Genomic DNA, 57,707 nt, shown 5'->3' with positions numbered 1-57,707 from the left:
TCCTTTTTTCTGAGCTAAACAATCCCCACTGTTGTAACCTTCCCTCCTAGGGGAGATGCTCCAGCCCCTTCATAATTTTAGTTGCCCTTTTCTGCCCTTTCCCCAGCTTCTTTTTGAGAAAGGTATCTTAGAAATTATTATAATAAATACCATCCAATAACCAGAGTTCTCAGGCAAGTTACAAAACAGAGGTTAAAACCATAAAAAATAAAAAATAAAGAGTAAATGAGGTTTAAGGACAAAATGAGATTAAAACAGCCATGGCATAAAACCAGCAACAGAGTGCAAGGATAGAAAAAGCACTAACATGATTTTAAGACAAAATGACTAAAAAGCCTTCCACACATGCCCCCCCCCTGAAAAGGCCCCCACCTTAGTAGCCACCCGCCTACCCCACCCCTTTCAGAGAAGGGCCTCTGAAGATGATCATCCGGTTTGGGTAGAGTAGATGTCTGTGACGGCGGCGGCGGAATTCATAATAGTTGACCTGTCATAGACAAAACCCTCAGCTGGTACAAGTGGTGCGTGTGTGTGCGTGTGTTGCATGGTGCATGCGTGTGCTCTCTCTCTCGCTCTCCACATAGATCAGGTGGCCTCTTGTGACAAAGATGCATGAGCACCGGCAAGCAGGGCCTCAGTTTTCCTTGCCCATGGTGCTCCAGAGCATGAGGTTCTGGGGAGCGGTGGGTGCCATGGGAGTTTTCATGGGCTGCTGGCGTCGGGTGCTGGGCAGCCCGACAGGCTCAGTCAGTGGGCCTCTGATCTGGCATACGTGGCCACCGCTGGCAGGTCCTCCTGGGCCTGGATTGCACCTGCAGCCCCCAGGAGGCGGGCAGGGTGTGGGTCTGGGCCCACGGTGCTGCTTTCTCATGTGCTCTACCCTTCTTAGCCTGAAGGGATCGCCGGCTCTTCGCGCATGAAGTGTGGCAGTGCCACAAAGATCCTTCTGGAGACTTTGCTGCTGACGGCCCATAAGATGGTTTCCAAGGACAGCGAGGTCTCAGAGAAGTGAGTCGTGCGCACAGTGGGAGCCGTGCAGAGGAATACATCCCCCTGGGGCTCGTGGCTTCCTTTCCCTGGCCTTGAAGCCTGCTCAGCTGAGTTCCCCCTGCCTCCCCCTTGCCAGGTGCCTTCTGGAAATCCTGCGCACCTATGAACGTGCCCACAAAGTCACCTACAGCCAGAGCAAAAAGATTGCTGCCCTCGTGAAGCAAGCAGGTACCAGGTGAGCCGCAGTGGGTGAGGCCCAGGGGACGGTTCTGTCAGGTAAGGGAAGCCTGGAATTGCCCCTCAGCAAACGGAACCCTTGGGAACTTCAGTTCATGTGGTCCTTGGCCCATCAGAAACCCACCTTCTCTCTCTCTCTCTCTCACATGCACACAGCCTACAGAAGAAGGCTTCCGTGTACCTAGTCGGCTGGCACACCTTGGGCATCATTGCCATCATGGATGGGGCAGAGTGCATCCCTTCCTTTGGGGCAGGTGAGCTCTACTGGGCAAGGAAGAAGGCTGGGCAATGGGCAAAGAAAGACCGTGCCCTGGAAGGGGAACTTCATTCAATGGACCCGGTCAGTGGGGTGAGGGGAGTCTGCTGTAGAAACAAGAGTCCAAAGGGATCTTGATAGGCTGGAGCGCTGGGCTGAAAACAACAGAATGGAATTTAATAGGGATAAATGCCAAGTTCTACATCTAGGAAATAGAAATCAAATGCACAGTTACAAGATGGGGGATACTTGGCTCAGCAATACGACAAGCGAGAAGGATCTTGGAATGGTTCTAGATCACAAGCTGACTATCAGCCAACAGTGTGATGTGGCTGCAAAAAAGCCAATGCTATTTTGGGCTGCATTAATAGCAGTAGAGCTTCCAAATCGTGTGAGGTACTGCTTCCCCTCTATTCGGCCCTAGTTAGGCCTCATCTTGAGTATTGCTCTATGTACATTGATGGTGCTATATAAATAAAATAATAATAATAATAATAATAATAATAATAATAATAATAATAATAATAATATTGCGTCCAGTTCTGAGCTCCACAATTCAAGAAGGATGTAGACAAGCTGGAGCGTGTTCAGAGGAGGGCAACCAGGATGATCAGGGGTCTGGAAACAAAGCCCTATGAAGAGAGACTGAAAGACCTGGGCATGTTTAGCCTGGAGAAGAGAAGATTGAGGGGAGACATGAGAGCACTCTTCAAATACTTGAAAGGTTGTCACACAGAGGAGGGCCAGGATCTCTTCTCGATCCTCCCAGAGTGCAGGACACAGAATAATGGGCTCAAGTTACAGGAAGACAGATTCCAGCTGGATATCAGGAAAAACTTCCTGACTGTTAGAGCAGTATGACAATGGAACCAGTTACCTAGGGAGGTGGTGGGCTCCCCCACACTAGAGGCCTTCAAGAGGCAGCTGGACAACCATCTGTCAGGGATGCCTTAAGGTGGATTCCTGCATTGTGCAGGGGGGTTGGACTCAATGGCCCCTCCCAACTCTACTGTTCTATGATTCTATGGTGAGATCTTCTATTGACAAGAACCCCCCTCCCGCCATGGTGTGTGAGAGGGGAAGCAGCCCTCGCTCTGTGGAGACCAATCCCTCATGCCCCTCTTTGTGGTCATTTTGTGGCACAGACATCAATGACGTCAGGGGCTTCCTCATTGGAGACCACAGTGAGATGTTTAACAGAGAGGCTGACCTGATAGCACAGGTGAGTGATGGGCAATGAAGGCTGCTTGGGTGGCTCTTGTGCTGCTCCCCCTCCCACCGGCCTTTTCTGTAATGGAACCCAAGCTTCCCCCACTCCCAGAGTGGGAGAAGAGCCCAAACCTCCTGGGCTGCTTCTTCCTGTCTTTGCCTGTCAGGGCCCCAAGTTCGCTTTCTCAGAAGAAGATTTTGTGAAAACCATCCTCCCGACCCTGACTGAGCTGGACACGGTCCTCTTCCTTTTCACAGTGGATGGTGAGGGGCATGTGGGAGGGAGGGGGGAGGAAGGGGGTGTTCCTGGAGCCCACCAAGCACTGAAGAGCAGCTGAGGGAGGGCTTCTTGGGCCCACTGCTCGGGGGGGGGGCACCTCGCCTCCTCAGCATGGAACTGGAGGGGCCATGGCTCTGGGAGAAGCATGCTGCTTGCACGGCGGAGGCTGCTCCAAGCTCCAAGGATTGTAGATGGGAGCAGGAAAGCCCACTGACCCCCTCTCCCCCCCATCTCTGCCTGAGACCTTGGGGAGTTGTTGTCGACCATCTTGGGCTGCCTGGAGTTACGGCCTGACCCAGCACAAGGCAGCGCTACATACGAATCTAACACGCTCTGCGGCGGTCCTGCTGCTCCTTCCTTCATGAGTGGGATGGAAACAGTCAGTGGGGCAATGAACAGCCAGCCGCCTCTAACAGCCCTGGCCCTGTCTCTTGACTGCAGACAACCTTGATGAGGTGGAGAAGCTGGTGGTTCAGGTGAAGGAGAGGACCGCTAATGTGCAGGCTCTTTCGCATGCCACGGTTGGGCAGTATCTGCCGGTAGGTGCCATTTACCACCCCTGCGACCCACCCAATCAATCCACCTCTGCTAGATTGTATTAGCCAAGGTGGGCAAGGGTCAAGCTCACATGTGGTGGGACGGACTGATTCAAGCGTCTCGTCCACATTATCAGGCTGCATCAATTGGAACTGATCCCAGAATACATGACCAGATGGGGCACAGAGTACTATTGCTGTGCAAATCAGGGCCTCAGATTTGGATAATTGAATCTTGATGGCCATTTCATGATGGATCCGCCATTTTAATTCCCAGTCCTAGGCCTCCGTAAAGAAGGAACAGCCTACAACACCCAGCATCCACTGGCTGGGAGGGCTGAGGGGAAGTGGGCACTCCTGGCCTCCCTGCTGCCGTCGCAGCAGTCGCCCGCTCTCCAGTGTGACCCCTCACTCACGGCCATCCTCGCCCACTCCCTGACTTGATCCAGGGTCAGGATCTGGCGGGGTCCTCATGTGTTCCACAGGCTCCCCGCAGCCACCTGCTTCGGCTCTCGGTGGGACCAGGACCCCTAGCAGAATGCCTTTCAAAGCTGCCCATGCTGGTAGCCATCATTACATCTTATGGTAGTAAATTTGTTATTAAACTATGTGCTATGTGAAGAAGAAGTAATTCCTTTTATCATCCCTGAATCTCCCACCATTCAGCTTAGTGCAGTGACCAGAACTGTACACAGGACTCCAAGTATGGCTACACTGTAGATTGGCATATAGGCATTATGCTATTGGCAGTTTTATTTTCAGTTCCTTGCTAATCTGCAACACAGATTTTGCCTTGTTCACATCAGCTGCATTGTGTTGGGGAGGGGGGATATTTTCATCTCTCTGTCCACCCCAATCCCAAAATCTCTTTCCTGATCAGCCATTGCTAACTCCGCCCTCATCATCTTATATGGGAAGTTGGGATTATTTGCCACAAAGTGCATCACCTACACTGCTTAATCTGGACTGTATCCTGGTCTCTTTTGGGCAATATCTACCGGCCAAACTGCACTGAACTTTCCCGTAAAATCTGGTTGGCTCCTCCTTCTCTACAGTTAGATCCTCATATGAGAAGGGCAAACACTTGCAGAATTTTATGGCTTTAGAACTTGGCTGAATAACCTGACAGGTAATTGAATGCTGCTGCCACTCTGGTGGATGTATAACATGCTGCTTGGTGCGTCAGAGGCCAGCGCTAACCTCTCCCACCCCACCCATCTTTATCACGAATGTGGTCACGGAGCCCTTTGGAAATAGCTCCTGCTTCAGCTGCCTTTGCTGCTGCTGCTGCTGCTTGGAAGATTATTGTGTTCGGTCAGAAATATAGAATCAGAATCATAGAATAGTAGAGCTGGAAGGGGCCTATAAGGCCATTGAGTCCAACCCCTCACCCCCGCTCAGTGCAGAAATCCACCCTAAAGCTTCTATAAATGTTAAAGAAAAAAGGGGGCAATAGTGCAGGGACTCCCCTCTCCCCACAGCAAAAATGGCCGATCATTTTAAAAATGCTCCCCCCCATCCCAACCTTGGGACTTCTGCCCTTGTGTAGTGAACCCCGCCCGCCCCTTTTAAAAGAAAGAAAGACAGAGAGAGAAGACTGCAGCTGGCCTTCTCCTTACACTTGGCAGATGACCATGCTGCCGTTCCATGCTGGGGGGGGCACCATAGTGCCACGGAAGGAGCCGTTCCTCCTCCTCCCACCCTACGTCAAGCGCAGGGGGCTCCCTCCCTCCCGTGAAGCCCTCCCCCTGCCAGCAGCTTCCCAGATGCCCATTTTAGCGCCTGGCGCTCTCTTTCCTCTGCCCTCCCCACAGGCCTCCCTCAAGAAGCTCTTCCCTGCCAGCATCAGCATCATGTGGCCCATCCTGTTCCTGGAATACGAAGGCAATTTCATCCAGGTGGGCACAGCAAGCCAGCTCTGGGGGCAGCGGCAGAGGGATTGGCAGGCCCCCCTCCCCCTGACAAGGCCATGGAGAGGGCTTCCATGCCCCCCTGGGGGCTCACCTCCTGGCCTGGCTGCTGTTTTGACTTGCTGGCACCCTGCCAGAATCCCAGTGGCCCGTTCTCCCGGACCCCAGCTGATCCTGACCCATTGCCCTTTGTAGAGGTTCCAAAGGGAGCTCAGCACCAAGTGGATCCTGAACACAGTCAGCAGCGGGGCCCATGTGCTGAAAGGCAAGATCCTGAGGAACCACATGGTGGATGTGAGAGTGAGCAACACCAAGCTCTTCTGGAGGGCGGTCACGATCCTGCAGGTACTGACCCCGGCTGAGCAGGGAGAGGCCTGGGCCCTGGAGGGTGCCCCAGGAGACACAGAGGAGCTGATGGGTGCTGGGCTCCCAGGGGGGTAGCAAGAGCACCCAAAGGGCTGAATCGGGCCCACCACTGCCAGACTGCTGTGTCCAGCCAGGGGCATAAGGAGGGCGATGCAGTGCCTCCGAACGTGCAGCAGGGGGTGGGGTGGGGTGGGGTGGGGAGGGGAGGGGAGGGGAGGGGAGGCACCCCTCTCTCCATTCTGGTCCAATTCCTAACACTCTGGGGGCTGTACAAGCCTGGCTGGCTCTGGGGAGCTCACACCCTCTTGAGATTTGCCTGCACCTCTACTTGCCTCCTCCGAGAAGCTTGGGGAGGCAATGGTGGTGATTCCCTTTGGTCCTCACAACAACCCTGTGAGGCAGGCTCCGCCTTGGGAGACTGGGACTGGCCCAAGCGCACTCCAGGAGTGCTAGGGCACAGGTATGGCTTCTCCACTTCACCAGCTGGCTGCGCGGCCTACTGGATGAGGGAGGGGCCAACCCCTGGCCCGGCTCCGGGGCAGGGAAGCGCCCGTGCCACTCCTGACAGGCCCCTGCCGTTCCGTCCCACCCCACTGCAGAGATTCACTGGGCACCCACAGGCCAAGTGCCTGGACGCGCTGCTGCAGGCCATCCACCACCCAGCGCCTCTCTCGGAGGAGCTCCGCTCCGCTCCGGTCTCCAAGCACATTGCTGTCGCCACAGACAAGCACCAGGTACATGCCCTGCCCCCGCCGCGGCCCCGCTCCCTGGGTGCTTCCAGACGAGGCTTCTCTTGTGTTAGCCTGGCCCGGCCCGGCCGCATTCACGGCATTGGTCAGAGGCCTCAGACCTTCCCGGCTTCCATGCCCACAGCTCCCCACCACTTCCCCCATCTCTTTTCTTACCGCGGAAAATCTGCCAATTAAGAAAAGACAGAAGTGCCACGCAGGAGCCTCATCACTGTGAGCCCTGGGCCCCCCAGCCCGCCCCCAACATCCGGAGGCACCCCCTGCCCTGTCATGAAGGCCCCGCTGAGCACCACTACGCCTGCCAGGCTGTGCGGTGGCGGTACGTCTGGAAAGTCCTCGCCAGGCCCTCGACCGAGGTGCTGGCCGGTGCCCCCCCGGCGCCTGGCTGGCTCTGGGCATTCCCAACTGCCCCTGTGGCCACAGAAACACTCTGCCCTGCCCTGCTCAGGCAGGGGCGCCTTCGGCCATGCAGGTCTGCCCAGCAGCAGCCGCAGCCAGGCCTCTCCTCTTGTCTCGCCCAGGTGGTGCCCAGCGCTCTGCTCTGCCTGCTGCGTGGCTGTTCTGTGCCAGAGGCCCGTGCCCGCCTCGACGCTGCACCCTCCCTGCATGCCGCCCTCGACGCCGCTCTCTCCGCCCCGGGACGCAAGCGGGGGGCAGACAAGTTGGAGCCCGACGAGCGGCGCTCATAGCAGTGCTCCTTGGCCCATGGGAGCTGGTGGCAGATGCTCAGGCCGCGAGGGGTGCAGAGGAGCCAAAGAGGGAGCGGAGAGGGGCTCCGGGGCTCCTCCTATGGGCCAGAGGCCCCTGACTGCCTAAGGGCAGGCCACCAGGCCACCCCAGGGTGCTCCCTCTGCCCCGAAGAAAGGGGGGCTCTTCCCTGGTGAAGTGGGTGCGTTGGTCATTCCCACCACGTCCTCACTGCATGAACCCCGCCAGCGATATGACTTTCCTGGAGCAGAGCCCAGTGGGGGAGCAAGGGAGCCTCCATTTTTGGAATAAAGCCTGTGCCCTGACTGTGCCCTGGTGCATCTGGTCCTTGCTGGCTTGGGGAGGCGGCAGCAACGGAGGGGGAAAAAACTCCCTGCGTTCCTCACAGGGAGCCGAGGGCAACCTCACCCCCCAACCTGTTCGTAAATGATCTGGAATTAGGAGTGAGGAGTGAAGGGGCCAACTTTGCTGACGATACCAAATTAGTTATGGTGGTTAAAACACAAACGGATTGTGAAGAGCTCCAGAGGGATCTCTCCAAGCTGGGAGAAAAAGGCATCCAAATGGCAGATGCGGTTCAGTGTCAGCAAGTATAAGGTGACGCACGTTGGGGCAACACCCGCCCCCCAGTTTCAAGTATAACTGTTGCATAAATTATCCGAGTGTGCCAAAATCCAATACTGAGACACTCACGAAAGATCACAGGCAAGGCGTTGGGCACCAAACGTTTATTCTCGAGAATAGGTGATGACCTGGCACTCATGCAGCAAAGACAGGGTCACACTGCTCAGAGGCAGGACAATAGCGTACATACTTCCATGCAGTGGTCAGAGGGGGAATTGCAGCTGAGGTTGCCATGTGCTTTGCGTCTGCAGCCCCTCCTGTACTGGTGATGTGGCATGGGGGGCAGTTGCAAGGACTTGGCTGGGTTTGACTGGTCAGTGTCATTTGAAACTGACCTATGGGGTTGTCCGGGCAGTTAATCAGTGGTGTGGATTCGGCAGGATTAACTCAATCAATATCGTCTGGCAAGAACGGGGCTTGGAAGTCGCCTACATGCCACTTGCACGGGGAAATGGAGTTTCTACTGAGGGGCATCTGGCTACTTCCCCCCCTTCCGCTTATGCACCCATTCACCTTTTCCAGGTGTCCTCGGGTGGGCTCTTGGTGGGGTGTTCTAGAAGGTGTGTGTGTGTGTGGTTGCGTGTCAGGGGAAATGGCATTCTAGTTCTTACATCACAGGCAGGCAGGCAAGTGCCCTAATGTGCATTTGTAAATGAATGAAACGCTTGTAGAAAAGATCCAGTTCTGTCAAGGAGCGGACAAGAAAACAAAGGACGCCTGAAAATCCGCAAAGCACAGACGGAGCGAAGGCAGTTCATCCAGCCCTCCCGTTCACACTGCCGAATGTAAATTGCAGGCATAGGGAAAGGGGTTCAAGCCCCTTACCCACCAGTCTAGGATCCTGATTCAAATGAGGTCCCACGAGCTTACTTTTGAGTAAAAAAAGAGAAAGAAAATCTACCTATGTCTTTACAGCAACATGACGTTTGACCCTCAGAAAATTTGGGAGGGGAAGGGGGGATGGAGGGCACAGATGGGGGAAGCAGAAGGACCTCACTCCGCTTCTCTGAAAACAGAAATGCAGCACAAGGGGCCTCAGTCCTTGCTCTTCCTTTCTGTGTGGTGGGGAAAGGACGTGCAAGGATTGTATCTCACACTACATTCACATTACCCTGAACGTGCATATTCACAATCTAGGTATGCCCTTTCATTGCACCTCATGCAGCCAAACTTTTCCGTGATCAACAAAGATGCCACCCGTGTTGCCCTGGTCCCACATTCCTTGATGAAGCATCTAGCCTGACTGCTAGGAGAGCCCCCCCCCCTCCCTCCCATTGCAAACCAGCTTGACAACTACTGATGTATCTCACAGACAGGCCTGGCTCAACTCACAGGAGGATTACTCTGGCAACAGAGTAAGGCTCAGAGGGCCCAGAATGGCAACTTCCATGTGAGCCAACTCAACCAAACTCATCGGTCACACATGACTAGGTGGGAGTGATACAGTAGGCCATAAACAACCACAACCACTCAATATTAGAATTAAAAGCCATCTTCAGTGTATATTACAATAATAGAACAGAATCAAACCCACCTCTAAAGTTACAGGTGCCTGTCTTAAAATTTTTAGCCCTTCCAAGCAATAGTTTGACATCAAATTAAATTTATTTTTTATTATTACATTTATATCCTGCTTTTTCCCTCACAACAAGAACCTTGTGAGGTAGGTTGGGGCTGAGAGTGTGTGACTGGCCTAAAGTCACCCAGTGGCCAAGTGGGGACTAGAACCCGCCTCCCAGTCCACACTGGCTATTGTTAAACCAGTGTGATTTATATTCAATGGTTTTAAAAAGCCTGCTGGTTAAGACCAGGGTTAAAGCTATCTCAGGAAATTGGAAGTTATGTCTGGTGCCAAGCGTGCCCTGTCGCACATGTGCAAGTGCACATTTGCACAAATCCGCCCCAAAAGTAAAAAAATCCCTGCACCGTCACAAACATCTCCGGACCCCCCCAGCCACCCCCCCCCGCCCCGCTCCTCCTGGCCCATGAAGCAGCAGCTGTTTCTCCCCGCCCCACGAAGCCTCATTTGCAGGCGGCCTGTCAATCTCCTTGAAGGGGTCTGAAAGGAGGCCTCTCTCTCTCTCTCTCTCTCTCTCTCGCCTTCTCCCCACCCCTGGCTCCCGCCCCGCCCGCGGTCTCCAAGAGACCAGGAACACACAGGCGAGACGGACTTTTTCAGGGCACCGCGTCCGACCTCCTGGTGCAGCTTCCAGGTAGGCCCCCTTGCCATGGGGCTGGCTGGCTACCCCCCCTCCGCACCTCCACAGTAGCAGCAGGCCGGCCCCTTCCACACCAGCTGTCCCCCCTTCCCCTGTAGGTTGCTAAGCCCTTCCTCAGCCCCTCCCCTCCCTTTCTCACTGGGCCACCTGGATCCTTGAACAGTCCGGGCTCAGTTCAGCATGGAGCTGAAAGGAGCATGTGCAAAGATCCGGCATTGCCCCGAAGTTCCCGTTTGGACCTCAGATTCTGAACATGACTCCCCCCCTCCCCACATAGCATTTGAAATAGGGGTGCTTTGGGCTTATTGGCATCCCTTCATTATTTTAGATTTATCAGAGACAAATATGAAATCTGCAAAGTAATCAAGGGCCACTGAGTGCCCATGATCAAGCCCTTTCAGACACTGAACCTTTCCACCAATTCCAAGGAAGCTGTTTCGGTGCTAAATCGGGTGTCTGTTGGCAATAATGGACTGGATGGCAAACAAACCGAAGCTTAATCTGGACATGTAAGAGGTGTTTCTGGTCAGTTGAAAGTCAGGTCAGGGAATAGGGATTCAGCTTGTGATGGATGGGGTTACACACACACACACACACACACACACACACACTTACTTTCGCAGCTTGGGTGCACTTCTGGATTCAGCCCTCAGCCTGGATGCCTAGGGCCCTGCCTTGGCGGTGCCGGGTGGCTACCACATTTAGCAAACCCCCCCACTTTTATTGCTGTGAGGTGGCGGAAGCTAATCATGACACAGAGGGAGGGTGTGGGCTTTCCGGAGGCTATTTGGGTCTTTGAGACTGTCCCCAGCCCTCTGTCTGAGCTTCTGGCGACCAATCAGGGGTCACTGGAAGTCCAGAACGCCTCCACCGTGACACCAGAGTGAATCCCCCTGGCTCCAGCGAAAAAGTAGGGGTAAATCCCCGACTTTTACAAATTGCAGCTTCGTAGGAAACCCTTGCAATGGCTGTGAGGTGGCTGCTTTGTCATATAAGCGATGGAGTGCCCCCATGAAGATTTCAAAGGGTTTAGGCAGCCCCCAGGTTTTGGCAGTGCATTTGCCGAGTAAAGCTAGTGTGCCCATTGCACCTGTTCCTAGAGATTTCTGGTCTGGCCATGGTGACACATGCTTTAGTTACATCCTGATCGGATTACTGTAACACTCTCTACGTGGGGCTGCCTTTGAAGACTGTTCAGAAACTCCAGCTGGTTCAAAAAGCTGCATCCAGACTGCTGACTGGAGCTGGTTAAAGGGAGCATACAACTCGGCTGGAGCGTGTTCAGAGGCGGGCAACCAGGATGATCAGGGGTCTGGAAACAAAGCCCTATGAAGAGAGACTGAAAGAACTGGGCAGGTTTAGCCTGGAGAAGAGAAGATTGAGGGGAGACATGAGAGCACTCTTCAAAGACTTAAAAGGTTGTCACACAGAGGAGGGCCAGGATCTCTTCTCGATCTTTCCAAAGTGCAGGTCACGGAATAACGGGCTCAAGTTAAAGGAAGCCAGATTCCGGCTGGACATCAGGAAAAATACTTCCTGACTGTTAGAGCAGTGCGACGGTGGAATCAGTTACCTAGGGAGGTGGTGGGCTCTCCCTCACTAGAGGCATTCAAGAGGCAGCTGGACAGCCATCTGTCAGGGATGCTTTAGGGTGGATTCCTGCATTGAGCAGGGGGTTGGACTCGATGGCCTTGTAGGCCCCTTCCAACACTGCTATTCTATGATTCTATGAACTCCCCTGTTAAAAACACCTCCACTGGCTTCTGGTCTGATTCCAGGCAGAATTCAAAGTGCTGGTTATGACCTATAAAGCCCTATATGGCTTGGGTCCAGGTTATCTCACCACCTGTTGGACCCAAAGGCGATCCAAGCCCCAGATCTCTTAGGATACACTTCCGGTCCAATTCAGGAGCAAGAAATCTTGCTCCCATGGACTATGCAGCCCCCTACCTGGTGGAAGAGGAAGGGGAGATACACCCCCAGAGGGGGCGTGGCTAGGACAGAAGCCCACTCCTCTGAGGCAAGGCCAGAGACACCACCGCCATGGAAGATACGTTGGTGCCTGATGGAGGCGGCAGTGCCGCTCCTGGGCCCTCCAGTCACGGCTCCCCCCTCCTAGCTTGGCCTGGGCCAGAACGGGTGCGATGCCAGTGCAGTGGCGGTATCGCCAAGGTCTCCCCCGCCCCGGCCCCTCCCAGCCTCCTTTGCCTAGAAGGCTGAGAAGCCGGCGACTGACTGAAACCCCTTCATCCTACGCTTCCAGGGAGGCTTGAACCCTGAAGACCCTAGCACGCACCCCCGGGCCGTCAGGCAGAGAGGAGGAGGCGCCCTTGCGCTTGGTGTTGGTGGGGCAGTGCCGCTCCTTTCCTGCCTCCCCCGCGGCTGCCCCGCGATGACGGGGCCTCCTCTCGCTCCGTCCAGGAGCACCGAGGCCAGGCAGGGCTTCTTCTGGGCCGGAGGCAGCCAACGACTGTCGGCTTTTCTCCCCCTGCAGGTTTCACGATGGCCCCCAAGCGGCGCGGAAAGACGCAAGCCCAGCCCGCCGGGAGGGCGCCCGCCAGCGCCGCCGAGGGTGCCGCAGGGCCCAGGCCGGAGGCGGTCTCGCCGGCGCCTCTGCAGGAGGAGTACGCGCGCCTCTGCCAGGCCCTGGAGGGCTTGAGAGGGCGGCGGGCGCGGCTGCGGGCGCAGCACGATTTCCTGCAGCAGGAGGCGCAGAGCCTCCGCGCCGACAGCATGGAGTTCGTGGGCTACCTGGCCAAGCGGGCCCAGCGGCGCCAGGGGGCCGCCGTGTCGCTGAGCGAGGAGAGCCGGGCGGCGCTGGCCGAGGTCCAGCAGCAGCACCGCCAGCTCGTGGCCCGCGCGCAGGAGCAGGAGGCGGCCCTCCGCGGGCAGGTGCTCCAGAAGGAAGCCGAGCTGGCCCGCCTCGGTGCCGAGCTGGACGGGCTGCGCGGGGTGCAGGCGCTGCAGCGCCAGCAGGCCGGCCGCCTTCGGGAGCTGCAGCAGGAGCTGGCGGCCATGCGGGCGCAGAAGGTGCAGCGCCTGCAGGCCGCCAAGGCCCGCCTCGGGCAGGAGACGGCGGCTCGCGAGCGAGGGGCGCGGCACGAGGCCGCCTGCTGGGCCCAGCAGGCGCAGCAGGCGGCTGAGCGCTGCCTGCAGGAGCATGGCCGGGCCGCCGGGCGGCAGAACCACGCGCTGGGCCAGGAGCTGGATCAGCTGGTCCGGCGGGCGCGGGCGCTGCAGGCTCACAAGCAGCAGCTGCAGGAACGGGTGCAGCGGCTGCGCCAGGAGCAGGCATGCCTGCGGGACTTGGCCATGTTGCGCCACGCGGCGGCAGGCCCGACAGGAGGGAGCCTGGCTGGCCCCTCCAGGCGGTCGCCCCTTCACAAGACTGCCCAGGGAGGCCTAGCGTGCGCGGCTGCTGCAGGCGCTGCTTCCCAGCAGAGCAGAGAAGCACCCGAACCCCGCCAGAAGGAGCCGCTGAGGAGCGCTGGCCTCGGCCCAGGCACCGGCCACCCTGTCCGCGGGAGAAGACTCGGTCAGCTGGGCGGAGGGCGCCCGAGGGCATGGCAGTGCGTCCAGCGAGCCGCTGGTGATTGAGGCGGCTCCGGGAGCATCGCTGGTGGAGGGAGATGCCTGAAGGGTTTGCACCATGGTGGTGGTGGGCAGAATCTTTTGGGGGCGCTCGCCCCTCCTAGTTCTTTCTGGCTGGCTAAAGCAGATGGAGGGGGCTGATGGATTGCGCCTGGCGGCGGAGGGAAAGAGCTGGTGTCATGGGCGGAGGGAGCCGAGACCCTTGAAGGAAGCCTCCAAAGCAGTAGTCCGACAAGGCCATCCCGCTCCCTCTGCCTGCCTTGTTTCCCAAACTTGAACTTAATCACCAGATCAAGAGAGAATACAAGGGCTTTAAAGGGCAGAAGCCCATCCAGGGACAAACGAGAAGGATCTTGGAATTGTTGTAGATCACAAGCTGAATAGGAGCCAACAGTGCGATATGGCTGCAAGAAAGGCGAATGCTATTTTCGGCTGCATTAATAGAAGTATAGCTTCCAAATCACGGGAGGTACTGGTTCCTCTCTATTCGGCCCTGGTTAGGCCTCATCTAGAGTATTGCGTCCAGTTCTGGGCTCCACAATTCAAGAAGGACGCAGACAAGCTGGAGTGTGTTCAGAGGAGGGCAACCAGGATGATCAGGGGTCTGGAAACAAAGCCCTATGAGGAGAGACTGAAAGAACTGGGCATGTTTAGCCTGGAGAAGAGAAGATTGAGGGGAGACATGCTAGCACTCTTCAAATACTTAAAAGGTTGTCACACAGAGGAGGGCCAGGATCTCTTCTCGATCCTCCCAGAGTGCAGGACACGGAATAACGGGCTCAAGTTAAAGGAAGCCAGATTCCGGCTGGACATCAGGAAAAACTTCCTGACTGTTAGAGCAGTACGACAATGGAGCAGTTACCTAGGGAGGTTGTGGGCTCTCCCACACTAGAGGCATTCAGGAGGCAGCTGGACAACTACCTGTCAGAGATGCTTTAGGGTGGATTCCTGCATTGAGCAGGGGGTTGGACTTGATGGCCTTGTAGGCCCCTTCCAACTCTGCTATTCTATGATTCTATGACAGATGTGCACGTCTTGGGCAAGTGTTTTGGGCTTCAAGGATGAAAGGCCATGAGTTGTGGTCCCTCAAGCCAGATGCCACAAATCTGGTTATTACAGAATGCATTTTCATTGCTCAAACAGTCTTAAGGGAATAACAAGCTAGCAAAGACAACGTGGATCACAAACATCCCTAAATACACACAAGTTATCATCACTAGTGGTTCAGTGGAAGAGAGCAGCAAAGTGCATTGGTGGCAGAGCCAGGCCTGGGCTGCTCCCACTTAAACACTCAACATCAAAGCTTCACATTTACCTACATGGGAGGCCTGGTGGGCGAAGCCGGCCTCAGCCCGTGTGGCAGGTTTCTTGTTCTCCCAGGATTTCTCTCCCAAACTGCTGGTACTAGACCTTAAAAAATGGTGGCAGAGCAGCTTTTAAACTAAGCCCTGACGGGAAAGCCGACAGGAGCTGGGGAGCATCCAGTTCAGGTTAAATCATCTGAACGGGGTGAAGATGTTTTTGACTGTCCAAATGTAGAAGCAAATCAAATCATAGAATCATAGAATAGCAGAGTTGGAAGGGGCCTACAAGGCCATCGAGTCCAACCCCCTGCTCAAATAGGCCATAAGTATATGATAGGACAAGTTAGCCAAAGAGGCCTAAGTGCCACAGCGAAAAATGCACGTGCTTAGAGACATCTGGGATGGGACACCATGCGCATGCTGGGAGCCTCCGAGCCAAAATGGGAGAATTGGAGTACTTGGGTCTGATCGAACACGGGTTAGAGCTCACTATCAAGCCTACTCTGTGGTGGTGAGGGTGGCAAAGAGGCAGTTCTTTTCCACCAGCATTGCGTCTTCTCAGTGTCGTCCGGCGGAGCTTTTCCGGGTGGTTCGCGGCCTGTTACACTCTGGGCCAGGGCGAGAGATGGTGGAACCCTCGGTAGCACGCTGTGACGAGTTTGCACGGCACTTTGAAGATAAAGTCGCTCAGATTCGTCATGAATTGGACACCACACTTAATGCAGCTCCACTAGTAGAGGCGTTCAGAGCGCCGTCTGGTTCAGTTTTATTGGATGAGTTTCAGTTATTGAGGCCTGAGGATGTGGACAAGGTGCTTGGCCAAGTCCGGTCGACCACCTGTGTGCTTGACCCTTGCCCCTCGTGGCTCATTACATCAAATAAGGAGGGGATCGCCGGCTGGGTCCAGGAGGTTGTAAATGCCTCCTTGAGAGAGGGAGTGGTGCCGGCCTCTTTAAAAGAGGCAGCAATTAGACCACTCCTGAAGAAGCCTAATCTGGACCCGGAAGATGTTAACAACTACAGGCCGGTGGCTAATATCCCTTTCCTGGGCAAGGTGCTTGAGCGGGTGGTTGCAGGACAACTCCAGGCACTCTTGAATGAAACGGATTATCTAGATCCATTTCAATCGGGTTTCAGGCCTGGTTTTGGAACGGAAACTGCCTTGGTCGCCCTGTGGGATGACCTCTGTCGGGAGAGAGACGGGGAGTGTGACCCTGTTGGTTCTCCTGAACCTCTCAGCGGCCTTCGATACCATCGACCATGGTATCCTTCTGGATAGGTTGTCTGAGCTGGGAGTTGGAGGTACTGCGTTGCAGTGGTTCCACTCCTACTTGGATGGCCGATTCCAGAAGGTGGTGCTGGGGTATTATTGCTCTGTGCCGTGGCTCCTAAGCCATGGGGTTCCGCAGGGCTCTATTTTATCCCCTATGCTGTTTAACATATACATGAAGCCGATGGGGGAGGTTATCCGGAGATGTGGACTGAGGTGTCATCAATATGCGGATGATACCCAGCTCTACCTCTCCTTTTCATCAAACCCAGGTGAGGCAGTGACTGTTCTGAACCAGTGCCTGGGCACGGTAATGGACTGGATGAGGGCTAACAAACTGAGACTCAATCCAGACAAGACGGAGGTACTGTTAGCGGGTGGTTCATTTGTCCGGCGAGGTGATGTTTGCCCTGTCCTGGACGGGGTTGCACTCTCCCTAAAGGATCAGGTCTGTAGTTTGGGGGTGCTCTTGGATCCAGAACTGTCACTTGAGGCACAGGTGAACTCAGTGGCAAAGAGCACCTTTTATCATCTTAGGCTGATATACCAACTGCGCCCTTTTCTGGACAGTGATAGCCTAGCTACAGTTATCCATGCTCTGATAACCTCTCGCTTGGATTACTGCAATGCGTTATACGTGGGGCTGCCTTTGAAAACGGTCCGGAAGCTTCAGCTGGTACAAAATAGGGCAGCAAGGTTATTAACAGGGACTGGCCGGCGAGATCACATTATGCCAGTCCTTTTCCAGCTTCATTGGCTGCCAGTCCAGGTCCGGGCCCGATTCAAAGTGCTGGTATTGACATTTGAAGCCCTAAACGGTTTGGGGCCAGGTTATCTGAAGGAACGCCTCCTCCCATATGTACCTACCCGGACCTTAAGATCATCTACAGGGGCCATTCTCCGTGAGCCCCTGCCAAAGGAAGTGAGGCAGGTGGCTACTAGGAGGAGGGCTTTCTCCGCTGTGGCACCCCGGTTGTGGAACGAGCTCCCCAGAGAGGTCCGCCTGGCGCCTACACTGTACTGCTTTCGTCGCCAGCTGAAGACCTTTTTATTCACTCAGTATTTTAACACTTAATTTTAATTTTAATTTAAATTTTACTGTTTTAACTCTGTATTTTAATCTTATATCAACTTTGCTGTGTGGTTTTATCCTGGTTGCGCTTTTTATATTGTATTTCGTAATTGTGTTTTAACCTGTTGGGTGTTTTATTGTGGTTTTAATTTTTGTGAACCACCCAGAGAGCTTCGGCTATTGGGCGGTATAAAAATATAATAAATATATAAATAAATAAATAAAATACTTGGTTTCAAAGGAGAACCTGGACATAGTGGGCATGACAGAAACCTGGTGGAAAGGAGAGAACCAGTGGGATACCGTCATCCCTGGATACAAACTTTACAGGGAGGAGAGGGAAGGCCGTACTTGGGGGCGGGCTTGACAGAGAGGCTGGACTGACGACGCCTGTGTTGCGCTCTTTCTGGCAAGAGTTGAAGACTCTTTATTTTTATTTTCCCAGGCATGTAGTGTTGATAAGAATTCATTGCATTTCAAAGGAGTGCTATTCCTAATTACATTCTGACTGTAAATGATCCCTAACAGATGTGATGAGTTCTGTGTGTTGTGAGAAAACTATGAGTCATGGAATGTTGTGTTAGAATTGAAGAGAAGCTGCCACCAGTGGGCAGGTTTGGGTGCTGGAAGCAGCATGTAGCTGAGCTTGGTGGAGATACCTTCATGTGGGCGTTACTGGTGTCGGTGGCAGACCTGGTCACATTGCAAGAAATAAGAACAGTGCTATGACTGCTACCTGTAAAACTTAAGATGAGGTCATCCCCAAAAGAGTTATAAAAGCAAGAGTTCGATCCGGTTGCCCAGAGAGATCCTGGGAGGACAAGTCACTTGCTCTGCCAGCAAGAAACGTAACTGTAAGATCTGCTTTGCTGGCTGAGAGGAATGAAACTTTAATTTTACTTAAGAATACGTTAGCCACAATTTCTAGTATGCTAATCGTCCTTGTTGTATTGTATGTAGTAATGTGTCTTGCTTGTTTCATCATTACATAATTTGTTGTTCTCTAATACTGTTTGAGCAATAAATGTATATTTTGTGGTACCACTTTGTGTTACTTGGCTGGAGAGAAGTTTCAGGAAACCTAACCCATGTATACATCAAGAAATCTGTATATCTATATTTATTCTTGATGCCCAGAACACTCAGCCGCATTCATAAATCCTATCTCCGAGTGGGGTTTGTCCTTGAGAGCTGCCTGTGTTCTCTCTCGATCTGGTGGATCTCAGATGCACCCGTTCAAGTTTGGGAAACAAGCTAGTCAGAGGGGCACAAGGAAGTTGCCCGTCTCACTCTGCCGTCTTGTATTTCAAATCTCTGCATTGCTGCTAGGCTTTATTCTGGGTTGTACTTTTATGCCATTGTTTTAAAAGTTTGTATTTTAAATTTTATTTTATTATGTATTTTGTGGTTTTGAGGACAAGATGAATGTTGCACTGCCTTCCTTCCAACTTTTCTATGATTCTATGAAACTGGTGTAGAAGGTTGTCCAGAATTTTTTTGGGGGGGTGGGTGGGTCTGGTGTCATTAGACTGCTGATGATACTCAGCTCTATTTTTCCTCCCCCCCCCCCCACGTGGTAGGAAAGGCACAGGGGCTCTGAAACATTGTTTAGGACAGATCATGGTCTGGATGTAGGCTAAGAATCAAGCTTAATATGGACAGGACACTGTTGCTCAGTTAAACCTCTAATCCAGGGACAGGGAGTTTGTCTGCTTTTAAGGGGGCAGCAAGATTCAGCTTGGCAGTTTGGGTTTGCGCCTGGATCCAGCATTGCTCTTGGTCGGTTAAATGGTGGCCGTGGCCTGCAGCGTGTTCACGTAACTTGGATGAATGTGTCAACTGCAACCATTCATGGAGAGGGTGGATGTGGCCATATGGGGCAGCCTTTTAAGACGGTGTAAAATGCAGGACTGAGAATTCTGACTGGGGACACCTTTTCAGGTGATCACTTTTCAGTGCCGTATGGACCTGAATCCTTAAAGGACTGCCTCCTTCTACAGGATTATCCTGCCATCCTGTTTGGATCACCAGGAGAGCCCCCTTCTCCATGTCTGGTCATGATTAGAGGGAGAGGAACTCTCCTGGGATTTTAGGAAATAGCTGATTTTGCATTATTGTATTTGCTGGGGATACTATTGAGAAATTGCTAATCTACCTCTCCCAAAACAACACAGGATGACTTATTGTGAAATGCAAATGTTTAATAATAAATAATTAAGAATTAAAAATGTAAATAAGAACTCATAATCTTATTAAGGGGAAGACATGTGCAGCTTGACAATGAACTCTGGGTAACTGTCATAAAAAACGGTTGTCAACATGACCTGGAGGGTAGACAAAGAGAACATGCTGAATTAGAGATCTATCATTTGGGCTACTGGGTTATCTGAGTAACAAACAAGTCAATGAACAAGGCTAGTATTCCAGGTCAAAAGAGTACTTGTTTTCACTTCCCAATTAATGAGCAAAAATACTATCTAAAGTATACACATCAAAAGCTTAATATAGAAATGTCTAGGAAAGTGTATAGATTTAATTAGCAAATTTTGAATGAGTTATTTTTTCAGAGCTATGATTCAGAATTGATTGCATCTAGCCTAAAAGGTGTATGTATAAGGTTTCTTGTATGTTTTTTTTTTAGGAACAATGGGATAATTAAGACTGTGAGCCCTAATTTATGGGACAGTAGATAATTTTAGCTATGAGGTGATCTCTACACAAAAAGGGATCAGGATGTGCTGATTTTGGAACAAGGGGAGCATCTTGCTGGACGCGCTCCAGGCCTTTGTGTCCTCGTCAGCGGAATAGAACTTGGACCTCAGAATGAGATTTCTCCTTTTTAGACTATTTAGTCCTGGGCCCAGTGCTCTTCAACATTTTTATTAATGATTTGGACGAGGAGGTGCAGGGAACGCTGATCAAATTTGCAGATGACACAAAATTGGGTGGGATAGCTAATACCCTGGAAGACAGAAACAAACTTCAAAGTGATCTTGATAGGCTGGAGTGCTGGGCTGAAAACAACAGAATGAAATTTAATAGGGATAAATGCCAAGTTCTACATTTAGGGAATAGAAACCAAATGCACAGTTACAAGATGGGGGACACTTGGCTCAGCAATACTACAAACGAGAAAGATCTTGGAATTGTTGTAGATCACAAGCTGAATATGAGCCAACAGTGCGATATGGCTGCAAGAAAGGCAAATGCTATTTTGGGCTGCATTAATAGAAGTATAGCTTCCAAATCACGTGAGGTACTGGTTCCTTTCTATTCGGCCCTGGTTAGGCCTCATCTAGAGTATTGCATCCAGTTCTGGGCTCCACAATTCAAGAAGGATGCAGACAAGCTGGAGCGTGTTCAGAAGAGGGCAACCAGGATGATCAGAGGTCTAGAAACAAAGCCCTATGAAGAGAGACTGAAAGAACTGGGCATGTTTAGCCTGGAGAAGAGAAGATTGAGGGGAGACATGATAGCACTCTTCAAATACTTCAAAGGTTGTCACACAGAGGAGGGCCAGGATCTCTTCTTGATCCTCCCAGAGTGCAGGACACGGAATAACGGGCTCAAGTTAAAGGAAGCCAGATTCCAGCTGGACATCAGGAAAAACTTCCTGACTGTTAGAGCAGTGCGACAATGGAATCAGCTACCTAGGGAGGTTGTGGGCTCTCCCACACTAGAGGCATTCAAGAGGCAGCTGGACAACCATCTGTCAGGGATGCTTTAGGGTGGATTCCTGCATTGAGCAGGGGGTTGGACTCGATGGCCTTGTAGGCCCCTTCCAACTCTGCTATTCTATGATTCTATGATTCTATTAGGACTAAAATTCCAAGAACAAGAAATGTTTACGAAATTCTATTTCCTGTTAAGCTATTAATGTCTAAGAATCTTTAACAATGCTGTTGAACAACAGCAAATAAATAAATAACATTTTATTGTATTTTATGCAAGTTATATGTTCACATAATGTTATATTTCTAATAACATCTAAAAAAATGGATCAAAAGATTTTCCCCTTACTAATTCTTGTTAGTACAAAACCAAAGTTGAATCCATCTAAAACAGTTTTTGGTGTCTGCTTTCAGGGCCAGCACAAGAAACGCTCCCCCCCCCATTCTCTTCCATGCCATTGTGACAACTCGTGTGCCCCTTCCTCCCCAAAGGTTGTACCTGGGGGCGGCCGCCCATCCCTCTCCCCCCTACTGCTCCCCTCTTTTCTCCTCCCCTGACAAAGACATCATGACGGCAGCCCGGCCTGGCACTCCTGGAGTACTGGGCAGGTGCAGGATTCTCCTGGGGATGGAACTTGCTGCCCTTCGGGATCCACAGGTGGGTGTGGGCTTCACCCTGTTTCATGCTAGGGCCAGCCCTGTGCGCTTTGTTTGAAGTGTATAGTCACCTATAGCAGTCACCTAAAAACCTGATTCTGTAAGAGCAACCATTTCCTTGTCAGATGTCCTGCCTGCCTGCTTCATCCCTCCCTCCTGCCATAAGCGCCGGCAGGAAAGTCCCCTCCTACCAGGAACTGCCTACATTTCTAAGGTCTGAGACTTGGAGAAGGCTCCTTGCCAGAGGGGAAACCAGAGGCCTGCCGGGTGGGGTACTGTCGGCAGGGACCAAAGGGCTCCAAGAGTGGGTATGGGGCAGGAAGAGTGCTGGGAAACATGGGCAGAAAATTAAAGCCTGGAACTGCGGCCATCTGGAGTTGGGAGCCGCACAGTGTTAAGCCAAGGTCGCTGCTTCTGCATTTGAGTCTCCCGCAGCACTGCGTCGATCAGGTTTGCAACAGCAAATATTGCAGTCCAAACGGAGTTGGTATTCCGATGCCCAGGTTAGTGTAGACGGGACTACCTTAGGCAGGATTGAAAGAGGGAGGTTGTGGTCATAAGAATAGGCTCACTTTTGAGGCCCAGAAGTGGTGGCGGTGCAGGGACAATTTTGTGTGTGTGTGTGTGGGGGGGGGAAGAGTTCATGGGATGGACATGAGCAACGTAGGCTTGTTGTGAGCCAACTGGTGTCTCCCTCGGTCTCTATTTATTTCTCAATTCCAACGCCATCCCTACTACTTGAAGAGCCTGAAGGGTGATGCAGACGTAAGCCGTGTGGGGAGAAGAGACAGGTGGGCTCCTAGCAGCAGCCCCTGTCACCGTGAGAGGAGGAGGAGGAGGAGGAGGAGGAGGAGGAGGAGGAGGAGGAGGAGCAAAGAGTCCTTTCACCCCTGAGCCCAGCAGGGGCTTTGGCATCCCTGCAGCAGAACATGACGCAGATCCCAGGAGAGATCCCTCACTTTATTGGGGTTTGCAGTAGAGAAGACCTGGCCAGAGACTCCTGCACCCTCCGGGGGAACCCCCAGCGCTGATGCAGCAACTTCTCACGCAGGTGGAATTCAAAGTACCACTTCCTGTCCTCTGCAAGGCGCGCTGGTGCACCTTTGCTCCCTGGCTCCTGGGCAGTCCTCGAAACCCCCGTCGTTTCAGAGGGACACGCTGGCCTGCCCAGCCCCTCCTCCGGGCAGAGTGCTGTCCCTCGTCCTGCGGCAGTGGGGCTGGGCCCCTGGGGGGCTTCTCCCAGCAGGCTGATGTGCCTGGCCTTCCAATCGTCCTCTGGGCAGAGCTTGGGAAGCACATGGCATGGCCAGACAGCCAGAGGGGCTCTTTCTTCGTGTGCAGAGGCCCCCTCTCTCCCTCCTGGGGAGGCCGCCAGCTCCGGGGGTGGTTCCTGAGGGGCAGGAGGCTTTTCTTGCCCGACAGGCAGGCTTGCTGGCTTTGGCCTCCTATCCAGCCACATTGCCAGCTGGAGGGCCACAGAGGCATCCCCTGTGAGGGAAGGCGCTCCTTGCAGCAGCAGCAGGGTCCCCGCAGCGGCTCTTTCTGGTGCTCCAGGGCCTCTCCCATCCGCCGGGGCCTCTCCCAGGCTGGCCTGCGGCAGCCACCTCTGCACATCTGTGACCTCGGAGATCCTCTCAGGGGAAGCCCCCGGCAGCTGGAGGGGGCTCCTGGTGGCCTCATCCAGCCTCCCCTTCAAACTGGTGGCTCGTGCAAGGGGAGGCCTGCCTGAAGAAGGGCATTCAGGGATCCTGCGTGGGCTGCTCCACTCCGGCTCTTGCCTCTCCCGGCCAGGGGGGCTCCGCAGTGACCCTGCTTCTACAGGCATGCTCTGAACCCCATCTAGTGAGGCAGGCTGAGCGTCGGCTAGAGGCGAATGTGGCCAAGACTGTTCCGAGGAAGCCAGGCTGTTCTGGGGGCAGACCCCGCCCTGGGCCCCAATCCTAGGCCCCAGGAGAGCTTCCTGCTGCCGCCCCGGCAGGCACAGCTGCGAGGGACCCGCGTCCAGAGGCAAAGGCTCCTCTTCTGCCAGTCCTAGGTCAGCACTCGTCATTGGCCGGCTTCTGCTGCCTTCTGTCAGCGATGCCCTGGTGCTCCGTGGCTTTGGGGAGCTGCCACTGCCGCCCCCATGAGCAAGGGTCCTTTGCGGCGGGGCGGCCCGGGCAGCCTCTGGCCCCAGTGGGCAGGGTCTGCGCAGGGCCTTCTGGACCCGCTTCGGCAGGCCCCACTCGCGATGCACCACTTTCTCTCTCACGTGGTGCTCGAGGCACTGCCGCCTTTCGGCCTTGAAGAGGGGCCTGTGGGGGCCGGGCCCCCCCTGCAGCGCAGTGCAGGCCAGGAACCCCGGCAGGGCCGGCACGGACCGCTCCAGCGAGCTGTGCACGAGGTGCGGCAGGCCCCAGAGCAGCTGCAGCCTCTTCCGCTGCAGGTGCGCCTCGAAGCGGCCGCTCGCCTCTTGGCGAAGCAGCCGGGGCTCCAGGAGGGGGGACTCCAGCACCGCCCCACTGCCCCGGCTGAGAGGGGGCGGGGATGCCGCGGCCGGCCCCTGCTCGCAAGGAGCTGCCTGGGCAGGAAGACCGGCCGACATCCCGCCGCCTCTCGCCCTCCGAGGCTCGTGGGCCCGCAACCCTCGTCTGCCGGGCCGGGCCGGGCTGGTTCAGCACCAGCCAGCTGTGCGCGCCTCCTCAGGGCAAGCCCCGCGGTCGCGCGCGTGCCAGTGCCCCGGGCTGGGGGAGGGCTGCTGCTGCTGCTGCTGCTGCTGCTGCTGCAGCGGGGCCCCCTCGCTCCCCGGGACGGGCTCGCCGCCTCCCGCTGTCCCGAGCCATCCAGCAGCCCAGGAGGGAGCTCCGTTCCGTTTCCCCGGCTTGTTGCTACAACAGCCCATTGTGAGGTCGGCGCGCGCGGGCTCCACTGGGCGGGTGAGCCGAGAACTGCCTTCCGGGGGGGGGGGCAGGCGGGCCCGGCGCTCCTGCAGTCTGCCTGCCACGGGCCCGGCGGGCCGGTGCAGCCCCCCCCCCACCCCACCCTTGCCGGCAACGCCCCCAGGTTCCCTTGAGGGTGGGGGGCTGGAAATGGGCAGGAGGGCAGCCTGCCCCCCCCCCCCGAAGGCTTCCGTAGGGGCAGAGGGCTCGCCCTGCCAGGCAACGCGGCGTTTGCTCGGAAACCTCCGGGATCAGACTTGGACACAGGAGGAAAGAGGATCGTTCACGAAGCAGCCCTAGGCCCAGCTGGGGCGTCTGCGAAGGAGAAGGCAGGGACGGGTCCCAGGAGCACGAACTGGGCAGGCAAGTCACACGTGGCTGTGGCGAATGCCCTCCGTTCTTGTGGTGGCGCTGCCTGGAGTAGAGCTGGGGGCAGCGGGGGCGTCGGGACGCGTTGCAGAGCGCTCTGAAGGCGAAGAGCCCCGCCTGGCAGGCGCTAACAGGCACAAGCACCGGCGACGTGGCCACGTTGCATCGCCAATGTCTGCTTGCAAGTGGTCACCGGTGCTTCTCTGGTGTAGCTCTGCGCTTTGAAGACATTTGAGCAAGCTCAGCAGGCGTGGGAGAAGAGGTGCAGCCCTCTGAATGGACCGGAGGCTTGTTAAAGTGCAGAGAGCAGCAGTCAATGGTCAGTTCTCACCGTGGAGAATATGAGCCCCGCCCCCAGGATCTCTGTTGGACTGGTCCTTTCGCAGGTGTTCATAACTTATCTGCTGGGGGGAACTGTGAGGCGGCCAACTTTGCTGATGACACCAAAGGTGCTTCCAGGTGAGGCTTCCATCACCACCCTGCCTGATTCCCAGAATTCCAAGGGCAGGCCTGGTGTGGCTGCCCCCCACTCATAACCCTCCTGTGTTTTCCCAGTTCTTCCACCTTATCCTTACTACAGAAAATCTCCAAATGGCAGATGCGGTTCAACGTAAACAAGTGTAAGGTGATGCACGTTGGAGCAACCCCTCCCCCTACAACTTCAAGTATAATCTAAGGGGAACTGAGCTGGCAGTGACCGAACAAGAAAGAGATCTTGGGCTGGTGGTGGGCAGCTCAATGAAAATGCCCACCCAGTGTGCAGCCAGCCAGCTGCTGTAAAGAAGGCAAACTGCATGCGAGGTATTATAAGAAAAGGAATTGAGAATATAACGGCCAGTATCATACAGGCTTTATACAAATCTATGGTGCGACCACACTTAGAATACTGTGTGCAGTTCTGGTCTCCACACCTAAAAAGGATATTATAGAGCTGGGAAAAGGGCAGTAAAGGGTAACTGAAACGATCAAGCGGTTGGAGCATCTCCCCTAGGAGGGAAGGTGACATCAACTGGGATTGTTTAGCTGGGAAAAAAGAGGCTAAGGGGAGACATGATACGTGTGTACAAAATTATGCCTGGTTTGGAGAATGTGGGGAGGGACACATTTTTCTCCCTCTATCAAAATACTAGAACCTGTGGTCATCCCATGAAGCTGATTGGTGGGAGATTCAGGACAGATAGAAGGAAGGACTTCTTCGCACAGCACAGAGTTAAATTATGGAACTCACTGCTATAGGATGTAGTGATGGCCACCCATTTGGATGGCTTTAAAAGGGGGTTGGATAAATTCTTGGAGGAGAAGGCTATATATCCATGGCTACTAGCCCTGATGGTTGTGTGCTACCTCCAGTAATTGAGGCACTAAGCCTGTGTACACTGTGGTCAATGGGGTCTGCTGTGATTTAATGTTGCTTTTTTGTGTCTACCAAGAATGTGCAGAGTGCCTTTCAAGTTGTTTCAAGTTTCGCTGTCCCAGGCTCAGGTGGGAGGGAGAGAGCTGGGAGCGGCTGCCAAGGTCGTCTTTGCTTGGTACTTCCAGCTCCCACCCTAGCACCTGGGGGTTATCAGGGGGTACCTAGCCGTTAACTCATTTCAGCTGTGGGAAAGAACGTTGCTAAGGAAGTGGGTCCTGCTCTTGTTGGGAGGGATCGCCAGAAGCCCGGAAAGGGAATTGGTTGGTTGGCGTGGGTCATGGGGCCGAAGAAGGGATAAAACATGGCATTAACATTCAAAGCCCTAAACGGCTTGGGTCCAGGTTATTTGAAGGAACGCCTCCTCCCATATGTGCCTGCCCGGACCCTAAGGTCATCCTCAGGGGTCCTTCTCCGTGAGCCCCTGCTGAAGGAAGTGAGGCAGGTGGCTACTAGGAGGAGGGCCTTCTCTGCTGTGGTTTTCACCCCGGCTGTGGAACGAGCTCCCCAGAGAGGTTCGCTTGGCGCCTACATTGTTCTCCTTTCGTCGCCAGCTGAAGACCTTTTTATTTTCTCAGTATTTTAACACCTAATTTAACAAATTTAAACTCTACTGTTTTAATTTCATATTTTAACCTATATCTATTTCTGCTGTGTTGTTTTATCCTGGTCATGCTTTTTATATTGTATTTTGTATTTGTGTTTTTAAATTGTTGGTTGTTTTATTATGCTCTTCACGGTTTTAATTTTTGTGAACCGCCCAGAGAGCTTTGGCTATTAGGCGGTATAGAAATGAAATAAATTAAATAAAAAAGTCTAGTGTCAGGGAGTCGTCATCTTCCTTGGCTGGACAGCACACATGACGACCGGAAGACCAGGTCCGAGCAGGCCAGGTGGGCTGCTCAGGGTTAGATAGGCTTTTCTTATGTTTTAATGTGTTGGGATATTGTGGACAAGGTCAGCCACTGCTACAGCTGGGTGATAGGATGACTGATGGTTCTTTCATTGGGGTAACTGCTAGCCTTTTCCTCAAGTTCTTCCTCACTCCTTTTCCCTCACTCCTCCCTTCCCCAGCTTTTACTGACCAAGGCCTTACATGGTAGTCTTAGTGGTGTTAATAAACCTGCTTTGGTCCCTAATGCGTGTCTGTGTTTTATTCTTGGAACATCTGGCTCGTCCCGGTTGCGGCCAGGGCTAGGGATGCAGATTGCCTGGGAACTTGGGACGTTTAGTCCAGGAGCCTACCTTGCAGGGACGTCAGGTGGACCCTGACTTCCATTACATACACCAGTTGCTGGGGAAGATGGGTGGGAGGGCGCTGTTGCACCATGTCCTGCTTTGTTGTTCCCTGGCTGATGGCTGGTTGGCCACTGTGTCAACCCTTGGCCTGATCCAGCATTAGGGCAGTTCTTATGTTCTATAAGAATACGGTGGTGTAAGGCTTATTACTCAAGATCTACCCAACCAAATTTGCCAATTTTTGTTTTTAAACTGAATCTTAGCAGTGTAGACCTACAGAAAATTTTAAAACGTCAAAGAAGTTCAAAGCTCGAGTTTCAGGCAACTGAGGAAGGGAAAGGGATGAGGCAAAGGGGAAGTTAATGCATATGTCCCCATGCTATACATGTAATGTAACATGTGACACACTGTGTGTCTGCACATGTAATAATGCTGACTCCTATGAACTCTGAGAGTTCTGGGCCAATGAAAGGACAAGGTCATAACGTTGGGAAAGGGGCTGACAGAATAGTGGGTGACAGAGTAGGAGGCAGAGAACCCAAGGTGAAACAGCTGAAAGGACGCCAGAGGGAGAAGAGAGAGAAAAATCTTACAACATGTATTTTTTAACTCAAACTTCAGGAAATGGTAAACAATCTTTTTTAAAAACGACATTTCTTTTGGTTTGTTTTCACCTTTGCTGGTTTATTTGTAGTACACTTATTTCAAAAGTGTAAAGTTGTCCCAGTCATAAGGGAAACAGGCAAACATATTTTTATCTAATCATTCTCAGACTACTAGCCCCCAAGGTGACACGGGATTTGCACTAGTCTGTTAAGGAACACAAGACAGAATTGCTGCACAAGGGTCTTCTGACTGGTAGTGGTAGGAGCCCCCTGTGTCAAAGCCCCCCAAATGAAGGGTGGTTAAAACAAAAAAGGAGTGCAAAGACCTCTCTCCAAACTGGGGGAATGGGCACTGAAATAGGTATTGTGGCTCAATGTAGTGATACATGCTAGAGCAAAAAAACCCCACAACCCATCCAATCTCACATCACTAGCGAAGACAGATTAAGAAATGGCCAAGCAACTGTAAAATGTAATTATTTATTGTCCAGTCTTCTAACCCATCAAGGCCATTTTGAATTTGTCTTCTAAGGTATTAGCTGTTCCATCCAAATTTGTCTCATTTTCCCTCCTCCCTCCCTCCCAACCAATCCCTTCTAGTGCTTTTCTAGATTGTATGCCTGCAAGCAGAGAGTCTCTTTATTTCTGCCTTGGGAACCATTTTGACTAAAGGGCAGGATAAAAATGCTATAAACAATCTGCAGATTTGATAGGAGCCCCCCCCCCTTTCCTCCTAAGTGATTAATAAATACGTTGAAGACTACGGTTGCCCAGGCATGAACCTGGCGGAAGCCCTTGAGATCCCTCCTGGTTGATGACGCGCCTTTGACGAGCACTCCTTCGGTCCGGCTCTCGCCCAGCTGCGGATCCACCATTTTGGAAGGGCCACTCAGCCCACGCAACACAGGCTTGCCGGTCAGGGCGTGCTCCATCTCTATCCACAGCACAACCTGCTCTCCTGGAAAACTGAAGTGGGGATTTAGATGTGGACATTAGGAAGTTATTAAGAACGAAGTGGAGCCTAGCGTAATGCTGTTACATGCTAAGTTCCCTGGAAGGGGCCCGGGTTCTGCCTGCTCCTTGTCAAGGCAACAGTAGATGGGGGCTTTGTCATTAAAGAAAAAGAAACTGGTTGAGTGACAGGCAACTCTTGGCTGCTGCTTGGGTAGAATGCCTCATTTACGCAGGACAGGCCTTCCTTTGTGAGTGCCCTGGCCCAGCATGCAATGCAAGTGTCCTCCTGCTGCCATGCTGGAGCAGTGCATCTTGGGATGGCTCTTTGCTTTCCCCACTTCCTGTGATCTAGAGACAGAAAACAGGCAACACCATGGCTACAGCTGCTTTGGCTGCCACTTCAAACACAGGGGTAGAGTTGCTGCCACAGAAGAAATCTCCCCCCCCCCTGACTTACACAAGGCAGGCAGCAGGCTGAGAGAACCACAGGAGACCCCGCCTGTGCAAGCCAACCCACCTGGCTGGGCACTGCGGCCCTTACATCCACCTAACTCTGCACAGGATTTCAGCCTCAGTCACTTATGGTGCAATCCAGCACATGTACACAGAAGTGAGGCTCACCTCCAGATCAGGGGCCACCGGTTGCCCCCCTTAACCAACGGGAGAAACCGCTTGCACAGCGGTCACGGGCTGCCTGCCATTCCCCTGCCCCATCAGGGCGGCCTCCCCTCCGCCTGGCTCCCTCAAGAGAGGCAGCTCCCTGCCCTGAGGAGGCAGCGTGAGCCCATCATTTCCTCCCCCTCCTGTGGCTGAGTTTCAAAGGTGGGGGCTCCTGGTCCTCCTCCTCCTCCTCCTCTTCCTGCTCGTCTTCGCTGCTCTTGCTTTCACAGTCCGGCGTCTGGGACTGGCTGGGTTTGGCCACCTGCCGCTGGCTGGGCTCTGGCCCCTGCCTGGGCGACTTCTTCGGAGACCCCAGCCTGGGCCTCCTCTTGCGGCCACGGCTCGAGAGGTGCTTCTTGCACGGCCGCTTCTGCTCTGCCTCCGTCTGCTGCAGCTTCACCCGCTTTTCAGAGCTCTTGGTGGAGTGTGTGTGAACCTCAAACCAGTCCTGAAGGAAAGAGGCACAGCACCGATGCCGGATGGTGGGTGAGGAGGGAGCACACAGCAGCACAGGCCCTCTCCCACCTAGGCCACGGGAGGACAGGAAGGCGCTGCCCCCTCTCCCTCCCCCCCCCCCAGCACGAGCGGCAGGACAGGGAGCAGGGCTGGGAAGGAGGCCGCACGTGCCTGCGCAGCCATCCCGGCCGTGGTCCCCCGCCTCACCTCCGCATGCACAGTGTTGATGTGGTACTTGACCCCGCTCTCGGACACAAACTCTTTTCCACACAGCAGGCACCGGTACTTCCCAGCTACAAACTCGCCCTGCAGTTTGGGAAGGGGGGGAGCGGTGTCACTGGTGATCTTGAGCGAACGTGAATAGCTCTGCCTGGAGCCTCACCCTTTAAGGCAACCCCTGAGCTTGTCCGAAGGGATCTCTGCCTCAGAGGCCGCGCCGGTTGCAGCGAGACTCTGCCCCCCCCCCACCCCCCGCCCGGCCAAAGGGAGCAGGGAGCCAAGGGCCCCGAGAAGGCCTGCTCCTCCAGCTGGTACATACCAGGGTGCAACTGCCCAGGTGGGACTTAAGACCCGAGATGCTGCTGTAGACACCCTCACAGCCCTGGGGAGATGCAGAAGGGAAAGGAGGTCACCCCGGGACTGGTCCAGGCCAGTGGCTGCAAGCACAAGGCGAGCCTGCAGCTGCCCGTGTCCTCCTGGAACGGGGCTCCCCTTTCTGCCCCCAGAAGATGCAAAGGGAAAGAGCCGCCAGGAAAAACGAGGCTGGGACAGAAACTCTGAGGAAGAACCTGTGGCAGGACCCCCACTCCTCTCCCCAGCCCTTTCCAGAGAGATCTCCCCCCCCCCCCAATCTGGAAAGAGGAGAAAGCTGCTCCACTGCCGCCATCTAATCCGTCCCGACCAGCTGAGAGCTGTGAAGATGAATGGAAGGGGGGCCTTGGCCCTGAGAGCACACCTGGCCTCCCCCTCCCCAGCCTTCCACAGTTACCTGGTTGGGGCACTGGAGCCGCCTGTACGTCTTGATCTCTGACCTCCATTTGCACAGGACCTCTGGGCTAACAGCGGGCAGCCTGGGCCGAGCGTACTTCAGCTGAGACGGGGGGAGAGAGCAAAGCCCAAAGGCAGGGTGAGGGCCAGGAGAGGAGTGCGGCGGCGGTGGCTGCCAGCCCCAAAGCCCCCTCCCGCAGGAGCAGCCCCTCCTCACCACCACCAGCTGGCTATCCCTGCCCCAAGGGAGGGAGGGAGGGCTGGTGTCCTGTCCCTCCCCCAGAACAAGCTCCAGGCCCAGTCAGGGGGCAGGCGCTGGATCCAGCAGCTCTTCCACGATGCAACCCCACTTGGGTCTCTCAATGGCAACGAGGAAGATGCCCTGGCAGCCCCCGCCAAGCCTAGAGGGAGGTGGGATGCAGCTGGTTTTAACATGTTGATTTGCTTAGGATTTGTGCTTTCTGAATTTTTTGTAAATTGCCTCACCTGTTTTCCCCAGAACGGCGGTATAGAAATGTTTTCAGTCCACAAATAACTTGCTAAAAGGCCATCCAGGCAGTGCTTGAGAAGGGAGCAAGTGGACGGACACACACAAGTGCCTGGGCACAGAACAGGCATGGCCCGGTGGGGGGAGGGTCTTGCATGCAGGATGAGCAGCTGGCCCTGCGGGGTGTGTGTGTGTGTGTGTGCGCGCGCGTGCGTGGCAGGCTTGCCCCCCCCCCCCACTCCCCTTCCAGAAAATGGCAAATTCATTCCCCTGGAAGGGGCAGGAAAGGCAGCTGCCTCCAGAGCGCCTGGGAGAGCCACAGCCCTGAAGGAAGGAAGGCCTGAAGCCCAGGCAGGCCGGCCAGGGGAGGGAAGGGGAGCATGGCTCCTCTCCACCGGCCAGAAGCACAGAGCTGCCATGGAGCACTCCAGTGGCTATGTTCCACGTGGGAGTTGGGGGATCTCTCGGGGCCGCAACCCTCGGGTTTCTTAGGATTGCCGTTTACAGCCCAGGAGGGGCTCAAATGCTGCTGCATCCCTTTCTGAGCAAGCCATCAAGCAGTCTCTCCTCGCACCTTCCGGTCATCAGGAACGAGATCCTGCAGGACCTTCCTCTTGGGCCACTCCTTGACCAGCTCCTCGTTGGCCAGCTCGTGCAGGTAGTAGGCAGCCACCTTGGCGGACCTCCGCTGAACTCGGCCTCCTCCTCCTTCTCCTCCTCCACCGTGCGGCTCTGGGCTGGTCTCCTTCAAGGGGGCCGGTGGCCTGCCCTCTTTGTGGACGAATGCGACCTGACAAGAGGGGCCCACAGAGACGCTTCAGGCATGGCCTGTCTGGGCTAACCCAAAGAGCCCTGCATAGACAGGGGCAGCTGAACTCAGGCAGCAATGGCTGCTAGCCAGCACAAACAGGAGGCAGAAACTCTGGGGCCCAGTGGTACAGCCGAGTGGCCAGCCTCCTCCTCTCCTTTTTGCCTGCTTTCCCTTGGGGTACGAAGTGAGTGTGTGTGAGAGGGGGGGGGGCATTTACACACCCATTTGCTTCCTGAGAACCATATCTCAGTAACCAAAGCAAGGACAACCAAGCAGCCCGTGTCAAAGTAAAAAGAGAAGCACACACATTTATTGATTCACCCAGGTCAGTTTATAAATCATCAAATGAAGCTAAAAGAAGAGCACAGCTCAAGGAGCTGCATCCCAGAAGGGAACTGCTACTACAGGAACTCCAAGAGGTCTTGCAGCCCTCCTGTAACAGAGGCTAGCGATCGGGCAAGGAGGCCTGGGCAGTCAACCCCTTCCTCCCTCCCTGCCTTCTGCTACCAAGTAACTTGGTTTTCCAAGTAAACAAACCCAATAATAACAATAAACAAAACAGCTGCACCAGTAGGAAGCCAGTAGAGGTGTGGGGGCTCTTCAGTGCGTTGCATGGCCATGTCCCCTGCCAGATGGACAGAAGGGGCTGGGCTGGGTGGGTGGGGGGGCTGGGTGGAATGAGCTCCTGGCTCCCAGGGAACACTTCTGTCCCCTAGAAGCCAAGGCCACAGGCTGGGAGGAGCTGAAAACAGCTGACGGGCCAGACCTTCAGGGACCTGATCAGCAGCATCCCAATTCCAACCTCGGGGAAAGAGGGCACCACTCTGAGGAAGAGGGGAACGACCCCTTAGAAGGGATCTATTCCTCGGAGGACAAATCAATGCCTCTGGGGAGTGGAGGATTGCAGTAGTGCGAGATTCGATTATTAGAGACAGCTGGGATTGTCATGGGCGTGTGGACTGTATGGTAAACTAAGCTGACTCCAAATTAGTTAGGGTGGTTAAATCAAAGAAGGGGCTGCAAGGAGCTTCAAAAGGATCTCTCCAAACTGGAAGAAGGGCATCAACGAAGTGCAAAGGCGGTTCAATGCAAGCAAGAGGAAACTGATGCATGTTGGGGCAAAACCCCCCAACTGGGATGGGAGCTGGCGGTGACCGACCAAGAAAGAGATCTTGGGGTTGTGGCGGTGGACAGCTCAATGGAAGTGGGCAGCTGCTGTGAAAACTCCAGAATCCAATATAAACTTCTCCTGTTGACCTTCAAAGCTTTTCACGGCCTAGCTCCTGCCTATCTCTCCTCTCTCATCTCACACTATTGCCCCGCTCGTGCTCTCCGCTCCTCTGATGCCATGCTTCTCGCCTGCCCAAGGACCTCCACTTCCCTTACTCGGCTTCGTCCTTTTTCTTCTGCTGCCCCTTACGCCTGGAACGCTCTTCCAGAACACTTGAGAACTACTAACTCAATCACAGCTTTTAAAACTCAGCTAAAAACTTTTCTTTTCCCTATAGCTTTTAAATATTGAGTTTGTTCTGACTCTATACTGTTAGCTTCACCCCACCCGGTGCCTGTTTACACTTCCCTGTGCCTGTCTGCATTCTCTTTCCCTCCTTACTGTTTACTACAACTTTATTAGATTGTAAGCCTATGCGGCAGGGTCTTGCTATTTACTGTGTAATCTGTACAGCACCATGTACATTGATGGTGCTATATAAATAAATAAATAAATAAATAAATAAAAATAATAATAAGGATAGGAACTGAAAATAAAACTGCCAATATCATAACACCTTCATACAAAACTGCAGTGCAGCCTCACTTCAAATACCATGTCTAAGAATGGACGTTGCAGAGCTAGGAGAGGACAACCCAAATGGACTAACGTGCCTACGAGGAAAAGGTTTGGGGCTTTTTAGCTGAGAAAAAAAGGGCACGCAAGGGAAACCATGATGATGCCAGCTGCAAGGCTCCTCTGATGAAGCGCTCCACTTACTGGTCCATGTTCAGACTTCATGTGGTACGCGAGGCCTGCCTTGGACCGGTACTCTTTGCTGCAGTGGTGGCACTTGAGGGCCATCTTCTCCAGCTCAGCGGCTGCTTTCCCGCACTTCTGCGTGTGGTAGAGGTACCCCACGAGGCTGGTGAAGTTGCCTGTACAGCCCTGGAGAGCACAGGGCAACGGCTGAGTCCACAGGAGGAAAAGGAGATTCGGGCTGTCCCCCCACCCCCGGCGTGCCAGGAACAGGAAAGAAGTTGAGGGGGCAGGGCGCTGGGCGTGCAATGGGGAGGCAGCCACCTGCCTGTGGAGGGAAGCCGCAGGCCACTGCCCAAGGAGCCCTTCCTGGATGGACGGACGGACAGGAGGGTGCCCTTCCACCCCCCGCCCCATTTCAGCAGCTGAGCAACCAGAGTCCCGGCAGGCAGCTGCCGCTCACCTCCCTGGTGCACTTGAGCTTCCCCATGCGCCTCAGCACTCTCCGCAAGCGCTCCCGCTCACTTGGCTCGTCCATCTGGCCCGCCTCCTTTCCAACTGGCTGCATGGGGGGAGGGAGGGGAAAGGCTGACCCAGGGCTGCCTCAGTGTGAGGTAGCAGAGGCGACTCCTGGCCCCCGGGGTTCGCTCCCCCAGGCAAGCCAAAGGGAGACCCGTTGGGACAGGCGGCAGAAGACAGGAAGCTTACATGGCCGGGAGAGCCGCCTGGGCCTTCTTTCCAGCTCCCATCACGGGCAGCCTGGATTCTCACTGCGGGGTCGCTGGGGCCAATGCAGCTGAAACAAAGGCTTCCTCCCTGGAAGTCCTTGGGTTGGCCCCACTGAGGTGCCGTGTGCTGAGGGAAGCCGGCAGACCAGTCCAGACCAGGCTTGCCAGGTGTCTGGTGGCAGAAGCCCTTAATGTGGACATCCCAGAAGCCACAAGGGCCTCTCCAGCTTGCCTGGGGTGCAGCATCTACCTTACCAGGCTGTTGTGGTCTGCCATGATGTGGTACTTCATTCCTGCCAGAGACCGCAGCTGTTTTCCACAGTGGTGACATGTGAACTTCTCCTAGAAATACAAGGCAGAGGACACAGCTGGGGCAGCTGGAACTTTTGCTGCTGGATCATTCCCCCTGATGGCCTTCTACATAACTGGGCTTCTTCCTGCCTCTTTGACATTCCTCTCACACAAAGACAAAGCAGAAACACCCTGGAAACTGCCTCGCTAAAGCCTCAATCCAATAGCCAAGGAAGCGTAAAGAACCTGACAATATTTTTCAAGCAGCATCACGCAAGTGTCCAAGAGGAGATCCCCAGAGAAGCAAGCAGGGAGAGACGCTGGTGCGCAAGAGCCCTGAGGCTAGATCAAACCAGGGGTCCATCTGGTCCAGCATTCTGTCCGCAGGGGCCAACCAGCTGCCCCAATGGGAAACCCACCAGCAGGACAGGAGTGCAAGAGCACCTTCCTGCCCATGTTCCCCAGCAACTGGAGAACCTAGGTATATTGACTCTGATACGGAAGGTAGCGTAGCCATCAGGACTAGCAGCCATTGATAGCCTCCTCCTCCATGAATCTTGTCTGATTCCCATTCAAAACCATCTAAGTTGGTGGCCATCACTACATCTTAGCAAATTCTGTGTGCTGTTTGAAAAAGTACTTTTTATTTGTTCTGAATGTCCCACCAGGTGGTTTTAATGGGAGAACCCCACAACGTCCTACTATGAGGGAGAAGGTCTCCCCCCTCGTTTTTCCACACCAGCATAATTGTGTACACTTCTAGCATGTCTCCCCTTACTCACCTTTTCTCTAAGCCAGAGTCCTTCTTGAATTGTGGAGCCCAGAACTGGACGCAATACTCTAGATGAGGCCTAACCAGGGCCGAATAGAGAGGAACCAGTACCTCCCGTGATTTGGAAGCTATACTTCTATTAATGCAGCCCAAAATAGCATTGGCCTTTCTTGCAGCCATATCACACTGTTGGCTCATATTCAGCTTGTGATCTACAATTCCAAGATCTTTCTCGTTTGTAGTATTACTGAGCCAAGTGTCCCCCATCTTGTAACTGTGCATTTGGTTTCTATTCCCTAAATGTAGAACTTGGCATTTATCCCTATTAAATTTCATTCTGTTGTTTTCAGCCCAGCACTCCAGCCTATCAAGATCACTTTGAAGTTTGTTTCTGTCTTCCAGGGTATTAGCTATCCCACGCAATTTTGTGTCATTTTAAATGTTATGCTATACCTTGTGGTTTTAACTTTGGTGAACCACCCAGTGAGCTTTGGCTATTGGGTGGTACAGAAAAGAAATAAAATTAAATGTGCCATAAACAGTTTCTGCTCCCTGTAGATCTAGATTACAGCACCCCCCAACAAGCACAACATGGCTGTAATACAATGGCAAGCCAACCCCGCCCCACCTCAGTAATAGAAAGTGTTGCAAACCTTCATGCATTGCCTAGACAGGTAGGCAGCATGAGGGAGGAATCAGCACCATTGACAACAACACTGGGAAGTGATCCGTTTTGTTGGCTGCTTTTCAGTTATCAGACCGAAGGATGACAAGGTGCTTAGCTGAGCCTGGCCAACCACCAAATCTAGCAGAAGGGGCCTATGTCCACCTGGCTGCAAGAGATTAGAGCACAAGGACCATGGCAACAAATTGCCCACTCACATCTGATCGGCCACTGTGGGAACAGAAAAAGCCTTTGGTCTGGTCCAGTAAGACTCTTCTTCTGTGCATGGGGTGGAGAAAGGGATTCCCCCCACCCCATCTCTCATAATACTGGATAGGGTTGCACTCCCCCTGAAGGAGCAGGTTTGTAGCTAGAGCCATCTCTGTCACTAGAGGCTCAGGTGGCACGGAGTGCCTTCTACCAGCTTCGATTGCTACGCCCCTATCTGGACATGGATAACCTAGCTTCAGTTGTCTCTGCTCTGGTAACCTCCAAGTTAGATTACTGCAATGTGCTCTACGTGGGGCTGCCTTTGAAGATGGTTCGGAAGCTGCAGCTTGTGCAAAATGCAGCGGCCAGATTGATAACCGGAACCAGAAGGTTTGAAGAACTAAGACTGATTCTGGCCCACTTGCATTGGCTGCCTGTATGTTTCCGAGCCCAATTCAAGGTGCTGGTTTTAACCTATAAAGCCTTACACAGCTTGGGACCACCATACCTGACGGAACGCCTCTCCCGACATGAACCTACCCATACACTGCGCTCAACATCTAAGGTCCTCATCCGAGTGCCTACTCTGAGGGAAGCTCGGAGGATGGCAACAAGTGAGAGGGCCTTCTCAGTGGTGGCCCCCCAATTATGGAATGATCTCCCCAACGAGGCTCGCCTGGCACCAACATTGTTATCTTTTCGGTGCCAGGTCAAGTCTTTTCTCCCAGGCATTTAACAGCATATGCGGAGTATTTTAACTGACTCCAGAATAGTTGTTTTAAATGGATATTGTCTGTTTTTGTTTGTATTTTATGCTTTTTAAGGTTTTAAATTTTGTATATTTGTTTTTAATGTTCACTGTTTTTAACCTTTGTAAACCACCCAGAGAGCTTTGGCTATGGGATGGTATATAGATGATGATGACGATAATGATGATGATGATGATGATAATAATAACAGAACTAAAGATTTTCTAAGGCAGGGGAATGGTGGTAGATTCAGGACAGACAGAAAGTTTTTTTTTTAATATGGCACATAGTTTAACTATGGAATTCACTATCTCAAGGTAGTGCGGCTGGTCGCACGACATGGTGGCATTCAGTGCCAAACCATGGGTTAATTAACCCAAGATTCAAAGGGACGCACACAAGACTGTGAGCCACTTCCATTTCCTGAAAATGACAAGCCATGGGTTAGCCACTAAACAATCTATTGGTCCAGGTTCACATGCTAGGCTCATAACCTCCAATTGGGCCAAATGGAGGTTTTTAACAGAAACTGGAAGCAACTCTCAGGTGGCATGCGTCCCTGCAAATTGTGTGTTAAATAAACCCAGGATTTGCCGCTGTGATGTGTGAACTGGGTCATTTATTTATTACATTTATATATCGCACCATAGCCGGTTCTCTGGGCGGTTTACAAAGATTAAAAAGATTAGATTAAAAAGACTGAACATTAAAAATCAATATACAAAATTAAAAAACAACAACATAAACACAGTCATATGGCTACCATCTTGGACAGCTTTAAAATGGAATCAGACAATGTCATGGAAGGTAGGGCCAGCAGCAGCTACTAATCAGAATGGCAACACATCTCTCCTCCAGTGTTCAGAGGCAGCAGGGCCTTCTCCGTACCACCTGCTGGGGAATATGAGTAGGAAGGCAGAATTACGCTCTTCTCCTCCTTGTGGGCTTCCCAAAGGTCTCCGGTTGGGGCACTGCAGGAACAGACTGCTGGACGAAAGAGGGCTTGATCTGATCCAGCAAATCTCTTCTTAGGTTCTTCACATAATGAAACATTTATGGGATCTGCTGACGGCCGCCAGATGTGTGGATGCCTGCAGGATGAATGGCTCTAAAACGTGATCAGACAAGTTCACGGAGAAGGAGGAAGGCAGGGGTATCAAGGAGGATTAGCCACCATAGCTAACTGGAACCTCCACCTTCAAAGGCTGTACAATAGCAGTTTCGAGGTGGGGCTGGGCAAATAGCGTGTGTGTGTGTGTGTGTGTGTGTGTGGAATGTTGCGCCTGCAGGTCCTTCTATGGGCTTCCCAGAAGCACCTGGCTAGCTGCTGCAGGAGACCGGATGCTGGCCTAGATGGACCTTCCTTGGTCTGATCAAGTGGGGCTCTTATGCCTTGGTTCGGCAGCAGCCACGCTGGGGCCCAAAAGGAAAGGGATCGGGGCTTCCGTCTCCTCACCCGCCGGCAGTTTGCCATGTGCTTTTTCAGTCCTTCCACGGTCTTCCGCACCACAGCTCTGCAGACTGGGCAGATGACACGGCCCTTGTACAGGATCTCTGTGTGCCACTGCTCTTCCAGGCTTCCTGCCAGAGGACAACATGGTGGTGAGGCAGCATCTTAGCATCCCCTGAAGGCGAGAAAGCTGGGCCCTCCTCTTTTAAGAAGAGCAACAGGGTTAGACGGGGCAACCAAAAGGATTAGCGGGCTGAAGCACCTTCCTTACAAGGCAAATCTTTGGGGGGTTTTCCTTTAGAAAAGAAGCGAGGAAGGGGAGAAGGATGGAAGAAGAGCATGACATTAGGCATGCTTTAAAGGTGAACAACGACGGCCTCAGGGAGAATAAAGCTACCGATGGCTTTGAGCCGTGATGGCTACACACTCCCTTCAGGATGCCTGGATGCTAGACATCAACAGCAGGAGAGGCCGACAGATTTTAAGTCCACATGCAGGACATGAGAGCAGAGTTGAAAGGCACCCTGGAGGCCGTCCAGCCCAACCTCCTGCTTGATGCTGGCTCTGCAGCCCTGCCATCTCCAAACCGTGCTGAACTATCTCCAGCAACAGAGAGCCCAACATCTCCAGAGGCAGGACCTTTCCACTGCTGGACCAGAACCGGAGTGGTCATTGGGGGGACGACGGGGACGACAGAACGCTGGACTAGGAAGGCTGCTGCCCCCGCTGCTCTTCTGACATTCGTGGGTGTGGCTCCATTGTCACGCAGCTTGAGGCCCCAGGCCTATGGAATCTGTCCCATTGAACTTAGCCAGCAGGACTGCCTCCAGAAGAGACGCACATAGGATTGCGTTGCACATAGGCATCGCGAGGGCAGCGTTCAGCTCTGCCTTCCCAGGCGAACACTTCTGCAGAGCCCCACGAACGAGCCACGTCTAAGCAGCACTGCTTTCTAGCCTGGCCTCAGCAACCCCCATTGTGCACCCTAGTAAGCCCTTCAGCAGCATTGCTTCAGCTCTGCACATTCTCTGGCTGTGCACACGGAGGAGAAGCGATGCCCAGCCTCTGACCCAGGGGCCCCTCTCCAGCGCCACTGGGACCCAAAAGAAGTTATGCTCTGGGCTTCTGTTCACACCACGAACCTCAGCGTGGGCTTTCCAACTTACCTGCTGCATATGCCGATGCGTCTTTCTTGCCACAACAGCCTTTGGGCTTGGGATGAGGCTGTTTCCCCATTGGCTGTCGTTTCCCTGGCAGAAAGATAAATAACTGTGAGAGCTCGCCTCTGCAATGAGAAACCCTCCACCTCACAGTGAACACCCCGTGACCGACATTAAGGGGAAGTCAAAGCTGAGGGGAAGGGAAGAGTGCCGCTGCCGCCACCACCACCCTTACGTGAGATTGTCAACACAGGAAGAATTGTTCACAGGGGTCCAGAGCCATTCGGGGAAGATAAAGACAGGTGGAGGCAGCTCCCGCCTCCCATCGTTGAGCAGTGCGCTGCGTATCCGGGAAAGGGCTCTTCAGCCCTGGGTGCCAGGAACAACTGCGAACCCAGGAAAGGGGTCAAAAGTGCTGCACCCACCTGCCCCTTTCTGCTTCTTCCTGGGAAGATCCTTGGAGCCTTCGGCCCTCTCTTGTTGCTCCAGTCTGTGCTTTGCCATGGAGAGGGATTCTGCAGCTGAGGGCAGAACAGGGAGAGAGAGAGCAGTGTTGTCGGGTGCTGGGGAACCAGGACTACAGAGGGAAAGGCAGGTGCAGAGACCAGGGCCACCCATAGCAGTGGGTCCCCGAGAATAAATGTTAGCTCAAAAGATACATACATCTTATGGCGGTTTGCCTGGATCCTTGCCCAGATTTTGCGCTGCCACCTCAGTAAAAGAAATCACTTTGAAGCTGGGCCAGGCAAAGCTGGTAGTAGGCCTGGGCCAGATGGGAAATGGAGGCTCCATTTCAAACTGCTCATTAAGTATTTTTAATCAGTTCTAAATATGTTATGAACGAAAGGGCCGTCTACCCGAAATGCATTACCATTGTTTTGCGTGCCCATGTAGACCATACGTATGCTGAAACAGATCTGGAGATCTGCTCTGCCACCGTGCCGGTTTTCCCGTAAGGCAAGGCAAGCCAAGCAGCAGGACTGCCCTCATTTTCCAGACAAGCTGTTTTCTATATCACTTTTCAATAAAACATTTTTTAAAAATATATATATATACAGGCATGTATATGTCAGACTAATCCTGTCAAACTAATTTGATCTCATTTTTTGATCGGGTAACCTCCCTTGTGGACTGTGGGAATGCTGTGGACGTCATATATCTTGAGTTCAGCAAAGCTTTTGACAAAGTACCACATGACATTCTGATTAACAAACTAGCTAAAAGTGGGCTAGATGGAACAACTATTAGTGGAATTCAGTTGGCTACAGAATCGGACTCAAAGAGTACTTATCAATGGAACCTTCTCAAACTGGGGAGAGGCAACGAGTGGGGTGCCGCAGGGCTCAGTCCTTAGATTGTAAGCCTATGTGGCAGGGTCTTGCTATTTACTGTTTTACTCTGTACAGCACCATGTACATTGATGGTGCTATATAAATAAATAATAATAATAATAAATAATATATAAGACATCACTTCTTCACACTCAGAAACGCTTTACGTTTCTGCCAAGTTCTACATTTAGGAAATAGAAACCAAATGCACAGTTACAAGATGGGGGATACTTGGCTCAGCAATACTACAAACGAGAAGGATCTTGGAATTGTTGTAGATCACAAGCTGAATAGGAGCCAACAGTGCGATACGGCTGCAAGAAAGGCAACTGCTATTTTGGGCTGCATTAATAGAAGTATAGCTTCCAAATCACGGGAGGTACTGGTTCCTCTCTATTCGGCCCTGGTTAGGCCTCATCTAGAGTATTGCGTCCAGTTCTGGGCTCCACAATTCAAGAAGGATGCAGACAAGCTGGAGCGTGTTCAGAGGAGGGCAACCAGGATGATCAGGGGTTTGGAAACAAAACCCTATTAAGAGACACTGAAAGAACTGGGTATGTTTAGTCTGGAGAAGATTGAGGGGAGACATGAGAGCACTCTTCAAATACTTCAAAGGTTGTCACACAGAGGAGGGCCAGGATCTTTTCTCGATCCTCCCAGAGTGCAGGACACGGAATAACGGGCTCAAGTTAAAGGAAGCCAGATTCCAGCTGGACATCAGGAAAAACTTCCTGACTGTTAGAGCAGTACGACAATGGAATCAGTTACCTAGGGAGGTTGTGGGTTCTCCCACACTAGAGGCCTTCAAGAGGCAGCTGGACAACCGTCTGTCAGGGATGCTTTAGGGTGGATTCCTGCATTGAGCAGGGGGTTGGACTCGATGGCCTTTTAGGCCCCTTCCAACTCTGCTATTCTATGATTCTACGTGCTTTTCTTTGGGCAAATTCATCAACAACAGAAAGATCAAGCCACTTTGCCCAAGGGGACTTGGAGTCTTAGGCCCATGCCAACTGCCCCCCCCCCGCCCTGCTTTGAAGCATGATAAGAGGTTGCCTTGAACCTTAAAAAGTCACAGTAGATGAAAGACAGTAAAGTCAGCAGAAATCTTTTTATTCCTAACTTCACGTTTAGCCCAATCCATCTCGTAGCCAGAAAGTTTCTCCAGAGCATCTATCGCTGCAAGTAACTCGGGGACAGACGGCTCAGGCCCAGGGAGGATTAGCAGGGCACCATCACTGCATAACTACACCCCCTTATTTTGATGCGTTCTCTCCCTCTGCCTCCTGGCGGATCATTCAAGCTAACGGGTCGGCTGCAATATTAAGCAGAACTAGGAACCGTCTCCCCAACAAAGCAAAGGGCACTAGCTGAATGCTTCGGTGCTCATATAGACGATGTAGGATTTTTATAGGTGAGTTTGGCCTGTTAATGAGCATCACCGAGAACTTGCAGGCCTCTCATGCGTTAAACAAGAGAGACTCCGTATTCCACCGCTGCTGTGCACCGCAGGCTCCCTCCGTCCCGTCCCCCACCCCGGAGCAGGAGGAGGGAGTGGGGAGTGGGGAAGGAGGTAGCGGAGTTCAGTCGAGGTAGATGCCCAGCCCTCGCCCCGTACCTTTCCCCTCCTCCTCCTCTTCCTCCTCCGTAGACTTGTGGGCGGTGGGCTTGACCCCCCTCATCTCCAGCCAGTAGGTCGTCCTGCGAACGTCTCCATTGCACCCGGGGCCCGGGGCTTCGTTTGCGAGGCCCTTGGGAGAGGAGGAGGAGGAGGAGCAGCAGGAGGGGGAGGAGGAAGAATCGCTGGCGGAGCCCTCGTCTTTAGGGTCCGAGCTCGGGAGGCCCCCGGCAGCCGCTGCATCCAATCGCTTGGCCCTGCGGGACGGAGGGAGGGAAGCACGGATGGATCCGGGGCAGCGGCAGGGCACTGCCGGCGCGTCGCGGGCCTTGGCTCGGAGCAGCGCCGCTCCCGGCCGACGGGGAAAGCCGCCTCTCCCCCTCCCTCCCGGCCCCACTGACCCTGTGGCGGCGGCTGCTGCTGCCGCTCGCCGGGCTTTCTGCGTCGGCCGGCAGCGCCGCGGCTCCTGCACGGGATCCTGTCAGGGAAGGAAGGAGAGGGGTCAGCAAGGGGGAAACCAGAGGGGGAGGAAAGCGGCCAGGGGCCCTCAGACCCCCCCCGCCGTCCCCCGCTCCCCCTCCCGGTTGCCTGGGCGACAGGGGCCCGGCCCACAAGCCTCACCGCGGAGGAGGAGGAGGAGCTGCTGCCGCCGCCGCCCCGGCCTCGCATCCTCGCCGCCCTCCGATGACGCCATTTCCGCTCCTCAGTCCCCGCGTCACCACCCACCTCCGGTCAAGAGGACAGTTCGCTCTAGGCCTCGGCAGCTCTATAGTTTTCCGGGAACTGAGGCGAGCAGAATCTCGGGCCTCCCGCAGCCCTGACTCGGCTGCGTCGGCAGGAGCGCCCTCTGCCCCGGAAGCGGAAGCGAAGGAGAGAGCCGGCGGCAAGATGGCGGCAGCCGGTGCGGCGAGCGCGACGCCGGGACCCACCGTCTGCGTCCTGGTGCTGGGCATGGCCGGCTCCGGCAAGACGGCGCTCGTGCAGGTGGGCCGGGCCCGTGGGGAGGGCCGGGGTCGCGGTCTCTCGGCCGCCTCGGGAGGCCCCTGAAGCCCGGGGGGGTGAGGGCTCGTTCCGTCCCGCACCCAGTCTGCGGGCAGGGCAGGGCAGGGCAAGGCAGGGCAGCTAGGCCCCCTCTTGCCGCTCGGGCCTCCCAGCCACGGGCGGGTACAGGAGGCCCCCCTGCCCCGCCGCCTGCCCTGCCCGCAGACTAGCCGCCACGGGCAGCCCCCCCGCCGCCCGCCCCCCGCCCCCCGCCCCCCTGGGCTGACGCGCTGCCCCTTCCTCCCCCCCCCCCCCGCAGAGGCTGGCCGCCCACCTGCACAGCCAGCGGGCTGCTCCGTACATCATTAACCTGGATCCGGCGGTGCACGAACTGCCTTTCCCGGCCAACATCGGTGAGTGGCGGAGCGCACCGCACCGCTGGCCGCCCGGGTCTGTCGGCTGCGGAGGGTCGTTCTTGCTTTCCCCTCGTCCTTATTCCGTAGGCCGATGGCCCGGTTCTTCCTTCGTTGGCCATTCTCCGGGGGTCGTGGGGAGGGGCGGGGGTAAACACGAGGCCTTCTTTCCCCTTGTGAGTTTAGGAGATGTGAAATCGGCTAAAATGCAGGTGTGAGCGGGAAGGGAAGGGAAGGGAAGGGGCGTGTGAGATGCTAACGGAGGTGTGTGCAGAAAGGCCAAGCGGATGAAATGGGGCTACCTGAGGGCCAGGCCTTTTCCGTTAAGGCAGGTGTGTGTGTGCGCTCGGTGAGTTCTCTGAGTTTATTTTGAGCCAGGCTGTTGTGTGGTGGTTGTGATAGTTGTGCTGAGAGTTGAGCTTAGTTTCAGAAAACACCTGAGTAGACAGGTATAAGCAGTAACTGTTCTCTTTCTCCTTTTTTGTTTTTAAAGATATTCGGGACACTGTGAAGTACAAAGAAGTCATGAAGCAGTATCCTTGGCTTAGTTTGCCATTTTTGAAGGATTACATTGATCACACAAGGCTGTCGGCATGGGTGTTGGGTTTGTGGGATTGTGGGAGTAACTGGGAATGGAGGCAGGAAGGCGTTTTGGTGGCAGATCGAGAGGATGTTTGACAAGGGCTCTGTCTCATGGCTGGTGGTTGTCCTACCCCTTTCTTGTAGGGGGTGGAGAGAAGTTGTCGTCATTGGCCTGAAGGCCATTCATCTCTGATCTCTAGCCAGAAACCTAGAGGCAGCACCAGCTGGGTGGGGCAGGTATTTTTATTTATTTATTTATTTATTTGGCAGTCTTTGGCCCCTGGTTGCCAAGCATTTGCCCTGGGCAGATTGAGGTGTTCACCTGGTCTGCCTAAGTGGAGCCCCAGTAGCCAAGAGCTTCTCAACACTGCCAGGTCTGAGGGGGATCTCTCCTCTCTCTCTCACACACACACTTTGTATCAGCTGCTTCATTGCCAGAAACACCATGTGGTGATTCTGTTGGGCTGCTCTACTGTCTTGCTAGACATGTCATAGAATAGTAGCATTGGAAGGGGCCTCTAAGGCCATCAAGTCCAACCCCCTGCTCAATGCAGGAATCCATCTAAAAGCATTCTGTCCTAAATGACTATCCTAAATGCTTCTAGTGTGGGAGAACCCACCACCTCCCTAGGTCATGGGTTCCATTGTCGTACTGCTCTAACAGTCAGGAAGTTTTTCCTGATGTCCAGCTGGAATCTGGCTTCCTGTAACTTGAGCCCATTATTCCGTGTCCTGTACTCTGGGATGACCGAGAAGATAAGAAACTGTCTCGTTGGATATATAGTACTCCAGTGGCAGCTGACTGTTTTTAGCAGACTCTGCAGGTTTCCTGCTCTTGTGGGATGTGGTCGGGAGACAATGCGCAGGCACTGATGACTAGTGTATTCTGACCTTTCCTGAACAAGCTCCAGGTATGGGCTAGGCCCAAATGGTGGCATTGTGACTTCCCTGAATCTATTTGCTACAAGATTTGATCAGGTATGTGACTGCTTTGCTGCTTTCTCTGAATGCTGCTTTGTGTTGGTTGGGTTTGCAGCTGTTGAATATTTTCTGTTGGGATGGGTGTTTGACATTCTGGGCTACATCATTGCTAAGGCGCAGAACAGATTTATAATTGTATCCACTGAAAAGTTTTAATAGGCCAAGATAGTTCTGGAGTGCTGATAGTCTCTGGCTTTGTTAAAATAGTTGCTCTGCAAACTCCAGCTGTTGTTTCTTCACCTAAACCATCCTTCTCTTTCTCATTCTGATCAGGTGATGAAGTTTATTGAGAAACGTCAGACTGCATCCCAGTAAGTCAATGAGAAGTCTGATGCCATCCTAGGGTGGGGATGGAAGATGGGAGCCTTCTTGTGCTATTTATTTATTTATTACATTTTTATGCCGCCCAATAGCTGAAGCTCTCTGGGCGGTTCACAAAAATTAAAACCATTAAGAACATAATAAAACATCCAACAATCTAAAAACCCAAATACAAAATACAATATAAAAAGCACAACCAGGATAAAAAACAGGATAAAAAAAAATCAGCAGAAACTGATATAGGATTAAAATACAGAATTAAAACAGCAAAGTTTAAATTTAGGTGTTAAAATACTGAGAAAATAAAAAGGTCTTCAGCTGGCGACGAAAAGAATACAGTGTAGGCGCCAGGCAGACCTCTCTGGGGAGCTCGTTCCACAGCCAGGGTGCCACAACAGAGAAAGCCCTCCTCCTAGTAGCCACCTGCCTTACTTTCTTTGGCAGGGTCTTACGGAGAAGGACCCCTGTCGATGATCTTAATGTTCGGGCAGGTACATATGGGAAGAGGCGTTCCTTCAAATAACCTGGACCCAAGCCATTTAGGGCTTTGTATGTTAGTACCAGTACTTTGAATCGGGCCCGGATCTGGACTGGCAGCCAATGAAGTTGTAAAAGGACTGGCGGTTGCCCTGTTTTGTACCAGCTGAAGTTACTGGACCATTTTCAAAGGCAGCCCCACGTATAACGCATTGCAGTAATCCAAACTAGAGGTTATCAGAGCTTGGATAACTGTAGCTAGGCTATCTCTGTCCAGATGAGGGCGTAGTTGGTATATCAGCCTAAGCTGATAAAAGGTGCTCTTTGCCACTGAGTTCACCTGTGCCTCAAGTGACAGTTCTGGATCCAAGAGCACCCCCAAACTACAGACCTGATCCTTTAGGGAGAGTGCAACCCCGTCCAGGACAGGGCAAACATCACCTCGCCGGACAGATGAACCACCCGCTAACAGTACCTCCGTCTTGTCTGGATTGAGTCTCAGTTTGTTAGCCCTCATTCAGTCCATTACTGTGCCCAGGCACTGGTTCAGAACAGCCACTGCCTCACCTGGGTTTGATGAAAAGGAGAGGTAGAGCTGGGTATCATCCGCATATTGATGACACCTCAGTCCACATCTCCGGATAACTTCCCCCAGCAGTTTCATGTATATGTTAAACAGCATAGGGGATAAAATAGAGCCCTGTGGAACCCCGTGGCATAAGTGCCATGGCACAGAGCAATAATACCCCAGCACCACCTTCTGGAATCGGCCATCCAAGTAGGAGCGGAACCACGGCAACGCAGTACCTGTGCTAGGGACGTGCATGCATCCCTCACGTTGAGCAGAACTGCCTTAAATGGGTGAATCTGGGAAGTCCATTTTTACCTTTATTATGTACATATCAAAAACATTGGTGAGCCTTCCTACCTTAATCCGAGGAGCTGTAGGCAGCTGTAGATCTATCAACAACCAAGCAAAAACAGTGAAATGTAAAACACAAACTAAAAGATACAAACAAAACCCTAATACCAACTAAATTAAAAAGCAGGGGGCAACATAAGAGGCTAAACTATATCCTCAAATAGCTGACAGGCTAAAGTCCTCTGGGAACAAAGAGGCTTTTAGAGGCGTGACTTAGCATTCCAGACCCAGCAACAGAAACGGCCCTATCTGACATTCCTGCCAAATGAATCTCAGGGTTCTGGTAGGCCATGCAGCAGGGCCTCTCCCAATCTCAGGGCCTGGGCAGGTTCATTGAGCAGAGGGTTGGACTCGATGGCCTTGTAGGCCCCTTCCAACTCTGCTATTCTATGATTCTATGATATGGACTCCCAAGTATCCTGATCTTAAGCCACTTAGGGCTTTAAAGGTGATACAGTGAATTGGGGTCGGAAACAGACCAGCAAATAGTGGAGATGACTTAACAACGGAGCTATGTTATGAGAACTGGCTCTGGTCCAAAGCCTCACATCAGCGTTCTGTGCCAGCTGATGTTTCTGGATGGTTTTCAAAGGCAGCCCAAAGAGCACCAACGTGGGATGCGCTTCCCACCATAGATGGCCCACAAGGCTGAACAAGGCCATCTCAGGCTGGGAAACAAAACGAAATGGAGCTAGATATTGGGCATGTTCCAGAAACCCTGGAGCCGAACCACGTTGCACAGCAGTAGGGTTTGTGGAGACCTTGGGGTCCCCCCCTGGATTATTATTTATTATTATTATTAATTTATATAGCACCATCAATGTACATGGTGCTGTACAGAGTAAAACAGTAAATAGCAAGACCCTGCCGCATAGGCTTACATTCTAATAAAATCATAATAAAACAATAAGGAGGGGAAGAGAATGCAAACAGGCACAGGGTAGGGTAAACAGGCACTGGGTAGGGTAAAGCTAACAGTATAACAGTATATGGATGGTATGGATTCTCAAAGAGCCACCCCCCGAGGCAGGTGCAGTAGCCTTGGACTGCCATGGGCACACTGGACTGACAAGGGTAATGGCTGGGTGAAGGCTTGCTTGTTCCAGGGAGAGATGGGCAGGTGCAGGCGGTGGCGCGTGTCTGGATTGCTGAGGCTCTGCGTCGTGGCAGTTACTGGGCACCGCCCCCCCCCCCTTTGAGGAAAGTCTCCATTACTGGTTTTTGTGCGTGAGAGAGAACAAATTCTTTCTCTTGCAGGTATGTCCTGATTGACACCCCTGGGCAGATTGAGGTGTTCACCTGGTCTGCCTCAGGCACCATCATCACCGAAGCCCTGGTGAGTGCCTCCTGTTTAGGCGTGCCTGAGTAGGGAGGGACAGCCCAAGGAAGGCCAGCCCTGGTTCCCTAATGCTCTTTCTGGGACGTGGCCCATTTAGGCATCCTCTTTCCCATCGGTGGTGGTTTACGTGATGGACACGTCTCGCAGCACCAGCCCTGTCACCTTCATGTCCAACATGCTGTATGCCTGCAGGTAAGAGGCCTCCTCGTGGGTGGGTGGGGGTTGAAGGGGTCCCCTTTATCTTGTCTCTCTTACCTGTCCTTCTGGGGAGACATTGCTTTCTCCCTACTGTCGTTTTTAATTAGATGCCCCAGCTGAATGCTCACCACAGTGTTTGTCTGTTAGAAATTGAATTGGTTCTATCTCATTTCTCCCAAAAATGCCCATGGTAGCTTATTACAATGAACTTCTCTATTATTTTATGGAAATAAAAATAACGCTAAAACATCGCAGCAGCAGGAAGCCAAATAGAATTCAAAAAAACCCTAGAGGATAAAACACAAAATTCGTTAGCATGCTGAGTTAAAAGCCTTGGAGAGCCTTAAGTGCCGGGCTTAGAGCATTGGAGAGGACGTTCCATAGGCAGGCAGATGGTGCCAGGAAGTGGAGGGGAGGCTTGGATGGACGGTGGGCTTGGGCAGAAACTCACCATGGATGACCTCCCGACGCTTGAACTGTGGGGCTTCCTTGAGTGTACTGACTGAGGAGACGTCTTCTTTGCTGCTCCATCTTTGGATTTCGCTGTCAATTTGTGCATCGCTAAGGAAGATTTTTATTTTGCTTGGGATCCAAGAGAGGGGAGAGTAGACAATTAAAAAGTACACTTGACCTAGGAATATGAGGGTTGTGCCTATGCTACCTGTACCATTTCCCAGTGACCTTTCTGCTGGTGAATGTGAACCAAAAGGCATGCTCAGGCAGCTAACTCAGCGAACGCCACTGCGTCTGAGTACGCGCCCTTCTTCTGCATTGCACATGTCATGGTTTCTGCTGGCCTGCTTTATCGACTGCACATGTGCTGCACCTGTCTTCTGCAGAGCCCAGGGTGGTTTGCGCAGCGATCCCAGGCCATCTCTCATTGGCCAGAACCAGGGGCCTCTTCGCTTCTGCATGGGCCTTCAGGCCATGTTCTAGTTACTACCAGTTTGCCAGGAATTGCTGCAGGGCTGGACTTTGGGAGAGCCAGGGGTTTCTTGCCCAAGGCTTCTCTGCATCCCTGACCGTTCTCTGTTCTTTTCAGCATCCTGTACAAAACAAAGCTCCCATTTATTGTGGCCATGAACAAGGTGAGTGGAATGTTCTGCTCCAGTTGCGTTTCATCTTTTCCTGTCTGGGATCCATCTTTCACCGCAAGCCAAAACATGGTTCCAACTTCAAATGTTTCCCAGGCGCGCCTCCTTTTTCTTGGCCCTCCCCCTGTGCTTTCCTATGCTCTTAGTTTTCCTCTTTCCTTTCTTTTTAAAGCTGTATACAAAACTGTGTGTGTGTGTGACCGACCTGACCTACTAATTGAAGTCTGATGGCTTCACCTGTCTCCAGGAAAAATAGACTCAGGAGCCTGGGGAGGAAAACGCTTTGGGAGTGGAGCTTGTTGGCTCTTGTAGCTCTCTTGGGAGCTCAGAGAGAGGAGCATAGTAGGCCAGGCTTTTTTCATCTGGCAGCTGGTCAGGGCCTCCAGGCTGTCTTCTTTCAACAGTCTGGAGTTACCTGCCTCTGCAGGTGCCCATGGAAAGGTAAGTCTATTCCAGGGAGGTCTATTCCAGCCATTAATCTCCTCTCCCTGCCATGTCTCCGTGATGTCTGTCAGGGCGCGCTGGCCTTCCTGTGTGAGGTTTTCAGTTGCTCCTGTTCGTTTCCCGTACTCCCTGCATTGGCATAGAGACACTGAAGGCTGCGGGTGTTGCACCTTCCCAGGGTCCCTGCCCAATACTGGGCCCGGCCTCCATTGCTGCGCTTGCCCCTCCTGTCCTTGGCTCTGATACTGAACTCAGCACTGAGCTGTGGCCCTCTGCCTCCCCTCCCAGGCAGGGTTTTGTTTAGGGCCCTCCTGATCAGGCTCCTCAGCTTCCTCCAAGCACGTACTTCCCAGCCCTTGTGAGGGGCGCCTTGTACCCTGCCCGGAGCCCTTCCTTTGGAGACCCTCAGCTGTGGCCCAAGGAACCACCCCTTTCTCAGTGACCTCCAGCACCTCCTCGCTGGCCAGCTCTTCATTCCCAGCCTCCAGCTTTCTCTACCACACTCTGGCTTGTGGCAGGCAGAAACCATGAAAGCCCCTTGTGGGCCCCTAATGCAGGACTTACAGCGGGGAGAAGCGCCCTGGCCCTTGGAGGGAGGAGGGACACGCGTGTGGTGAATGTGGGTTCTCCTTGGGGGTAGTTGGGCCGTCTGACCTGCCTTCCTCCACTCTTGACCCGGAGTTTTGTTCCTCTCAACGCCTTCTCTGGGCAAGTTGCTCATGTTAAGAGGAACCTGTGTGTGTGTGTGTGTGTGTGTGTGTGTGTGTGTGTGCATACCTGTGTGTGGGTGTTGTTCGCTGTGAGGCAAGACTCCATCCTTTCCGTTTTTCAGAGGCAGTTTAGTTGCTTGCTTCCAGGGGAGAGTCAGGCATCTGAGGTTTTCCTTCTAATCAGGGCAAGTACCAAGCCTGGCTGGGCCAATAGCTTCCAACGCTGAACCTGCCTTTGCCCAATGACGGAGAGGAGGAGCCGCCCGTCAGCCAGCCCTGCGCCCTCCGGAGAGAGCCAGCCGCTACAGGGAGGGCTCCTTTTTCTTGGCCTTTGGCTGCATGCATGCGAGCGAGCACTTCAGCCAGGCGGCTGTTATTATTATTATTATTATTATTATTATTATTATTATTATTATTTATTTATTTATATAGCACCATCAGTGTACATGGTGCTGTACAGAGTAAAGCAGTAAATAGCAAGACCCTGCCGCATAGGCTTACAATCTAATAAAATCATAGTAAAACAATAAGGAGGGGAAGAGAATGCAAACTGGTACAGGGTAGGGTAAGCAGGCACAGGGTAGGGTAAAACTAACAGTAGAAAGTAACAGTAGAAGTCTGCACAACATCAAGTTGGGGTAGGAGCTGCCCCCTTCCCAATCAGGCACTGAGTCCGCCACTACGCCTTCTTCTCCCTTGATTCAGACGGACATCATTGACCACAGCTTTGCCGTGGAATGGATGCAGGACTTTGAAGCCTTCCAGGACGCCCTCAGCCAGGAAGCCACCTACGTCAGTAACTTGACCCGCTCCATGAGCCTGGTGCTGGATGAATTCTACAACTCACTCAAGGTGGGGGCTGTTCTTTGCACTGCTCCCTCCCCTCCCGGGTGGCGGGTGGGTTTATCTGGGTTTTGAATCGGTGTAAGATGCTCTGACCATCTGGCCTCAGCAAGCAACCACATTCTGCACCTGTTGGAAGTTTGCTGGACACCTTCAAAGGCAGCCCCGTGCAGGTCGTAGAATCATAGAATAGCAGAGCTGGAAGGGGCCCACAAGGCCTTCGAGTCCAACCCCCTGCTCAATGCAGGAATCCACCCTAAAGCATCCCTGACAGATGCTTGTCCAGCTGCCTCTTGAAGGCCTCTAGTGTGGGAGAGCCCACAACCTCCCTAGGTAACTGATTCCATTGCCGTACTGCTCTAACACTCTGGGAGGATCGAGAAGAGATCCTGGCCCTCCTCTGTGTGACAGCCTTTTAAGTATTTTAAGTCACATGGCAGCAGTCTCGCCTGGGTAGAACTAGTGCCTGCATGGCCAATGGTAGGTGGTTTTGCAGCTGGTGCAGTAGCCTAAGCTGGCCAAAGGCCCTCCCAGACACCTGTGCTTCCACAGAGGGTGGAAGAGCCCCCAGGCGCCCTGTAGAGGGATATTGCAGCAGGTCGTTACGAATGCTGGATGGCAGGATTGGGTGACTGTCTGCCCCAGGCTGGCTGGCTGGCCTTGAACAGGCCTCTCTCCCAGAGCTTCATTCCCTGGCTGTAGCCAGAGCCTGTGATGTGTTGCTGGAGGTGGAGGAGAGGCGGGTCTGTGCGCCAGCCATGGAGCAGAAGAGGGTCTTTGCTACCCCCACTCTCATTCCAGGCGCAGCCTCCGTCTTGCCACCAGTTTCCACCCCAGGGACTTTCTCTTGCAGGTGGTGGGCGTCTCTGCTGTCCAGGGGACAGGGCTGGATGAATTTTTTGAACAGGTGGCCAAAGCTGTGGATGAATATGAAAGGTGAGCGTCTTCAGGAAGGCAGCTGGTGTGGGCATGAGCTGGGGTTGCATTGGGCATATTTCAGGACAGGCTGAGCAGGAGGTTCTCCAGAGCCTCCTGCCTCATGATTCAGCCAGTTCTTTGTGTGAAGCTCAGGTCAGCTTTCCAGGCATGCTGCATCCTGCAGCAGTGACGTCTCTGTGTTTGCTTGAAGCCTGAGCCCTGCCTGCCGCCATGCCGTGAACCCTCTTGGTGCAGCATAGGTGGCCTCTGGCGAGACCAGAGCTCAGCCCTCACTCTGTAGGGCAGATAGGTCTGCAGACAAAGCCCTCCCTCCCGGGATTGGGTGTATGGTCAGCTGCTGCTCAGGGTGCTGGTGCCCCTGCAGCACCGCTGGATACACGGGGAGCACCCCTGTTACCCACACCCTGGGCTGTCAGGGCAGGAGGGGTGTAGGGGGGAAATCTGGAATGAGTGCCCCCCCCCACTGGTTGTTTGGGAACTTTCAGTGGGAGTCAATAATTCTCAAGACAGAATGTCCGCTCTTTAGAGAAGTAGTTTATTGCAAGCAATAAATGGATTCAGCACTTGGAAGGAGGTCCATGTGAGAAGCCTTTTTTCATTCAGAGATCAAACCTTCTTTTATACAGATTTTAAAAGCATTACATGCATCAGTAAGAGAGCTTCGGCTATTGGGTGGTATAAAAATGTAATAAAATAAATAAATTAATCATCAATTTATTAATTTTTAGTTCAGCAGAACAAAACTTGATCTTTGATCACCATAACATGCTAATTAAAGTTACCTTAGCAACTCTTTCTCACTAATACTAGTATTGACCAGGATAGATTCCAGTAAGTTTTCTACAAACTGAGCAAAGCATTATCTTACCATTGCTCATTGCTAGGTTACAAAGACATCAAAAAACCATATTGAGAAAAGGAAAGTATGAAATTTCCAATGGACTCAGCAAGGTGTAATATGTGTGGTACGTGCGAGATCATCATGTTTCTCAGCTCAAATCACAGTTTTGTTTTTCTGCCCTGGTTTTACCCCTGGCAAAACAGTGTTCATACTTTAAGCTTGCTTTGGTTCATGGGCCTACTACTACAAAAGAGTGAGACAGGCCCTAGCTCAGAACAGATAGACCAGGCGGGGGGGACCCCTTAATTTCCCCGACAAGGGGACATAGGTGCAACCCATTTCTCTCCCTCCCTCCCTCCAGAGAGTATCGCCCAGAGTATGAACGCCTAAGGAAGAAACGTGTAAGTATGGCTCCACACTCTACGGGAAGTAGTTGCTGGTGGGGTGACGGCTGCCGTTTATCTCTGGCAGCGCCCAGTGTTTGGGATGGGTCTTTCCCCCCCTTGCCCTTGCAGACACAGAAAGGCCACTGAGGGACTTTTCTGCCTATCATGAAAGGGGCGTGTGCGTGCGCGCTTTGACAGGTGTAGAGGTGGGGCCCAGGGGACGGGTGACAGCGCATGAAGCGGCCACCTTGCTGAACTGAGCAGCTTGGGAGATGGTGTCTTGGAACTGTACGTGTTTTAATTTGTAAAGCCACCTTGAGACCCAGTTTTGGGGAAAACGACAACAACGCCCTGACCTCCGTCGCGGAAGAGAGGTGGGATTACAGGGGCACCAAATAGACACTTGTGTCACCGGAAGGGGCTCTCCTTGTTTGCAGGGAAGAATGCAGAGCCAGCAACAGCAGGAGCAGCTGGAGCGTTTGCAGCGCGACATGGGCCCCCTTGCCGTGGAGAGCAGCTCTGCAGTGTCTGGTAGGTGAGAGCTGTGGGGCTTGCCGGCATCCGCGGGAGGCTTTAAGGCCTCCAAGCCGCCTGGTGGCAGCTGTGAATCCTGGCTCTCCACACTCTCTTTGGCCATTGCTGCTCCTCTCTCCTGCTCTGCGACCAGCACCCAAAGGAGGAGCAGGCCCAAGGGTTGGGGTGGTTGCGTCCTCCCAGGAAAAGGCCCGGGACGGGGAGGGTTGCTGGGCCGCTCCGCGTGAGGGCTTGCAGGGCAGTGTGGCCGCCCCCTCCTCACTGAGTCTCTGGCCAGGCACTCCCGGCTGGCCTCCAGCCTGCCCCTGCCCAGTGGCCTCTCCAGGGGCTGTGCCTTCGCCGGCTGTCCGGAGTGGGCAGAATCTGTGATGGCCTGGCCAGGGCGGCCATCCCCTTTGTGCAAGGGGCACGAACGTGGCGGGGGCAGCTGCGGGGCCAGGGTGGGATTGGCAGCGCTTGGCTCTTGCCCCTAGGCTCGATGGCAGAGTCTTCCTTGGGCTCTTCAGCCCTCATCCTGACGCGAGGCGCTTTGGAGGAGGAAGAGGAGCAGGAGGAAGCCCAAGAGAGCGATACGGACGACATTGACCACGAGGGTAAGGAAGGCTCTGAAGGTCAGGAAGAGTTCATGAGAGGCGGGGGGGCACCCCGCCCCCAAAGTGACCCTGACCATTCTCCACTGGGATGGAGAGCCCTAACCCCACCCCGACCCACAGGTGCTGGGGTGAGGCCACTCCCTGAGCGCTAGCAAGAAAGGGGACCCCCCCGTCCGTTCCCTCCGATCCGTGATTGAAGAGCAGAGTGGGCATTCAGCTGCCTGCTCCACGTGCTCTGCAATGAGGGTGGTGCGGGGCGGGTGAAGCCGCCCTCCCCAAGGCACCGATTGCAGCGCTGCTTCTGCAGCAGGCAGCTCGAACGGGGGCTCATCTTCGTTGCACGTGAGGCGCTCTAGCTGGCCCTTCTGAGGACCCAATGACGATGGGCACGGCCGGCCCTCTGTCATTTGGCCTGCGCAGGGGCAGGTGGGTGGGTGGTTATCCGACCCCCTTCCCCCCTCCCCTCAAATGAGTTCCTTACCCGATCTACAAGTTGGCTGATCAGTGCCAACCTCTGGATTATATGGCACGGAGGCCTTGGCAAATCTGCCATCGAGTTCACCGTCTTCAACCGTGTCTGATATAAGTTTAGCAGGCTCAGCTTTTATTTATTATTTATTTATTACATTTATATACTGCCCCAAAGCTGAAGCTCTCTGGGCGGTTTACAAAAGTTTAAAACAATAAACATTAAAAACAGATATACAAAATTTAAAACCACCAGAAGTATAAAAGCAGCAATATCCATTTACAACAGCTATTAACCATTGTGGCCAGCGAGTGGGTGGGCTGGGCAGGAAGCCTCCCACTCCGGTGGTGCTGGTGGCTTCCTGGGGGGCATCCTGGGCCCCGGAGGGGTTGGTGGGACCCACTTTCTCAGGAGGTCTCCTCTTCCTCCTCCTGTAGTGACTGAGGAAAGCCACGAAGAGCCTGCCTTCCGGAGCTTTCTACAGGAGGCCAAGCTGCGCTACCCCGCCAGAAACAGCCACTAGGGCGCGAAGAGGACAGCCGCCACTGCCACTGCCGCCACGTGGATGCAGGAGGCAGAGGGAGCGCCCGGCCAAGCCCCTCCGGGACAGTCCCTGGCTCTGCCGGCACCCAGGACTCTCGGGCCTTTCCCAGGGCTGCCTTTGCTTCGGGGGTGGGGCTGAAGCAGCGGGCGGGAGGTGCCTCTGCAGGCCCGGAGGGCTCCGCCTGCTCCTCCAGTGGGCCTGAAGCAGCTCTTTGGGAAAAGCCTGTGAACGGGGGGCCGGCAATCCACTCTGCCACGTGTGGTGTAGTTTTGTTTTGTAACTTATCAACCTGAGAAGACATCTATTTTGTCATAAATTGCTGGTGCTGCTTGCTCCTTCATCTTGCCACGTGTGACACCTGAGGGAACCAAGAGCCGAGTTAGTTGGGTTGTGCGTTCAGGACTGCTAGGAGCGGAGGGCTGGGGTGGGCGAGGGTGCGTTTCCTTGGCCGTCCTGAAGGGGCCCAAGAGGCCACGGAGAGGGAGCAGTTGGCACAGAGAGATCACGGGGCTTTCGGCAAAGGCTTCTGAGAGGACGTAGCTGACACGGGAGGATAAATGGGCAGTTCTTGCACACGTCTCAGATGTCCTCTGCGGCCTGGAGGTTTTGCT

At 53.5% G+C, this 57,707-nt stretch overlaps 4 protein-coding genes across 9 annotated transcripts in view; 3 read left to right on the top strand and 1 right to left on the bottom strand.

The window, feature by feature from the left end:
- The window catches only part of GCKR (glucokinase regulator), a 17,056-nt gene extending 9,505 nt beyond the window's left edge, over positions 1 to 7,551 (top strand). For 2 of the 4 annotated variants that reach the window (XM_063123650.1, XM_063123646.1), the window contains 10 exons: positions 890 to 1,008; positions 1,127 to 1,225; positions 1,384 to 1,481; positions 2,629 to 2,705; positions 2,860 to 2,956; positions 3,414 to 3,511; positions 5,323 to 5,406; positions 5,614 to 5,763; positions 6,384 to 6,518; positions 7,055 to 7,551. In XM_063123650.1, the coding sequence (XP_062979720.1) occupies positions 890 to 1,008; positions 1,127 to 1,225; positions 1,384 to 1,481; positions 2,629 to 2,705; positions 2,860 to 2,956; positions 3,414 to 3,511; positions 5,323 to 5,406; positions 5,614 to 5,763; positions 6,384 to 6,518; positions 7,055 to 7,222 (1,125 nt within the window). In that variant the 3' untranslated portion in view covers positions 7,223 to 7,551. Of the gene's footprint in view, positions 1 to 889; positions 1,009 to 1,126; positions 1,226 to 1,383; positions 1,482 to 2,628; positions 2,706 to 2,859; positions 2,957 to 3,413; positions 3,512 to 5,322; positions 5,407 to 5,613; positions 5,764 to 6,383; positions 6,519 to 6,657; positions 6,766 to 7,054 lie in introns of those variants that run through there. The other 2 variants (XM_063123647.1, XM_063123648.1) reach the window with 2 other exon arrangements.
- A 4,576-nt stretch (positions 7,552 to 12,127) lies between these two features.
- Positions 12,128 to 13,681, top strand: LOC134397940 (ciliary rootlet coiled-coil protein 2-like). Its single transcript, XM_063125016.1, has 2 exons — positions 12,128 to 12,245; positions 12,579 to 13,681. Exons 1-2 carry the CDS (start codon positions 12,128 to 12,130, stop codon positions 13,679 to 13,681), a joined length of 1,221 nt encoding a protein of 406 aa, XP_062981086.1.
- A 14,974-nt stretch (positions 13,682 to 28,655) lies between these two features.
- Positions 28,656 to 44,154, bottom strand: ZNF512 (zinc finger protein 512). The gene is made up of 14 exons (XM_063123652.1): positions 44,107 to 44,154; positions 43,887 to 43,963; positions 43,486 to 43,742; positions 40,965 to 41,054; positions 40,546 to 40,629; positions 39,386 to 39,510; positions 35,499 to 35,585; positions 34,979 to 35,077; positions 34,537 to 34,704; positions 32,310 to 32,525; positions 31,250 to 31,351; positions 30,800 to 30,862; positions 30,469 to 30,567; positions 28,656 to 30,253 (listed from the first exon to the last, which is right to left on the bottom strand). Exons 1-14 carry the CDS (start codon positions 44,152 to 44,154, stop codon positions 29,933 to 29,935), a joined length of 1,836 nt encoding a protein of 611 aa, XP_062979722.1. The 3' UTR covers positions 28,656 to 29,932.
- Positions 44,155 to 44,355: 201 nt separating this feature from the next.
- On the top strand, positions 44,356 to 57,412 carry GPN1 (GPN-loop GTPase 1). Of its 3 annotated transcripts, XM_063123643.1 has the most exons (14): positions 44,356 to 44,469; positions 44,786 to 44,879; positions 45,373 to 45,412; positions 46,373 to 46,439; positions 46,716 to 46,753; positions 49,420 to 49,498; positions 49,599 to 49,693; positions 50,742 to 50,787; positions 52,653 to 52,799; positions 53,644 to 53,726; positions 54,932 to 54,971; positions 55,394 to 55,487; positions 55,964 to 56,083; positions 56,990 to 57,412. In XM_063123643.1, the coding sequence occupies exons 1-14, from the start codon at positions 44,374 to 44,376 to the stop codon at positions 57,073 to 57,075; spliced, it is 1,125 nt and encodes a 374-aa protein (XP_062979713.1). In that variant the 5' UTR covers positions 44,356 to 44,373; the 3' UTR covers positions 57,076 to 57,412. The 3 variants fall into 3 exon arrangements, 2 of the variants coding, with proteins under 2 accessions (XP_062979713.1, XP_062979715.1); XR_010025352.1 differs by lacking the exon at positions 54,932 to 54,971 and having other exon boundaries at positions 56,990 to 57,077; XM_063123645.1 differs by lacking the exon at positions 44,786 to 44,879 and having other exon boundaries at positions 44,386 to 44,469.
- Positions 57,413 to 57,707: the final 295 nt, after the last annotated feature.

Source organism: Elgaria multicarinata, chromosome 4 (assembly GCF_023053635.1).
Source record: "Elgaria multicarinata webbii isolate HBS135686 ecotype San Diego chromosome 4, rElgMul1.1.pri, whole genome shotgun sequence".
In the NCBI taxonomy this organism is placed as follows: domain Eukaryota; kingdom Metazoa; phylum Chordata; class Lepidosauria; order Squamata; family Anguidae; genus Elgaria; species Elgaria multicarinata.
Note: the sequence above shows the minus strand (reverse complement) of the source record. Positions and strands in the feature narration are given on the sequence as shown.

Excerpts from the sequence above, each read along its gene's own strand:
- GPN1 (XM_063123643.1), top strand. The coding sequence starts at position 44,374 with ATGGCGGCAGCCGGTGCGGCGAGCGCGACGCCGGGACCCACCGTCTGC. Across the intron at positions 44,470-44,785 it reads GCAAGACGGCGCTCGTGCAG|AGGCTGGCCGCCCACCTGCA; the intron begins GTGGGCCGGGCC and ends CCCCCCCCGCAG. Across the intron at positions 46,754-49,419 it reads AAACGTCAGACTGCATCCCA|GTATGTCCTGATTGACACCC; the intron begins GTAAGTCAATGA and ends TTTCTCTTGCAG.
- LOC134397940 (XM_063125016.1), top strand. The coding sequence starts at position 12,128 with ATGGAAGATACGTTGGTGCCTGATGGAGGCGGCAGTGCCGCTCCTGGG. Across the intron at positions 12,246-12,578 it reads GCGATGCCAGTGCAGTGGCG|GTTTCACGATGGCCCCCAAG; the intron begins GTATCGCCAAGG and ends CTCCCCCTGCAG.
- ZNF512 (XM_063123652.1), bottom strand. The coding sequence starts at position 44,154 with ATGCGAGGCCGGGGCGGCGGCGGCAGCAGCTCCTCCTCCTCCTCCGCG. Across the intron at positions 35,078-35,498 it reads TGGCAGACCACAACAGCCTG|CCAGTTGGAAAGGAGGCGGG; the intron begins GTAAGGTAGATG and ends CCCCCCATGCAG. Across the intron at positions 31,352-32,309 it reads TCGTTCCTGATGACCGGAAG|CTGAAGTACGCTCGGCCCAG; the intron begins GTGCGAGGAGAG and ends CCCCCGTCTCAG.